The following is a 72,089-nucleotide window of genomic DNA, read 5'->3' as shown; positions in this document are numbered from 1 at the left end:
ATTCTATATTCTGTGTTCTACATTGTATATTCTAAATTCTATATTCAGTATTGTGTATTCTATATTCTAAATTCTGTGCTCTACATTCTATATTCATATTCTATATTCAGTATTCTGTATTCTATATTCTAAATTCTGTTTTCTGCATTCCATGTTCCAAATTCTTTGTTCCATATTCTGTATTCTATATTCTATATTCTGTGTTCTCTATTCTATATTCTAATTTCTATATTCTGTATTCTATACTCTATATTCTGAGTTCTGTGTTCTTCATTCTATATTCTAAATTAGATATTCAGTATTCTGTATTCTATATTCTAATTTCTGTGTTCCACATTCCATGTTCTAAATTCTGGTTTCTATATTTTCTAATGTATATTCTATATCTTGTGTTCATCATTCTAAATTCTATATTCTATATTCTGCATTCCGTATTCTATATTCTATATTCTGTGTTCTACATTGTATATTCTAAATTCTATATTCAGTATTGTGTATTCTATATTCTAAATTCTGTGCTCTACATTCTATATTCTTATTCTATATTCAGTATTCTCTATTCTATATTCTAAATTCTGTGTTCTGCATTCCATGATCTAAATTCTGGGTTCTATATCCTATACTCTATATTCTATATTCTGTGTTCTGCATTCCATGTTCTAAATTCTGTGTTCTATATTCTCTATTTTCTACTCTATATTCTGTGTTCTACATTCTATATTCTAAATTCTATATTCTGTATTCTTTATTCCATATACTAAATACTGTGTTCTACATTCTATATTCGAAATCCTATATTCAGTATTCTGTTTTCTATATTCTAAATTCTGTGTTTTACATTCTATATTCTGTATTCTATATTCTGCATTCCGTATTCTATATTCTATATTCTGTGTTCTACATTGTATATTCTAAATTCTATATTCAGTATTGTGTATTCTATATTCTAAATTCTGTGCTCTACATTCTATATTCATATTCTATATTCAGTATTCTGTATTCTATATTCTAAATTCTGTTTTCTGCATTCCATGTTCCAAATTCTTTGTTCCGTATTCTGTATTCTATATTCTGTATTCTGTGTTCTATATTCTATATTCTAATTTCTATATTCTGTATTCTATACTCTATATTCTGAGTTCTGTGTTCTTCATTCTATATTCTAAATTCGATATTCAGTATTCTGTATTCTATATTCTAATTTCTGTGTTCCACATTCCATGTTCTAAATTCTGGTTTCTATAATTTCTAATGTATATTCTATATCTTGTGTTCATCATTCTAAATTCTATATACTATATTCTGCATTCCGTATTCTATATTCTATATTCTGTGTTCTACATTGTATATTCTAAATTCTATATTCAGTATTGTGTATTCTATATTCTAAATTCTGTGCTCTACATTCTATATTCATATTCTATATTCAGTATTCTGTATTCTATATTCTAAATTCTGAGTTCTGCATTCCATGATCTAAATTCTGTGTTCTATATCCTTTACTCTATATTCTATATTCTGTGTTCTAAATTCTAAATTCTAAATTCTATATTCAGTATCCCGTATTCTATATTGTATATTCTGGGTTCTGCATTCCATGTTCTATAATCCATATTAGGTATTCTGTATTCTATATACTAAATACTGAATTCTGCTTTCCATGTTCTAAATTCTGTGTTGTATATTTTCTATTCTATATTCTATATACTATGTTCATCTTTCTATATACTATATTCTATATTCTGCATTCCGTAGTCTATATTCTATATTCTGTGTTCTAAATTCTGTATTCTGTATTTAATAGTCTGCATTCCGTATCTAACATTCCATATTCTGTGTTCTACATTCTATATTCTAAATTCGATATTCAGTATTCTGTATTCTATAATCTAAATTCTGTGTTCTACATTCAATGTTCTTAATTCTGGGTTCTAATATTCTATTCTATTTTCTATAATTTGGGTTCATCATTCTATATTCTATATTCTATATTCTGCATTCCGTAGTCTATATTCTATATTCTGTGTTCTACATTCTGTATTCTGTATTCAATATTCTGCTTTCCGTATTCTATATTCTGTATTCTGTTTTCTACATTGTATATTCTACATTCTATTTTCAGTATTCTGTGTTCTATATTCTAAATTCTGTGTTCTACATTGTATATTCATATTCTATATTCAGTATTCGGTATTCTATATTCTAAATTCTTTGTTCTACATTCTAAATTCTAAATTCTATATTCAGTAGTCTGTATTCTATATTCTAAATTCTGTGTTCTTCATTCCACGTTGTAAATCCTGGGTTCTATATTCTGTTTTCCATATTATAAATTCTGTGTTCTATATTCTATATTCTGTACTCAATATTCTGCATTCGGTATTCTACATTCCATATTCTGTGTTCTACATTCTATATTCTGTATTCTAAATTCTGCATTCCGTATTCTATATTCTGTGTTCCACATTGTATATTCATATTCTATATTCAGTATTCTGTACTCTATATTCTACATTCTATGTTCTGCATTCCATGTTCTAAATTCTGGGTTCTATATTCTCTATTTTCTATTCTTTATTCTGTGTTCTACATTCTATATTCTAAATTCTATATTCAGTATTCTTTATTCCATATACTAAATACTGTGTTCTACATTCTATATTCGAAATCCTATATTCAGTATTTGTTTTCTATATTCTAAATCCTGTGTTCTGCATTCGATGTTCTCAATACTGGGTTTTGTATTCTGTTTTCCATATTCTAAATTCTGTGTTCTACATTCTATATTCTGTATTCTATATTCTGCGTTCCGTATTCTATATTCTATATTCTGTGTTCTACATTGTATATTCCATATTCTATATTCAGTATTCTGTATTCTATATTCTAAATTCTGTGCTCTACATTCTATATTCATATTCTATATTCAGTATTCGGTATTCTATATTCTAAATTCTGTGTTCTGCATTCCATTTTCCAAATTTTTTGTTCCATATTCTGTATTCTATATTCTGTATTCTGTGTTCTATATTCTATATTCTAATTTCTATATTCTGTATTCTATACTCTATATTCTGTGTTCTGTGTTCTTCATTCTATATTCTAAATTCGATATTCAGTATTCTGTATTCTATATTCTAATTTCTGTGTTCCACATTCCATGTTCTCAATTCTGGGTTTTGAATTCTCTTTTCCATATTCTATACTATGTGTTCTACATTCTACATCATATATTCTATATTCAGTATTCTGTATTCTATATTCTAAATTCTGTGTTCTGCATTCCATGTTCTAAATTCTGTGTTCTATATTCTCTATTTTCTATTCTATATTCTGTGTTCTACATTCTATATTCTAAATTCTATATTCAGTATTCTTTATTCCATATACTAAATTCTGTGTTCTACATTTTATATTCTAAATTCTATATTCAGTAATCTGTATTCCATATTCTAAATTCTGTGTTCTATATTATATATTCTGTATTTAATATTCTGCATTCCGTATTCTATATTCTGTGTTCTACATTGTATATTCTAAATTCTATATTCAGTATTGTGTATTCTATATTCTAAATTCTGTGCTCTACATTCTATATTCATATTCTATATTCAGTATTCTGTATTCTATATTCTAAATTCTGTTTTCTGCATTCCATGTTCCAAATTCTTTGTTCCATATTCTGTATTCTATATTCTATATTCTGTGTTCTCTATTCTATATTCTATATTCTGTGTTCTACATTGTATATTCCATATTCTATATTCAGTATTCTGTATTCTATATTCTAAATTCTGTGCTCTACATTCTATATTCATATTCTATATTCAGTATTCGGTATTCTATATTCTAAATTCTGTGTTCTGCATTCCATTTTCCAAATTTTTTGTTCCATATTCTGTATTCTATATTCTGTATTCTGTGTTCTATATTCTATATTCTAATTTCTATATTCTGTATTCTATACTCTATATTCTGTGTTCTGTGTTCTTCATTCTATATTCTAAATTCGATATTCAGTATTCTGTATTCTATATTCTAATTTCTGTGTTCCACATTCTATATTCTAAATTCTATATTCAGTATTCTGTATTCTATTTTCTAAATACTGTGTTCTGCATCCCATGTCCTAAATTCTTGGTTTTATATTGTCTATTCCCTATTGTTTATTCTGTGTTCTGCATTCTATATTCTAAATTCTATATTCAGTATTCTTTATTCTATATACTAAATTCTGTGTTCTACATTCTAAATTCGAAATTATATATTCAGTATTCTGTATTCTATATTCTAAATTATGTGTTCTGCATCCCATGTTCTTAATTCTGTGTTGTATATTCTCTATTCTATATTTTGTGTTCTTCATTCTATATTGTAAATTCTGTATTCTGCATTCCGTACGCTATATTCTATTTTCTGTGTTCTACATTCTATACTGTAAATTCTATATTCAATATTCTGTTTTCTCTATTCTAAATTGTGTGTTCTGCATTCCATGTTCTAAATTCTGGGTTCTATATTCTCTATTCTCTATTCTATATTCTGTGTTCTACATTCTATATTCTAAATTCTATATTCAGTATTCTTTATTCCATATACTAAATACTGTGTTCTACATTCTATATTCGAAATCCTATATTCAGTATTCTGTTTTCTATATTCTAAATTCTGTGTTCTACATTCTATATTCTGTATTCTATATTCTGCATTCCGTATTCTATATTCTATATTCTGTGTTCTACATTGTATATTCTAAATTCTATATTCAGTATTGTGTATTCTATATTCTAAATTCTGTGCTCTACATTCTATATTCATATTCTATATTCAGTATTCTGTATTCTATATTCTAAATTCTGTTTTCTGCATTCCATGTTCCAAATTCTTTGTTCCATTATCTGTATTCTATATTCTATATTCTGTGTTCTATATTCTATATTCTAATTTCTATATTCTGTATTCTATACTCTATATTCTTAGTTCTGTGTTCTTCATTCTATATTCTAAATTAGATATTCAGTATTCTGTATTCTATATTCTAATTTCTGTGTTCCACATTCCATGTTCTAAATTCTGGTTTCTATATTTTCTAATGTATATTCTATATCTTGTGTTCATCATTCTAAATTCTATATTCTATATTCTGCATTCCGTATTCTATATTCTATATTCTGTGTTCTACATTGTATATTCTAAATTCTATATTCAGTATTGTGTATTCTATATTCTAAATTCTGTGCTCTACATTCTATATTCATATTCTATATTCAGTATTCTGTATTCTATATTCTAAATTCTGTGTTCTGCATTCCATGATCTAAATTCTGGGTTCTATATCCTATACTCTATATTCTATATTCTGTGTTCTGCATTCCATGTTCTAAATTCTGTGTTCTATATTCTCTATTTTCTATTCTATATTCTGTGTTCTACATTCTATATTCTAAATTCTATATTCAGTATTCTTTATTCCATATACTAAATACTGTGTTCTACATTCTATATTCGAAATCCTATATTCAGTATTCTGTTTTCTATATTCTAAATTCTGTGTTCTACATTCTATATTCTGTATTCTATATTCTGCATTCCGTATTCTATATTCTATATTCTGTGTTCTACAATGTATATTCTAAATTCTATATTCAGTATTGTGTATTCTATATTCTAAATTCTGTGCTCTACATTCTATATTCATATTCTATATTCAGTATTCTGTATTCTATATTCTAAATTCTGTTTTCTGCATTCCATGTTCCTAATTCTTTGTTCCATATTCTGTATTCTATATTCTATATTCTGTGTTCTCTATTCTATATTCTAATTTCTATATTCTGTATTCTATACTCTATATTCTGAGTTCTGTGTTCTTCATTCTATATTCTAAATTAGATATTCAGTATTCTGTATTCTATATTCTAATTTCTGTGTTCCACATTCCATGTTCTAAATTCTGGTTTCTATATTTTCTAATGTATATTCTATATCTTGTGTTCATTATTCTAAATTCTATATTCTATATTCTGCATTCCGTATTCTATATTCTATATTCTGTGTTCTACATTGTATATTCTAAATTCTATATTCAGTATTGTGTATTCTATATTCTAAATTCTGTGCTCTACATTCTATATTCATATTCTATATTCAGTATTCTCTATTCTATATTCTAAATTCTGTGTTCTGCATTCCATGATCTAAATTCTGTGTTCTATATCCTATACTCTATATTCTATATTCTGTGTTCTGCATTCCATGTTCTAAATTCTGTGTTCTATATTCTCTATTTTCTACTCTATATTCTGTGTTCTACATTCTATATTCTAAATTCTATATTCTGTATTCTTTATTCCATATACTAAATACTGTGTTCTACATTCTATATTCGAAATCCTATATTCAGTATTCTGTTTTCTATATTCTAAATTCTGTGTTTTACATTCTATATTCTGTATTCTATATTCTGCATTCCGTATTCTATATTCTATATTCTGTGTTCTACATTGTATATTCTAAATTCTATATTCAGTATTGTGTATTCTATATTCTAAATTCTGTGCTCTACATTCTATATTCATATTCTATATTCAGTATTCTGTATTCTATATTCTAAATTCTGTTTTCTGCATTCCATGTTCCAAATTCTTTGTTCCATATTCTGTATTCTATATTCTATATTCTGTGTTCTCTATTCTATATTCTAATTTCTATATTCTGTATTCTATACTCTATATTCTGAGTTCTGTGTTCTTCATTCTATATTCTAAATTCGATATTCAGTATTCTGTATTCTATATTCTAATTTCTGTGTTCCACATTCCATGTTCTAAATTCTGGTTTCTATAATTTCTAATGTATATTCTATATCTTGTGTTCATCATTCTAAATTCTATATACTATATTCTGCATTCCGTATTCTATATTCTATATTCTGTGTTCTACATTGTATATTCTAAATTCTATATTCAGTATTGTGTTTTCTATATTCTAAATTCTGTGCTCTACATTCTATATTCATATTCTATATTCAGTATTCTGTATTCTATATTCTAAATTCTGTGTTTTGCATTCCATGATCTAAATTCTGTGTTCTATATCCTTTACTCTATATTCTATATTCTGTGTTCTAAATTCTAAATTCTAAATTCTATATTCAGTATCCCGTATTCTATATTGTATATTCTGGGTTCTGCATTCCATGTTCTATAATCCATATTAGGTATTCTGTATTCTATATACTAAATACTGAATTCTGCTTTCCATGTTCTAAATTCTGTGTTGTATATTTTCTATTCTATATTCTATATACTATGTTCAACTTTCTATATACTATATTCTATATTCTGCATTCCGTAGTCTATATTCTATATTCTGTGTTCTAAATTCTGTATTCTGTATTTAATAGTCTGCATTCCGTATCTAACATTCCATATTCTGTGTTCTACATTCTATATTCTAAATTCGATATTCAGTATTCTGTATTCTATAATCTAAATTCTGTGTTCTACATTCAATGTTCTTAATTCTGGGTTCTAATATTCTATTCTATTTTCTATAATTTGGGTTCATCATTCTATATTCTATATTCTATATTCTGCATTCCGTAGTCTATATTCTATATTCTGTGTTCTACATTCTGTATTCTGTATTCAATATTCTGCTTTCCGTATTCTATATTCTGTATTCTGTTTTCTACATTGTATATTCTACATTCTATTTTCAGTATTCTGTGTTCTATATTCTAAATTCTGTGTTCTACATTGTATATTCATATTCTATATTCAGTATTCGGTATTCTATATTCTAAATTCATTGTTCTACATTCTAAATTCTAAATTCTATATTCAGTAGTCTGTATTCTATATTCTAAATTCTGTGTTCTTCATTCCACGTTGTAAATCCTGGGTTCTATATTCTGTTTTCCATATTATAAATTCTGTGTTCTATATTCTATATTCTGTACTCAATATTCTGCATTCGGTATTCTACATTCCATATTCTGTGTTCTACATTCTATATTCTGTATTCTAAATTCTGCATTCCGTATTCTATATTCTGTGTTCCACATTGTATATTCATATTCTATATTCAGTATTCTGTACTCTATATTCTACATTCTATGTTCTGCATTCCATGTTCTAAATTCTGGGTTCTATATTCTCTATTTTCTATTCTTTATTCTGTGTTCTACATTCTATATTCTAAATTCTATATTCAGTATTCTTTATTCCATATACTTAATACTGTGTTCTACATTCTATATTCGAAATCCTATATTCAGTATTTGTTTTCTATATTCTAAATCCTGTGTTCTGCATTCGATGTTCTCAATACTGGGTTTTGTATTCTGTTTTCCATATTCTAAATTCTGTGCTCTACATTCTATATTCTGTATTCTATATTCTGCGTTCCGTATTCTATATTCTATATTCTGTGTTCTACATTGTATATTCCATATTCTATATTCAGTATTCTGTATTCTATATTCTAAATTCTGTGCTCTACATTCTATATTCATATTCTATATTCAGTATTCGGTATTCTATATTCTAAATTCTGTGTTCTGCATTCCATTTTCCAAATTTTTTGTTCCATATTCTGTATTCTATATTCTGTATTCTGTGTTCTATATTCTATATTCTAATTTCTATATTCTGTATTCTATACTCTATATTCTGTGTTCTGTGTTCTTCATTCTATATTCTAAATTCGATATTCAGTATTCTGTATTCTATATTCTAATTTCTGTGTTCCACATTCCATGTTCTCAATTCTGGGTTTTGAATTCTCTTTTCCATATTCTATACTATGTGTTCTACATTCTACATCATATATTCTATATTCAGTATTCTGTATTCTATATTCTAAATTCTGTGTTCTGCATTCCATGTTCTAAATTCTGTGTTCTATATTCTCTATTTTCTATTCTATATTCTGTGTTCTACATTCTATATTCTAAATTCTATATTCAGTATTCTTTATTCCATATACTAAATTCTGTGTTCTACATTTTATATTCTAAATTCTATATTCAGTAATCTGTATTCCATATTCTAAATTCTGTGTTCTATATTATATATTCTGTATTTAATATTCTGCATTCCGTATTCTATATTCTGTGTTCTACATTGTATATTCTAAATTCTATATTCAGTATTGTGTATTCTATATTCTAAATTCTGTGCTCTACATTCTATATTCATATTCTATATTCAGTATTCTGTATTCTATATTCTAAATTCTGTTTTCTGCATTCCATGTTCCAAATTCTTTGTTCCATATTCTGTATTCTATATTCTATATTCTGTGTTCTCTATTCTATATTCTAATTTCTATATTCTGTATTCTATACTCTATATTCTGAGTTCTGTGTTCTTCATTCTATATTCTAAATTCGATATTCAGTATTCTGTATTCTATATTCTAATTTCTGTGTTCCACATTCCATGTTCTAAATTCTGGTTTGTATATTTTCTAATGTATATTCTATATCTTGTGTTCATCATTCTAAATTCTATATTCTATATTCTGCATTCCGTATTCTATATTCTATATTCTGTGTTCTACATTGTATATTCTAAATTCTATATTCAGTATTGTGTATTCTATATTCTAAATTCTGTGCTCTACATTCTATATTCATATTCTATATTCAGTATTCTGTATTCTATATTCTAAATTCTGTTTTCTGCATTCCATGCTCCAAATTCTTTGTTCCATATTCTGTATTCTATATTCTATATTCTGTGTTCTCTATTCTATATTCTAATTTCTATATTCTGTATTCTATACTCTGTATTCTGAGTTCTGTGTTCTTCATTCTATATTCTAAATTAGATATTCAGTATTCTGTATTCTTTATTCTAATTTCTGTGTTCCACATTCCATGTTCTAAATTCTGGTTTCTATAATTTCTAATGTATATTCTATATCTTGTGTTCATCATTCTAAATTCTATATACTATATTCTGCATTCCGTATTCTATATTCTATATTCTGTGTTCTACATTGTATATTCTAAATTCTATATTCAGTATTGTGTATTCTATATTCTAAATTCTGTGCTCTACATTCTATATTCATATTCTATATTCAGTATTCTGTATTCTATATTCTAAATTCTGTGTTCTGCATTCCATGATCTAAATTCTGGGTTCTATATCCTATACTCTATATTCTATATTCTGTGTTCTGCATTCCATGTTCTAAATTCTGTGTTCTATATTCTCTATTTTCTATTCTATATTCTGTGTTCTACATTCTATATTCTAAATTCTATATTCAGTATTCTTTATTCCATATACTAAATACTGTGTTCTACATTCTATATTCGAAATCCTATATTCAGTATTCTGTTTTCTATATTCTAAATTCTGTGCTCTACATTCTATATTCTGTATTCTATATTCTGCATTCCGTATTCTATATTCTATATTCTGTGTTCTACATTGTATATTCTAAATTCTATATTCAGTATTGTGTATTCTATATTCTAAATTCTGTGCTCTACATTCTATATTCATATTCTATATTCAGTATTCTGTATTCTATATTCTAAATTCTGTTTTCTGCATTCCATGTTCCAAATTAGTTGTTCCATATTCTGTATTCTATATTCTATATTCTGTGTTCTCTATTCTATATTCTAATTTCTATATTCTGTATTCTATACTCTATATTCTGAGTTCTGTGTTCTTCATTCTATATTCTAAATTCGATATTCAGTATTCTGTATTCTATATTCTAATTTCTGTGTTCCACATTCCATGTTCTAAATTCTGGTTTCTATAATTTCTAATGTATATTCTATATCTTGTGTTCATCATTCTAAATTCTATATACTATATTCTGCATTCCGTATTCTATATTGTATATTCTGTGTTCTACATTGTATATTCTAAATTCTATATTCAGTATTGTGTATTCTATATTCTAAATTCTGTGCTCTACATTCTATATTCATATTCTATATTCAGTATTCTGTATTCTATATTCTAAATTCTGTGTTCTGCATTCCATGATCTAAATTCTGGGTTCTATATCCTATACTCTATATTCTATATTCTGTGTTCTAAATTCTAAATTCTAAATTCTATATTCAGTATCCCGTATTCTATATTGTATATTCTGGGTTCTGCATTCCATGTTCTATAATCCATATTAGGTATTCTGTATTCTATATACTAAATACTGAATTCTGCTTTCCATGTTCTAAATTCTGTGTTGTATATTTTCTATTCTATATTCTATATACTATGTTCATCTTTCTATATACTATATTCTATATTCTGCATTCCGTAGTCTATATTCTATATTCTGTGTTCTACATTCTGTATTCTGTATTCAATAGTCTGCATTCCGTATCTAACATTCCATATTCTGTGTTCCACATTCTATATTCTAAATTCGATATTCAGTATTCTGTATTCTATAATCTAAATTCTGTGTTCTACATTCCATGTTCTTAATTCTGGGTTCTAATATTCTATTCTATTTTCTATAATTTGGGTTCATCATTCTATATTCTATATTCTATATTCTGCATTCCGTAGTCTATATTCTATATTCTGTGTTCTACATTCTATATTCTGTATTCAATATTCTGCTTTCCGTATTCTATATTCTATATTCTGTTTTCTACATTGTATATTCTACATTCTATTTTCAGTATTCTGTGTTCTATATTCTAAATTCTGTGTTCTCCATTGTATATTCATATTCTATATTCAGTATTCGGTATTCTATATTCTAAATTCATTGTTCTACATTCTAAATTCTAAATTCTATATTCAGTAGTCTGTATTCTATATTCTAAATTCTGTGTTCTTCATTCCACGTTGTAAATCCTGGGTTCTATATTCTGTTTTCCATATTATAAATTCTGTGTTCTATATTCTATATTCTGTACTCAATATTCTGCATTCCGTATTCTACATTCCATATTCTGTGTTCTACATTCTATATTCTAAATTTTATATTCAGTATTCTGTATTATATACTCTAAATTCTGTGTTCTGCTTTCCATGTTCTTAATTTTGGGTTCTGTATTCTGTGTTCCATACTCTATAATATGTGTTCTGCATTCTATATTCTGTATTGTGTTTTATGAATGCCTTATTCTATATTCTGTGTTCTACATTCTATATTCTAAATTCTATATTAAGTATTCTTTATTCTATATTCTAAATTCTCTGTTCTGCATTCCATTTCTAAATTCTGGGTTCTATATTCTCTATTCTATATTGTATATTTTGTGTTCTTCATTCTATATTCTATATTCTATATTCTCCATTCCTTTGTCTATATTCTATATTCTGTGTTATTCATTCTATATTCTAAATTCTATATACATTATTCTGCATTCTATATTCTAAATTCTGTGTTCTGCATTGTATATTCTATATTGTATATTCTGCATGCTGTATTCTGTATTCAGTGTTCTACATTCTATATTCTAAATTCTATATTCAGTAATCTGTATTCTATATTCTAAATTCTGTGTTCTGCATTCCATGTTCTATATTTTCTGTTCCATATACTCTATTCTATGTTCTCTATTCTGTGTTCTACATTCTAAATTCTGTATTCTATATTCTGCATTCCGTATTCTATATTCTCTATTTTGTGTTCTACATTGTATATTCTAAATTCTATATTCAGTATTCCATATTCTATATTCTATACTCTGTGTTCAACATTCTATATTGTATATTTTATATTAAGTTTTCAGTATTCTATATTCTAAATTCTGTGTTCTGCTTTCCGTGTTCTTAATTCTATATTCAGTATTCTTTATTCTATATTCCTAATTCTGGGTTCTACATTCTATATTTGAAATTTTATATTCAGTATTCTGTTTTCTATATTCTAAATTCTGTGTTCTGCATTCCATGTTCTCAATTCTGAGTTTTCTATTCTGTTTTCCATATTCTATATTCTGTGTTCTACATTCTATATTCTGTATTCAGTATTCTGCTTTTCGTATACTATATTCCATATTCTGTTTTCTAAATTGTATATTCTACATTCTATATTCAGTATTCTGTATTCTATATTCTATATTCTGTGTTCTACATTCTATATTCTAAATTCGATATTCAGTAATCTGTATTCTATATTGTAAATTCTGTGATCTACATTCTATATTCAAAATTTTATATTCAGTGTTCTGTATTCTATTGTCTAAACACTATGTTGTGCATTCCATGCTCTAAATTCTCGTTTCTGTATTCTGTTTTCCATATTCTTCATTCTGTGTTCTACATTCTATATTCTGTAGTCTTTATTTTACATTCCATATTGTACATTCTATATTCTGTGTCCTTCATTCTATAATCTAATTTCTGTATTCAGTATTCTGTATTGTATATTCTAAATTCTGTGTTCTGCATTCCATGTTGTAAATTCTGGGTTCTATATCCTATACTCTATATTCTATATTCTGTGTTCTAAATTCTATATTCTAAATTCCATATTCACTATCCCGTATTCTATAATGTATATTCTGATTTCTGCATTCCATGTTCTATAATCCATATTCGGTATTCTGTATTCTATATACTAAATACTGAATTCTGCTTTCCATGTTCTAAATTCTGGTTTTATATTTTCTATTCTATATTCTATATACTGTGTTCAACTTTCTGTATACTATATTCTATATTCTGCATTCCGTACTCTATATTCTATATTCTGTGTTCTACATTCTATACTCTGTATTCAATAGTCTGCATTCCGTATCTAACATTCCATATTCTGTGTTCTACATTCTATATTCTAAATTGTATATTCAGTGTTCTGTATACTATATTCTAAATTCTGTGTTCTGCATTCCATGTTCTAAATTCTGGGTTCTAAATTCTCTATTCTCTATTCTATATTCTGTGTTCTACATTCTATTTAAATTCTATATTCAGTATTTTTTATTCTATATACTAAATTCTGTGTTCTACATTCTATATTCGAAATTCAATATTCAGTATACTGTTTTCCATATTCTAAATTCTGTGTTCTACATTCTATATTCTAAATTCTATATTCAGTATTCTGTATTCTGTATTCTAAATTCTGTGTTCTGCATCCATATTCTAAATTCTGGGTTCTCTCTTCTCTCTTCTCTATTCTATATTCTGTGTTCTACATTCTATATTCTAAATTCTATATAGAGTATTTTTTACTATATACTAAATTCTGTGTTCTGCATTCTATATTCGAATTTCTATATTCAGTATTCTCTTTCCTATATTCTAAATACAGTTTTCTGCATTCCATGTTCTCAATCCTTGGTTTTGTATTCTGTTTTCCATATTTTATATTCTGTGTTCTACATTCTATATTCTGTATTCTACATTCTGCATTCCGTGGTCTATATTGTATATTCTGAGTTCTACATTGTATATTGTAAATTCTATGTTCAGTATTCTGTTTTCTATATTCTAAATTCTGGGTTCTGCATTCCATGTTCTCAATTCTGGGTTTTGTATTCTGTTTTCCATATTCTATATTCTGTGTTCTACATTCTATATTCTAAATTCTATATTCAGTATTCTGTATTCTATATTCTAAATACTGCGTTCTGCATCCCATGTCCTAAATTCTTGGTTTTATATTGTCTATTCCCTATTCTTTATTCTGTGTTCTGCATTCTATATTCTAAATTCTATATTCAGTATTCTTTATTCTATATACTAAATTCTGTGTTCTACATTCTAAATTCGAAATTATATATTCAGTATTCTGTATTCTATATTCTAAATTATGTGTTCTGCATCCCATGTTCTTAATTCTGTGTTCTATATTCTCTATTCTATATTTTGTGTTCTTCATTCTATATTGTAAATTCTGTATTCTGCATTCCGTACGCTATATTCTATTTTCTGTGTTCTACATTCTATACTGTAAATTCTATATTCAATATTCTGTTTTCTCTATTCTACATTGTGTGTTCTGCATTCCATGTTCTAAATTCTGGGTTCTATATTCTCTATTCTCTATTCTATATTCTGTGTTCTACATTCTATATTCTAAATTCTATATACAGTATTTTTTACTATATACTAAATTCTGTGTTCTGCATTCTATATTCGAATTTCTATATTCAGTATTCTCTTTTCTATATTCTAAATACAGTTTTCTGCATTCCATGTTCTCAATCCTTGGTTTTGTATTCTGTTTTCCATATTTTATATTCTGTGTTCTACATTCTATATTCTGTATTCTACATTCTGCATTCCGTGGTCTATATTGTATATTCTGAGTTCTACATTGTATATTGTAAATTCTATGTTCAGTATTCTGTTTTCTATATTCTAAATTCTGGGTTCTGCATTCCATGTTCTCAATTCTGGGTTTTGTATTCTGTTTTCCATATTCTATATTCTGTGTTCTACATTCTATATTCTAAATTCTATATTCAGTATTCTGTATTCTATATTCTAAATACTGCGTTCTGCATCCCATGTCCTAAATTCTTGGTTTTATATTGTCTATTCCCTATTCTTTATTCAGTGTTCTGCATTCTATATTCTAAATTCTATATTCAGTATTCTTTATTCTATATACTAAATTCTGTGTTCTACATTCTAAATTCGAAATTATATATTCAGTATTCTGTATTCTATATTCTAAATTATGTGTTCTGCATCCCATGTTCTTAATTCTGTGTTCTATATTCTCTATTCTATATTCTGTGTTCTACATTTTATATTCTAAATTCTATATTCAGTAATCTGTATTCCATATTCTAAATTCTGTGTTCTATATTATATATTCTGTATTTAATATTCTGCATTCCGTATTCTATATTTTGTGTTCTACATTGTATATTCTAAATTCTATATTCAGTATTCTGTTTCTATATTCTAAATTCTGTGCTCTATATTGTATATTCATATTCTATATTCAGAATTCGGTATTCTATATACTTAATTCTGTGTTCTGCATTCCATGTTCCAAATACTGTGTTCTATATTCTATATTCTATATTCTGTGTTCTACATTCTATATTCTAAATTCTATATTCAGTATTCTGTATTTTATATTACAAATTCTGTGTTCTGCATTCCATGTTCTCAATTCTGGGTTTTGTAATTTGTTTTCCATATTCTATATTCTGTGTTCTACATTCTATATTCTGTATTCTATATTCTGCATTCCGAATCTTTATTCTATATTCTGCGTTCTACATTGTATATTCTAAATTCTATATTCAGTATTCTGTTTTCTATATTCTAAATTCTGTGTTCTGCATTTCATATTCTTAATTCAGGGTTCTCTATTCTCTATTCTCTATTCTATATTCTGTGTTCTACATTCTATATTCTGATTTCTATATTTAGTATTCTTTATTCTATATACTAAATTCTGTGTTCTACATTCTATATTCGAAATTCTATATTCAGTATTCTGTTTTCTATATTCTAAATCTGTGTTCTGCATACCATGTTCTCAATTCCTGGTTTTGTATTCTCTTTTCCATATTCTATATTCTGTTTTCTACATTCTATATTCTGTATTCTAAATTCTGCATTCCGTATTCTATATTCTGTGTTCCACATTGTATATTCATATTCTATATTCAGTATTCTGTACTCTATATTCTACATTCTATGTTCTGAATTCCATGTTCTAAATTCTGGGTTCTATATTCTCTATTTTCTATTCTTTATTCTGTGTTCTACATTCTATATTCTAAATTCTATATTCAGTATTCTTTATTCCATATACTAAATACTGTGTTCTACATTCTATATTCGAAATCCTATATTCAGTATTCTGTTTTCTATATTCTAAATTCTGTGTTCTGCATTCGATGTTCTCAATACTGGGTTTTGTATTCTGTTTTCCATATTCTAAATTCTGTGTTCTACATTCTATATTCTGTATTCTATATTCTGCGTTCCGTATTCTATATTCTATATTCTGTGTTCTACATTTTATATTCCATATTCTATATTCAGTATTCTGTATTCTATATTCTAAATTCTGTGCTCTACATTCTATATTCATATTCTATATTCAGTATTCGGTATTCTATATTCTAAATTCTGTGTTCTGCATTCCATTTTCCAAATTTTTTGTTCCATATTCTGTATTGTATATTCTGTATTCTGTGTTCTATATTCTATATTCTAATTTCTATATTCTGTATTCTATACTCTATATTCTGTGTTCTGTGTTCTTCATTCTATATTCTAAATTCGATATTCAGTATTCTGTATTCTATATTCTAATTTCTGTGTTCCACATTCCATGTTCTCAATTCTGGGTTTTGAATTCTCTTTTCCATATTCTATACTATGTGTTCTACATTCTACATCATATATTCTATATTCAGTATTCTGTATTCTATATTCTAAATTCTGTGTTCTGCATTCCATGTTCTAAATTCTGTGTTCTATATTCTCTATTTTCTATTCTATATTCTGTGTTCTACATTCTATATTCTAAATTCTATATTCAGTATTCTTTATTCCATATACTAAATACTGTGTTCTACATTCTATATTAGAAATCCTATATTCAGTATTCTGTTTTCTATATTCTAAATTCTGTGTTCTACATTCTATATTCTGTATTCTATATTCTTCATTCCGTATTCTATATTCTATATTCTGTGTTCTACATTGTATATTCTAAATTCTATATTCAGTATTGTGTATTCTATATTCTAAATTCTGTGCTCTACATTCTATATTCATATTCTATATTCAGTATTCTGTATTCTATATTCTAAATTCTGTTTTCTGCATTCCATGTTCCAAATTCTTTGTTCCATATTCTGTATTCTATATTCTATATTCTGTGTTCTCTATTCTATATTCTAATTTCTATATTCTGTATTCTATACTCTATATTCTGAGTTCTGTGTTCTTCATTCTATATTCTAAATTCGATATTCAGTATTCTGTATTCTATATTCTAATTTCTGTGTTCCACATTCCATGTTCTAAATTCTGGTTTCTATATTTTCTAATGTATAATCTATATCTTGTGTTCATCATTCTAAATTCTATATTCTATATTCTGCATTCCGTATTCTATATTCTGTATTCTGTGTTCTACATTGTATATTCTAAATTCTATATTCAGTATTGTGTATTCTATATTCTAAATTCTGTGCTCTACATTCTATATTCATATTCTATATTCAGTATCCTGTATTCTATATTCTAAATTCTGTGTTCTGCATTCCATGATCTAAATTCTGTGTTCTATATCCTATACTCTATATTCTATATTCTGTGTTCTGCATTCCATGTTCTAAATTCTGTGCTCTATATTCTCTATTTTCTATTCTATATTCTGTGTTCTACATTCTATATTCTAAATTCTGTATTCAGTATTCTTTATTCCATATACTAAATACTGTGTTCTACATTCTATATTCGAAATCCTATATTCAGTATTCTGTTTTCTATATTCTAAATTCTGTGTTCTACATTCTATATTCTGTATTCTATATTCTGCATTCCGTATTCTATATTCTATATTCTGTGTTGTACATTGTATATTCTAAATTCTATATTCAGTATTGTGTATTCTATATTCTAAATTCTGTGCTCTACATTCTATATTCATATTCTATATTCAGTATTCTGTATTCTATATTCTAAATTCTGTTTTCTGCATTCCATGTTCCAAATTCTTTGTTCCATATTCTGTATTCTATATTCTATATTCTGTGTTCTCTATTCTATATTCTAATTTCTATATTCTGTATTCTATACTCTATATTCTGAGTTCTGTGTTCTTCATTCTATATTCTAAATTCGATATTCAGTATTCTGTATTCTATATTCTAATTTCTGTGTTCCACATTCCATGTTCTAAATTCTGGTTTCTATATTTTCTAATGTATATTCTATATCTTGTGTTCATCATTCTAAATTCTATATTCTATATTCTGCATTCCGTATTCTATATTCTATATTCTGTGTTCTACATTGTATATTCTAAATTGTATATTCAGTATTGTGTATTCTATATTCTAAATTCTGTGCTCTACATTCTATATTCATATTCTATATTCAGTATTCTGTATTCTATATTCTAAATTCTGTGTTCTGCATTCCATGATCTAAATTCTGGGTTCTATATCCTATACTCTATATTCTATATTCTGTGTTCTACATTCTATATTCTAAATTCTATATTCAGTATTCTGTATTCTATATTCTAAATACTGTGTTCTGCATCCCATGTCCTAAATTCTTGGTTTTATATTGTCTATTCCCTATTCTTTATTCTGTGTTCTGCATTCTATATTCTAAATTCTATATTCAGTATTCTTTATTCTATATACTAAATTCTGTGTTCTACATTCTAAATTCGAAATTATATATTCAGTATTCTGTATTCTATATTCTACATTATGTGTTCTGCATCCCATGTTCTTAATTCTGTGTTCTATATTCTCTATTCTATATTTTGTGTTCTTCATTCTATATTGTAAATTCTGTATTCTGCATTCCGTACGCTATATTCTATTTTCTGTGTTCTACATTCTATACTGTAAATTCTATATTCAATATTCTGTTTTCTCTATTCTGCATTGTGTGTTCTGCATTCCATGTTCTAAATTCTGGGTTCTATATTCTCTATTCTCTATTCTATATTCTGTGTTCTACATTCTTTATTCAAAATTCTATATTCAGAATTCTGTATACCATATTCTCTATTCTGTGTTCTACATTCTATAATTTAACGTCTATATATAGTATTCAGTATTCTATATTCTAAATTCTGTGTTCCCAATTCCATGTTCTAAATTATGTGTTCTGAATTCTGTACTAAATTCTATATTCTGTGTTCTACATTCTATATTCTAAATTGTATATTCAGTATTCTGTATACTATGTTCTGAATTATGTGTTCTGCATACCATGTTCTAAAGTCTGGCTTCTATATTCTATATTCTCTATTCTATATTCTGTGTTATTCATTCTATATTTTAAATTCTATTTTCTGCATTCAGTATTCTATATTCTAAATTCTGTGTTCTGCGTTCCATGTTCTAAATTCTCTGTTCTGTATTCGATATTCTATATTCTATATTCTGTGTTCTACATTCTATAATCTAAATTCTGAGATATGCATTCCATGTTCTGATTTCTGGGTTCCATATTCTCTTTTCTCTATTCTATATTCTGTGTTCTACATTCTATATTCTAAATTCGATATTCAGTATTCAACATTCTATATTCTAAATTCTGAGTTCTGCATTCCATGTTCTAAATTCTGGGTTCTAAATTCTCTAATCTCTATTCTATATTCTGTGTTCTTCATTGTATATTCTAAATTCTATATTCAGTATATTGTTTCCTTTATTCTAAATTCTGTGCTCTAAATTGTATGTTCATATTCTATATTCAGTATTCGGTATCCTATATTCTATATTCTGTGTTCTGCATTCCATGTTCCAAATTCTGGGTTCTATATACTGTATTCTATATTCTATATTCTGTGTTCTACATTCTATATTCTAAATTCTATATTCAGTATTCTATACTCTATATTCTAAATTCTGTGCTCTACATTCTATATTCGATATTCTATATTCAGTATTCCGTATTCTATATTCTAAATTCTGTGCTCTAAATTGTATATTCATATACTATTTTCAGTACTCGGTATTCTATATTCTATATTCTGTGTTCTGCATTCCATTTTCCAAATTCTGGGTTCTATATACTGTAATCTATATTCTATGTTCTGTGTTCTACATTCTATATTCTAAATTCCATATTCAGTATTCTATACTCTATATTCTAAATTCTGTGTTCTACATTTTATATTCTAAATTCTATATTCAGTAATCTGTATTCCATATTCTAAATTCTGTGTTCTATATTATATATTCTGTATTTAATATTCTGCATTCCGTATTCTATATTCTGTGTTCTACATTGTATATTCTAAATTCTATATTCAGTATTGTGTATTCTATATTCTAAATTCTGTGCTCTACATTCTATATTCATATTCTATATTCAGTATTCTGTATTCTATATTCTAAATTCTGTTTTCTGCATTCCATGTTCCAAATTCTTTGTTCCATATTCTGTATTCTATATTCTATATTCTGTGTTCTCTATTCTATATTCTAATTTCTATATTCTGTATTCTATACTCTATATTCTGAGTTCTGTGTTCTTCATTCTATATTCTAAATTCGATATTCAGTATTCTGTATTCTATATTCTAATTTCTGTGTTCCACATTCCATGTTCTAAATTCTGGTTTGTATATTTTCTAATGTATATTCTATATCTTGTGTTCATCATTCTTAATTCTATATTCTATATTCTGCATTCCGTATTCTATATTCTATATTCTGTGTTCTACATTGTATATTCTAAATTCTATATTCAGTATTGTGTATTCTATATTATAAATTCTGTGCTCTACATTCTATATTCATATTCTATATTCAGTATTCTGTATTCTATATTCTAAATTCTGTGTTCTGCATTCCATGATCTAAATTCTGGGTTCTATATCCTATACTCTATATTCTATATTCTGTGTTCTAAATTCTAAATTCTAAATTCTATATACAGTATCCCGTATTCTATATTGTATATTCTGGGTTCTGCATTCCATGTTCTGTAATCCATATTAGGTATTCTGTATTCTATATACTAAATACTGAATTCTGCTTTCCATGTTCTAAATTCTGTGTTGTATATTTTCTATTCTATATTCTATATACTATGTTCATCTTTCTATATACTATATTCTATATTCTGCATTCCGTAGTCTATATTCTATATTCTGTGTTCTACATTATGTATTCTGTATTCAATAGTCTGCATTCCGTGTCTAACATTCCATATTCTGTGTTCTACATTCTATATTCTAAATTCGATATTCAGTATTCTGTATTCTATAATCTAAATTCTGTGTTCTACATTCCATGTTCTTAATTCTGGGTTCTAATATTCTATTCTATTTTCTATAATTTGGGTTCATCATTCTATATTCTATATTCTATATTCTGCATTCCGTAGTCTATATTTTATATTCTGTGTTCTACATTCTATATTCTGTATTCAATATTCTGCTTTCCGTATTCTATATTCTATATTCTGTATTCTACATTGTATATTCATATTTTATATTCAGTATTCGGTATTCTATATTCTAAATTCATTGTTCTACATTCTAAATTCTAAATTCTATATTCAGTAGTCTGTATTCTATATTCTAAATTCTGTGTTCTTCATTCCACGTTCTAAATCCTGGGTTCTATATTCTGTTTTCCATATTATAAATTCTGTGTTCTATATTCTATATTCTGTACTCAATATTCTGCATTCGGTATTCTACATTCCATATTCTGTGTTCTACATTCTATATTCTAAATTTTATATTCAGTATTCTGTATTACATACTCTGAATTCTGTGTTCTGCATACCATGTTCTAAATTTTGGGTTCTGTATTCTGTTTTCCATATTCTATACGATGTGTCCTGCATTCTATATTCTGTATTGTGTATTATGCATGCCTTATTCTATATTCTGTGTTCTACATTCTATATTCTAAATTCTATATTCAGTATACTTTATTCTATATTCTAAATTCTCTGTTCTGCATTCCATTTCTAAATTCTGCGTTCTATATTCTCTATTCTATATTGTATATTTTGTGTTCTTCATTCTATATTCTATATTCTATATTCTAAATTCCTTTGTCTATATTCTATATTCTGTCTTATTCATTCTATATTCTAAATTCTATATACATTATTCTGCATTCTATATTCTAAATTCTGTGTTCTGCATTCTATATTCTATATTGTATATTCTGCATGACGTATTCTATATTCAGTGTTCTACATTCTTTATTCTAAATTCTATATTCAGTATTCTGTATTCTATATTCTAAATTCTGTGTTCTGCATTCCATGTTCTATATTTTGTTTTCCATATACACTATTCCATGTTCTCTATTCTGTGTTCTACATTCTATATTCTGTATTCTATATTCTGCATTCCGTATTCTTTATTCTCTATTCTGTGTTCTACATTCTATATTCTAAATTCTATATTCAGTATTCCGTATTCTATATTCTATACTCTGTGTTCAACATTCTATATTGTATATTTTATATTAAGTATTCTGTATCCTATATTCTAAATTCTGTGTTCTGCTTTCCGTGTTCTAATTTCTGGGTCTATATTCTCTATTCTATATTCTATATTCTGTGTTCTACATTTTATATTCTAAATTCTATATTCAGTATTCTTTATTCTATATTCTAAATTCTGTGTTCTACATTGTATATTCGAAATTTTATATTCAGTATTCTGTTTTCTATATTCTACATTCTGTGTTCTGCATTCCATGTTCTCAATTCTGGGTTTTGTATTCTGTTTTCCATATTCTATATTCTGTGTTCTACATTCTATATTCTGTATTCTATATTCTGCATTCCTTATTCTATATTCTATATTTGTGTTATACATTGTATATTCTTAATTCTATATTCAGTATTCTGTATTCTATATTCTAAATTCTGTGTTCTACCTTGTATATTCATATTCTATATACAGTATTCGGTATTCTATATTTAAAATTCTGTGTTCTACATTCCATGTTCTTAATTCTGGGTTCTATATTTCTATTCTATATTCTATACTTTGGGTTCATCATTCTATATTCTATATTCTGCATTCCGTAGTCTATATTCTATATTCTGTGTTCAACATTCTATATTCTAAATTCTATATTCAGTATTCTGTTTTCTATATCCTAAATTCTGTGTTCTGCATTCCATCTTCTAAATTCTGTGTTCTATATTCTGTATTCTATATTTTGTGCTCATTAATCTATATTCTATATACTATATTCTCCATTCCTTTGTCTATATTCTATATTCTGTTTTATTCATTCTATATTCTAAATTCTGTGTTCTGCATTGTATATTCTATATTGTATATTCTGCATGCTGTATTCTATATTCAGTGTTCTACATTCTATATTCTAAATTCTATATTCAGTATTCTGTATTCTATATTCTAAATTCTGTGTTCTGCATTCCAAGTTCTCAATTCTGGGTTTTGTATTCTTTTTTCCATATTCTATATTCTGTGTTTTATATTGTATATTCTGTATTCAATATTCTGCTTTCTGTATTCTGTATTCTATATTCTGTGTTCTACATTGTATATTCTAAATTCTATATTCAGTATTCGGTATTCTATATTCTAAATTCTGTGTTCTACATTCTAAATTCTAAATTCTATATTCAGTAGTCTGTATTCTATAGTCTAAATTCTGTGTTCTGCATTCCATGTTCTAAATCCTGGGTTCTATATTCTGTTTCCCATATTATAAATTCTGTGTTCTACATTCTATATTCTGTACACAATATTCTGCATTCCGTATTCTACATTCCATATTCTGTGTTCTACATTTTATGTTCTAAATTTTATATTCAGTATTCTGTATTATATACTCTAAATTCTGTGTTCTGCTTTCCATGTTCTAAATTTTGGGTTCTGTATTCTGTGTTCCATACTCTATAATATGTGTTCTGCATTCTATATTCTGTATTGTGTTTTATGAATGCCTTATTCTATATTCTGTGTTCTACATTCTATATTATAAATTCTATATTAAGTATTCTTTATTCTATATTCTAAAGTCTCTGTTCTGCATTCCATTTCTAAATTCTGCGTTCTATATTCTCTATTCTATATTGTATATTTTGTGTTCTTCATTCTATATTCTATATTCTATATTCTAAATTCCTTTGTCTATATTCTATATTCTGTCTTATTCATTCTATATTCTAAATTCTATATACATTATTCTGCATTCTATATTCTAAATTCTGTGTTCTGCATTCTATATTCTATATTGTATATTCTGCATGACGTATTCTATATTCAGTGTTCTACATTCTTTATTCTAAATTCTATATTCAGTATTCTGTATTCTATATTCTAAATTCTGTGTTCTGCATTCCATGTTCTATATTTTGTTTTCCATATACACTATTCCATGTTCTCTATTCTGTGTTCTACATTCTATATTCTGTATTCTATATTCTGCATTCCGTATTCTTTATTCTCTATTCTGTGTTCTAAATTCTATATTCTAAATTCTATATTCAGTATTCCGTATTCTATATTCTATACTCTGTGTTCAACATTCTATATTGTATATTTTATATTAAGTATTCTGTATCCTATATTCTAAATTCTGTGTTCTGCTTTCCGTGTTCTAATTTCTGGGTCTATATTCTCTATTCTATATTCTATATTCTGTGTTCTACATTTTATATTCTAAATTCTATATTCAGTATTCTTTATTCTATATTCTAAATTCTGTGTTCTACATTGTATATTCGAAATTTTATATTCAGTATTCTGTTTTCTATATTCTACATTCTGTGTTCTGCATTCCATGTTCTCAATTCTGGGTTTTGTATTCTGTTTTCCATATTCTATATTCTGTGTTCTACATTCTATATTCTGTATTCTATATTCTGCATTCCTTATTCTATATTCTATATTTGTGTTATACATTGTATATTCTTAATTCTATATTCAGTATTCTGTATTCTATATTCTAAATTCTGTGTTCTACCTTGTATATTCATATTCTATATACAGTATTCGGTATTCTATATTTAAAATTCTGTGTTCTACATTCCATGTTCTTAATTCTGGGTTCTATATTTCTATTCTATATTCTATACTTTGGGTTCATCATTCTATATTCTATATTCTGCATTCCGTAGTCTATATTCTATATTCTGTGTTCAACATTCTATATTCTAAATTCTATATTCAGTATTCTGTTTTCTATATCCTAAATTCTGTGTTCTGCATTCCATCTTCTAAATTCTGTGTTCTATATTCTGTATTCTATATTTTGTGCTCATTAATCTATATTCTATATACTATATTCTCCATTCCTTTGTCTATATTCTATATTCTGTTTTATTCATTCTATATTCTAAATTCTGTGTTCTGCATTGTATATTCTATATTGTATATTCTGCATGCTGTATTCTATATTCAGTGTTCTACATTCTATATTCTAAATTCTATATTCAGTATTCTGTATTCTATATTCTAAATTCTGTGTTCTGCATTCCAAGTTCTCAATTCTGGGTTTTGTATTCTTTTTTCCATATTCTATATTCTGTGTTTTATATTGTATATTCTGTATTCAATATTCTGCTTTCTGTATTCTGTATTCTATATTCTGTGTTCTACATTGTATATTCTAAATTCTATATTCAGTATTCGGTATTCTATATTCTAAATTCTGTGTTCTACATTCTAAATTCTAAATTCTATATTCAGTAGTCTGTATTCTATAGTCTAAATTCTGTGTTCTGCATTCCATGTTCTAAATCCTGGGTTCTATATTCTGTTTCCCATATTATAAATTCTGTGTTCTACATTCTATATTCTGTACACAATATTCTGCATTCCGTATTCTACATTCCATATTCTGTGTTCTACATTTTATGTTCTAAATTTTATATTCAGTATTCTGTATTATATACTCTAAATTCTGTGTTCTGCTTTCCATGTTCTAAATTTTGGGTTCTGTATTCTGTGTTCCATACTCTATAATATGTGTTCTGCATTCTATATTCTGTATTGTGTTTTATGAATGCCTTATTCTATATTCTGTGTTCTACATTCTATATTATAAATTCTATATTAAGTATTCTTTATTCTATATTCTAAAGTCTCTGTTCTGCATTCCATTTCTAAATTCTGGGTTCTATATTCTCTATTCTATATTGTATATTTTGTGTTCTTCATTCTATATTCTATATTCTATATTCTCCATTCCTTTGTCTATATTCTATATTCTGTGTTATTCATTCTATATTCTAAATTCTATATACATTATTCTGCATTCTATATTCTAAATTCTGTGTTCTGCATTCTATATTCTATATTGTATATTCTGCATGACGTATTCTATATTCAGTGTTCTACATTCTTTATTCTAAATTCTATATTCAGTATTCTGTATTCTATATTCTAAATTCTGTGTTCTGCATTCCATGTTCTATATTTTGTTTTCCATATACACTATTCCATGTTCTCTATTCTGTGTTCTACATTCTATATTCTGTATTCTATATTCTGCATTCCGTATTCTTTATTCTCTATTCTGTGTTCTACATTCTATATTCTAAATTCTATATTCAGTATTCCGTATTCTATATTCTATACTCTGTGTTCAACATTCTATATTGTATATTTTATATTAAGTATTCTGTATCCTATATTCTAAATTCTGTGTTCTGCTTTCCGTGTTCTAATTTCTGGGTCTATATTCTCTATTCTATATTCTATATTCTGTGTTCTACATTTTATATTCTAAATTCTATATTCAGTATTCTTTATTCTATATTCTAAATTCTGTGTTCTACATTGTATATTCGAAATTTTATATTCAGTATTCTGTTTTCTATATTCTACATTCTGTGTTCTGCATTCCATGTTCTCAATTCTGGGTTTTGTATTCTGTTTTCCATATTCTATATTCTGTGTTCTACATTCTATATTCTGTATTCTATATTCTGCATTCCTTATTCTATATTCTATATTTGTGTTATACATTGTATATTCTTAATTCTATATTCAGTATTCTGTATTCTATATTCTAAATTCTGTGTTCTACCTTGTATATTCATATTCTATATACAGTATTCGGTATTCTATATTTAAAATTCTGTGTTCTACATTCCATGTTCTTAATTCTGGGTTCTATATTTCTATTCTATATTCTATACTTTGGGTTCATCATTCTATATTCTATATTCTGCATTCCGTAGTCTATATTCTATATTCTGTGTTCAACATTCTATATTCTAAATTCTATATTCAGTATTCTGTTTTCTATATCCTAAATTCTGTGTTCTGCATTCCATCTTCTAAATTCTGTGTTCTATATTCTGTATTCTATATTTTGTGCTCATTAATCTATATTCTATATACTATATTCTCCATTCCTTTGTCTATATTCTATATTCTGTTTTATTCATTCTATATTCTAAATTCTGTGTTCTGCATTGTATATTCTATATTGTATATTCTGCATGCTGTATTCTATATTCAGTGTTCTACATTCTATATTCTAAATTCTATATTCAGTATTCTGTATTCTATATTCTAAATTCTGTGTTCTGCATTCCAAGTTCTCAATTCTGGGTTTTGTATTCTTTTTTCCATATTCTATATTCTGTGTTTTATATTGTATATTCTGTATTCAATATTCTGCTTTCTGTATTCTGTATTCTATATTCTGTGTTCTACATTGTATATTCTAAATTCTATATTCAGTATTCGGTATTCTATATTCTAAATTCTGTGTTCTACATTCTAAATTCTAAATTCTATATTCAGTAGTCTGTATTCTATAGTCTAAATTCTGTGTTCTGCATTCCATGTTCTAAATCCTGGGTTCTATATTCTGTTTCCCATATTATAAATTCTGTGTTCTACATTCTATATTCTGTACACAATATTCTGCATTCCGTATTCTACATTCCATATTCTGTGTTCTACATTTTATGTTCTAAATTTTATATTCAGTATTCTGTATTATATACTCTAAATTCTGTGTTCTGCTTTCCATGTTCTAAATTTTGGGTTCTGTATTCTGTGTTCCATACTCTATAATATGTGTTCTGCATTCTATATTCTGTATTGTGTTTTATGAATGCCTTATTCTATATTCTGTGTTCTACATTCTATATTATAAATTCTATATTAAGTATTCTTTATTCTATATTCTAAAGTCTCTGTTCTGCATTCCATTTCTAAATTCTGCGTTCTATATTCTCTATTCTATATTGTATATTTTGTGTTCTTCATTCTATATTCTATATTCTATATTCTAAATTCCTTTGTCTATATTCTATATTCTGTCTTATTCATTCTATATTCTAAATTCTATATACATTATTCTGCATTCTATATTCTAAATTCTGTGTTCTGCATTCTATATTCTATATTGTATATTCTGCATGACGTATTCTATATTCAGTGTTCTACATTCTTTATTCTAAATTCTATATTCAGTATTCTGTATTCTATATTCTAAATTCTGTGTTCTGCATTCCATGTTCTATATTTTGTTTTCCATATACACTATTCCATGTTCTCTATTCTGTGTTCTACATTCTATATTCTGTATTCTATATTCTGCATTCCGTATTCTTTATTCTCTATTCTGTGTTCTACATTCTATATTCTAAATTCTATATTCAGTATTCCGTATTCTATATTCTATACTCTGTGTTCAACATTCTATATTGTATATTTTATATTAAGTATTCTGTATCCTATATTCTAAATTCTGTGTTCTGCTTTCCGTGTTCTAATTTCTGGGTCTATATTCTCTATTCTATATTCTATATTCTGTGTTCTACATTTTATATTCTAAATTCTATATTCAGTATTCTTTATTCTATATTCTAAATTCTGTGTTCTACATTGTATATTCGAAATTTTATATTCAGTATTCTGTTTTCTATATTCTACATTCTGTGTTCTGCATTCCATGTTCTCAATTCTGGGTTTTGTATTCTGTTTTCCATATTCTATATTCTGTGTTCTACATTCTATATTCTGTATTCTATATTCTGCATTCCTTATTCTATATTCTATATTTGTGTTATACATTGTATATTCTTAATTCTATATTCAGTATTCTGTATTCTATATTCTAAATTCTGTGTTCTACCTTGTATATTCATATTCTATATACAGTATTCGGTATTCTATATTTAAAATTCTGTGTTCTACATTCCATGTTCTTAATTCTGGGTTCTATATTTCTATTCTATATTCTATACTTTGGGTTCATCATTCTATATTCTATATTCTGCATTCCGTAGTCTATATTCTATATTCTGTGTTCAACATTCTATATTCTAAATTCTATATTCAGTATTCTGTTTTCTATATCCTAAATTCTGTGTTCTGCATTCCATCTTCTAAATTCTGTGTTCTATATTCTGTATTCTATATTTTGTGCTCATTAATCTATATTCTATATACTATATTCTCCATTCCTTTGTCTATATTCTATATTCTGTTTTATTCATTCTATATTCTAAATTCTGTGTTCTGCATTGTATATTCTATATTGTATATTCTGCATGCTGTATTCTATATTCAGTGTTCTACATTCTATATTCTAAATTCTATATTCAGTATTCTGTATTCTATATTCTAAATTCTGTGTTCTGCATTCCAAGTTCTCAATTCTGGGTTTTGTATTCTTTTTTCCATATTCTATATTCTGTGTTTTATATTGTATATTCTGTATTCAATATTCTGCTTTCTGTATTCTGTATTCTATATTCTGTGTTCTACATTGTATATTCTAAATTCTATATTCAGTATTCGGTATTCTATATTCTAAATTCTGTGTTCTACATTCTAAATTCTAAATTCTATATTCAGTAGTCTGTATTCTATAGTCTAAATTCTGTGTTCTGCATTCCATGTTCTAAATCCTGGGTTCTATATTCTGTTTCCCATATTATAAATTCTGTGTTCTACATTCTATATTCTGTACACAATATTCTGCATTCCGTATTCTACATTCCATATTCTGTGTTCTACATTTTATGTTCTAAATTTTATATTCAGTATTCTGTATTATATACTCTAAATTCTGTGTTCTGCTTTCCATGTTCTAAATTTTGGGTTCTGTATTCTGTGTTCCATACTCTATAATATGTGTTCTGCATTCTATATTCTGTATTGTGTTTTATGAATGCCTTATTCTATATTCTGTGTTCTACATTCTATATTATAAATTCTATATTAAGTATTCTTTATTCTATATTCTAAAGTCTCTGTTCTGCATTCCATTTCTAAATTCTGCGTTCTATATTCTCTATTCTATATTGTATATTTTGTGTTCTTCATTCTATATTCTATATTCTATATTCTAAATTCCTTTGTCTATATTCTATATTCTGTCTTATTCATTCTATATTCTAAATTCTATATACATTATTCTGCATTCTATATTCTAAATTCTGTGTTCTGCATTCTATATTCTATATTGTATATTCTGCATGACGTATTCTATATTCAGTGTTCTACATTCTTTATTCTAAATTCTATATTCAGTATTCTGTATTCTATATTCTAAATTCTGTGTTCTGCATTCCATGTTCTATATTTTGTTTTCCATATACACTATTCCATGTTCTCTATTCTGTGTTCTACATTCTATATTCTGTATTCTATATTCTGCATTCCGTATTCTTTATTCTCTATTCTGTGTTCTACATTCTATATTCTAAATTCTATATTCAGTATTCCGTATTCTATATTCTATACTCTGTGTTCAACATTCTATATTGTATATTTTATATTAAGTATTCTGTATCCTATATTCTAAATTCTGTGTTCTGCTTTCCGTGTTCTAATTTCTGGGTCTATATTCTCTATTCTATATTCTATATTCTGTGTTCTACATTTTATATTCTAAATTCTATATTCAGTATTCTTTATTCTATATTCTAAATTCTGTGTTCTACATTGTATATTCGAAATTTTATATTCAGTATTCTGTTTTCTATATTCTACATTCTGTGTTCTGCATTCCATGTTCTCAATTCTGGGTTTTGTATTCTGTTTTCCATATTCTATATTCTGTGTTCTACATTCTATATTCTGTATTCTATATTCTGCATTCCTTATTCTATATTCTATATTTGTGTTATACATTGTATATTCTTAATTCTATATTCAGTATTCTGTATTCTATATTCTAAATTCTGTGTTCTACCTTGTATATTCATATTCTATATACAGTATTCGGTATTCTATATTTAAAATTCTGTGTTCTACATTCCATGTTCTTAATTCTGGGTTCTATATTTCTATTCTATATTCTATACTTTGGGTTCATCATTCTATATTCTATATTCTGCATTCCGTAGTCTATATTCTATATTCTGTGTTCAACATTCTATATTCTAAATTCTATATTCAGTATTCTGTTTTCTATATCCTAAATTCTGTGTTCTGCATTCCATCTTCTAAATTCTGTGTTCTATATTCTGTATTCTATATTTTGTGCTCATTAATCTATATTCTATATACTATATTCTCCATTCCTTTGTCTATATTCTATATTCTGTTTTATTCATTCTATATTCTAAATTCTGTGTTCTGCATTGTATATTCTATATTGTATATTCTGCATGCTGTATTCTATATTCAGTGTTCTACATTCTATATTCTAAATTCTATATTCAGTATTCTGTATTCTATATTCTAAATTCTGTGTTCTGCATTCCAAGTTCTCAATTCTGGGTTTTGTATTCTTTTTTCCATATTCTATATTCTGTGTTTTATATTGTATATTCTGTATTCAATATTCTGCTTTCTGTATTCTGTATTCTATATTCTGTGTTCTACATTGTATATTCTAAATTCTATATTCAGTATTCGGTATTCTATATTCTAAATTCTGTGTTCTACATTCTAAATTCTAAATTCTATATTCAGTAGTCTGTATTCTATAGTCTAAATTCTGTGTTCTGCATTCCATGTTCTAAATCCTGGGTTCTATATTCTGTTTCCCATATTATAAATTCTGTGTTCTACATTCTATATTCTGTACACAATATTCTGCATTCCGTATTCTACATTCCATATTCTGTGTTCTACATTTTATGTTCTAAATTTTATATTCAGTATTCTGTATTATATACTCTAAATTCTGTGTTCTGCTTTCCATGTTCTAAATTTTGGGTTCTGTATTCTGTGTTCCATACTCTATAATATGTGTTCTGCATTCTATATTCTGTATTGTGTTTTATGAATGCCTTATTCTATATTCTGTGTTCTACATTCTATATTATAAATTCTATATTAAGTATTCTTTATTCTATATTCTAAAGTCTCTGTTCTGCATTCCATTTCTAAATTCTGCGTTCTATATTCTCTATTCTATATTGTATATTTTGTGTTCTTCATTCTATATTCTATATTCTATATTCTAAATTCCTTTGTCTATATTCTATATTCTGTCTTATTCATTCTATATTCTAAATTCTATATACATTATTCTGCATTCTATATTCTAAATTCTGTGTTCTGCATTCTATATTCTATATTGTATATTCTGCATGACGTATTCTATATTCAGTGTTCTACATTCTTTATTCTAAATTCTATATTCAGTATTCTGTATTCTATATTCTAAATTCTGTGTTCTGCATTCCATGTTCTATATTTTGTTTTCCATATACACTATTCCATGTTCTCTATTCTGTGTTCTACATTCTATATTCTGTATTCTATATTCTGCATTCCGTATTCTTTATTCTCTATTCTGTGTTCTAAATTCTATATTCTAAATTCTATATTCAGTATTCCGTATTCTATATTCTATACTCTGTGTTCAACATTCTATATTGTATATTTTATATTAAGTATTCTGTATCCTATATTCTAAATTCTGTGTTCTGCTTTCCGTGTTCTAATTTCTGGGTCTATATTCTCTATTCTATATTCTATATTCTGTGTTCTACATTTTATATTCTAAATTCTATATTCAGTATTCTTTATTCTATATTCTAAATTCTGTGTTCTACATTGTATATTCGAAATTTTATATTCAGTATTCTGTTTTCTATATTCTACATTCTGTGTTCTGCATTCCATGTTCTCAATTCTGGGTTTTGTATTCTGTTTTCCATATTCTATATTCTGTGTTCTACATTCTATATTCTGTATTCTATATTCTGCATTCCTTATTCTATATTCTATATTTGTGTTATACATTGTATATTCTTAATTCTATATTCAGTATTCTGTATTCTATATTCTAAATTCTGTGTTCTACCTTGTATATTCATATTCTATATACAGTATTCGGTATTCTATATTTAAAATTCTGTGTTCTACATTCCATGTTCTTAATTCTGGGTTCTATATTTCTATTCTATATTCTATACTTTGGGTTCATCATTCTATATTCTATATTCTGCATTCCGTAGTCTATATTCTATATTCTGTGTTCAACATTCTATATTCTAAATTCTATATTCAGTATTCTGTTTTCTATATCCTAAATTCTGTGTTCTGCATTCCATCTTCTAAATTCTGTGTTCTATATTCTGTATTCTATATTTTGTGCTCATTAATCTATATTCTATATACTATATTCTCCATTCCTTTGTCTATATTCTATATTCTGTTTTATTCATTCTATATTCTAAATTCTGTGTTCTGCATTGTATATTCTATATTGTATATTCTGCATGCTGTATTCTATATTCAGTGTTCTACATTCTATATTCTAAATTCTATATTCAGTATTCTGTATTCTATATTCTAAATTCTGTGTTCTGCATTCCAAGTTCTCAATTCTGGGTTTTGTATTCTTTTTTCCATATTCTATATTCTGTGTTTTATATTGTATATTCTGTATTCAATATTCTGCTTTCTGTATTCTGTATTCTATATTCTGTGTTCTACATTGTATATTCTAAATTCTATATTCAGTATTCGGTATTCTATATTCTAAATTCTGTGTTCTACATTCTAAATTCTAAATTCTATATTCAGTAGTCTGTATTCTATAGTCTAAATTCTGTGTTCTGCATTCCATGTTCTAAATCCTGGGTTCTATATTCTGTTTCCCATATTATAAATTCTGTGTTCTACATTCTATATTCTGTACACAATATTCTGCATTCCGTATTCTACATTCCATATTCTGTGTTCTACATTTTATGTTCTAAATTTTATATTCAGTATTCTGTATTATATACTCTAAATTCTGTGTTCTGCTTTCCATGTTCTAAATTTTGGGTTCTGTATTCTGTGTTCCATACTCTATAATATGTGTTCTGCATTCTATATTCTGTATTGTGTTTTATGAATGCCTTATTCTATATTCTGTGTTCTACATTCTATATTATAAATTCTATATTAAGTATTCTTTATTCTATATTCTAAAGTCTCTGTTCTGCATTCCATTTCTAAATTCTGCGTTCTATATTCTCTATTCTATATTGTATATTTTGTGTTCTTCATTCTATATTCTATATTCTATATTCTAAATTCCTTTGTCTATATTCTATATTCTGTCTTATTCATTCTATATTCTAAATTCTATATACATTATTCTGCATTCTATATTCTAAATTCTGTGTTCTGCATTCTATATTCTATATTGTATATTCTGCATGACGTATTCTATATTCAGTGTTCTACATTCTTTATTCTAAATTCTATATTCAGTATTCTGTATTCTATATTCTAAATTCTGTGTTCTGCATTCCATGTTCTATATTTTGTTTTCCATATACACTATTCCATGTTCTCTATTCTGTGTTCTATATTCTATATTCTGTATTCTATATTCTGCATTCCGTATTCTTTATTCTCTATTCTGTGTTCTACATTCTATATTCTAAATTCTATATTCAGTATTCCGTATTCTATATTCTATACTCTGTGTTCAACATTCTATATTGTATATTTTATATTAAGTATTCTGTATCCTATATTCTAAATTCTGTGTTCTGCTTTCCGTGTTCTAATTTCTGGGTCTATATTCTCTATTCTATATTCTATATTCTGTGTTCTACATTTTATATTCTAAATTCTATATTCAGTATTCTTTATTCTATATTCTAAATTCTGTGTTCTACATTGTATATTCGAAATTTTATATTCAGTATTCTGTTTTCTATATTCTACATTCTGTGTTCTGCATTCCATGTTCTCAATTCTGGGTTTTGTATTCTGTTTTCCATATTCTATATTCTGTGTTCTACATTCTATATTCTGTATTCTATATTCTGCATTCCTTATTCTATATTCTATATTTGTGTTATACATTGTATATTCTTAATTCTATATTCAGTATTCTGTATTCTATATTCTAAATTCTGTGTTCTACCTTGTATATTCATATTCTATATACAGTATTCGGTATTCTATATTTAAAATTCTGTGTTCTACATTCCATGTTCTTAATTCTGGGTTCTATATTTCTATTCTATATTCTATACTTTGGGTTCATCATTCTATATTCTATATTCTGCATTCCGTAGTCTATATTCTATATTCTGTGTTCAACATTCTATATTCTAAATTCTATATTCAGTATTCTGTTTTCTATATCCTAAATTCTGTGTTCTGCATTCCATCTTCTAAATTCTGTGTTCTATATTCTGTATTCTATATTTTGTGCTCATTAATCTATATTCTATATACTATATTCTCCATTCCTTTGTCTATATTCTATATTCTGTTTTATTCATTCTATATTCTAAATTCTGTGTTCTGCATTGTATATTCTATATTGTATATTCTGCATGCTGTATTCTATATTCAGTGTTCTACATTCTATATTCTAAATTCTATATTCAGTATTCTGTATTCTATATTCTAAATTCTGTGTTCTGCATTCCAAGTTCTCAATTCTGGGTTTTGTATTCTTTTTTCCATATTCTATATTCTGTGTTTTATATTGTATATTCTGTATTCAATATTCTGCTTTCTGTATTCTGTATTCTATATTCTGTGTTCTACATTGTATATTCTAAATTCTATATTCAGTATTCGGTATTCTATATTCTAAATTCTGTGTTCTACATTCTAAATTCTAAATTCTATATTCAGTAGTCTGTATTCTATAGTCTAAATTCTGTGTTCTGCATTCCATGTTCTAAATCCTGGGTTCTATATTCTGTTTCCCATATTATAAATTCTGTGTTCTACATTCTATATTCTGTACACAATATTCTGCATTCCGTATTCTACATTCCATATTCTGTGTTCTACATTTTATGTTCTAAATTTTATATTCAGTATTCTGTATTATATACTCTAAATTCTGTGTTCTGCTTTCCATGTTCTAAATTTTGGGTTCTGTATTCTGTGTTCCATACTCTATAATATGTGTTCTGCATTCTATATTCTGTATTGTGTTTTATGAATGCCTTATTCTATATTCTGTGTTCTACATTCTATATTATAAATTCTATATTAAGTATTCTTTATTCTATATTCTAAAGTCTCTGTTCTGCATTCCATTTCTAAATTCTGCGTTCTATATTCTCTATTCTATATTGTATATTTTGTGTTCTTCATTCTATATTCTATATTCTATATTCTAAATTCCTTTGTCTATATTCTATATTCTGTCTTATTCATTCTATATTCTAAATTCTATATACATTATTCTGCATTCTATATTCTAAATTCTGTGTTCTGCATTCTATATTCTATATTGTATATTCTGCATGACGTATTCTATATTCAGTGTTCTACATTCTTTATTCTAAATTCTATATTCAGTATTCTGTATTCTATATTCTAAATTCTGTGTTCTGCATTCCATGTTCTATATTTTGTTTTCCATATACACTATTCCATGTTCTCTATTCTGTGTTCTATATTCTATATTCTGTATTCTATATTCTGCATTCCGTATTCTTTATTCTCTATTCTGTGTTCTACATTCTATATTCTAAATTCTATATTCAGTATTCCGTATTCTATATTCTATACTCTGTGTTCAACATTCTATATTGTATATTTTATATTAAGTATTCTGTATCCTATATTCTAAATTCTGTGTTCTGCTTTCCGTGTTCTAATTTCTGGGTCTATATTCTCTATTCTATATTCTATATTCTGTGTTCTACATTTTATATTCTAAATTCTATATTCAGTATTCTTTATTCTATATTCTAAATTCTGTGTTCTACATTGTATATTCGAAATTTTATATTCAGTATTCTGTTTTCTATATTCTACATTCTGTGTTCTGCATTCCATGTTCTCAATTCTGGGTTTTGTATTCTGTTTTCCATATTCTATATTCTGTGTTCTACATTCTATATTCTGTATTCTATATTCTGCATTCCTTATTCTATATTCTATATTTGTGTTATACATTGTATATTCTTAATTCTATATTCAGTATTCTGTATTCTATATTCTAAATTCTGTGTTCTACCTTGTATATTCATATTCTATATACAGTATTCGGTATTCTATATTTAAAATTCTGTGTTCTACATTCCATGTTCTTAATTCTGGGTTCTATATTTCTATTCTATATTCTATACTTTGGGTTCATCATTCTATATTCTATATTCTGCATTCCGTAGTCTATATTCTATATTCTGTGTTCAACATTCTATATTCTAAATTCTATATTCAGTATTCTGTTTTCTATATCCTAAATTCTGTGTTCTGCATTCCATCTTCTAAATTCTGTGTTCTATATTCTGTATTCTATATTTTGTGCTCATTAATCTATATTCTATATACTATATTCTCCATTCCTTTGTCTATATTCTATATTCTGTTTTATTCATTCTATATTCTAAATTCTGTGTTCTGCATTGTATATTCTATATTGTATATTCTGCATGCTGTATTCTATATTCAGTGTTCTACATTCTATATTCTAAATTCTATATTCAGTATTCTGTATTCTATATTCTAAATTCTGTGTTCTGCATTCCAAGTTCTCAATTCTGGGTTTTGTATTCTTTTTTCCATATTCTATATTCTGTGTTTTATATTGTATATTCTGTATTCAATATTCTGCTTTCTGTATTCTGTATTCTATATTCTGTGTTCTACATTGTATATTCTAAATTCTATATTCAGTATTCGGTATTCTATATTCTAAATTCTGTGTTCTACATTCTAAATTCTAAATTCTATATTCAGTAGTCTGTATTCTATAGTCTAAATTCTGTGTTCTGCATTCCATGTTCTAAATCCTGGGTTCTATATTCTGTTTCCCATATTATAAATTCTGTGTTCTACATTCTATATTCTGTACACAATATTCTGCATTCCGTATTCTACATTCCATATTCTGTGTTCTACATTTTATGTTCTAAATTTTATATTCAGTATTCTGTATTATATACTCTAAATTCTGTGTTCTGCTTTCCATGTTCTAAATTTTGGGTTCTGTATTCTGTGTTCCATACTCTATAATATGTGTTCTGCATTCTATATTCTGTATTGTGTTTTATGAATGCCTTATTCTATATTCTGTGTTCTACATTCTATATTATAAATTCTATATTAAGTATTCTTTATTCTATATTCTAAAGTCTCTGTTCTGCATTCCATTTCTAAATTCTGGGTTCTATATTCTCTATTCTATATTGTATATTTTGTGTTCTTCATTCTATATTCTATATTCTATATTCTCCATTCCTTTGTCTATATTCTATATTCTGTGTTATTCATTCTATATTCTAAATTCTATATACATTATTCTGCATTCTATATTCTAAATTCTGTGTTCTGCATTGTATATTCTATATTGTATATTCTGCATGCTGTATTCTATATTCAGTGTTCTACATTCTATATTCTAAATTCTATATTCAGTATTCTGTATTCTATATTCTAAATTCTGTGTTCTGCATTCCATGTTCTATATTTTCTGTTCCATATACTCTATTCTATGTTCTCTATTCTGTGTTCTACATTCTAAATTCTGTATTCTATATTCTGCATTCCGTATTCTATATTCTCTATTTTGTGTTCTACATTGTATATTCTAAATTCTATATTCAGTATTCCGTATTCTATATTCTATACTCTGTGTTCAACATTCTATATTGTATATTTTATATTAAGTTTTCTGTATTCTATATTCTAAATTCTGTGTTCTGCTCTCCGTGTTCTAAATTCTATATTCAGTATTCTTTATTCTATATTCCTAATTCTGGGTTCTACATTCTATATTTGAAATTTTATATTCAGTATTCTGTTTTCTATATTCTAAATTCTGTGTTCTGCATTCCATGTTCTCAATTCTGAGTTTTCTATTCTGTTTTCCATATTCTATATTCTGTGTTCTACATTCTATATTCTGTATTCAGTATTCTGCTTTTCGTATACTATATTCCATATTCTGTTTTCTACATTGTATATTCTACATTCTATATTCCGTATTCTGTATTCTATATTCTATATTCTGTGTTCTACATTCTATATTCTAAATTCTATATTCAGTAATCTGTATTCTATATTGTAAATTCTGTGATCTACATTCTATATTCAAAATTTTATATTCAGTGTTATTTATTCTATTGTCTAAACACTATGTTGTGCATTCCATGTTCTAAATTCTCGTTTCTGTATTCTGTTTTCCATATTCTTCATTCTGTGTTCTACATTCTATATTCTGTAGTCTTTATTTTGCATTCCATATTGTACATTCTATATTCTGTGTCCTTCATTCTATAATCTAAATTCTGTATTCAGTATTCTGTATTGTATATTCTAAATTCTGTGTTCTGCATTCCATGTTGTAAATTCTGGGTTCTATATCCTATACTCTATATTCTATATTCTGTGTTCTAAATTCTATATTCTAAATTCCATATTCAGTATCCCGTATTCTATAATGTATATTCTGATTTCTGCATTCCATGTTCTATAATCCATATTCGGTATTCTGTATTCTATATACTAAATACTGAATTCTGCTTTCCATGTTCTAAATTCTGGTTGTATATTTTCTATTCTATATTCTATATACTGGGTTCAACTTTCTGTATACTATATTCTATATTCTGCATTCCGTACTCTATATTCTATATTCTGTGTTCTACATTCTATACTCTGTATTCAATAGTCTGCATTCCGTATCTAACATTCCATATTCTGTGTTCTACTTTGTATATTCTAAATTGTATACTCAGTGTTCTGTATACTATATTCTAAATTCTGTGTTCTGCATTCCATGTTCTAAATTCTGGGTTCTAAATTCTCTATTCTCTATTCTATATTCTGTGTTCTACATTCTATTTTAAATTCTATATTCAGTATTTTTTATTCTATATACTAAATTCTGTGTTCTACATTCTATATTCGAAATTCAATATTCAGTATACTGTTTTCTATATTCTAAATTCTGTGTTCTGCATTCCATGTTCTCAATTCTGGGTTTTGTATTCTGTTTTCCATATTCTAAATTCTGTATTCTACATTCTATATTCTAAATTCTATATTCAGTATTCTGTATTCTATATTCTAAATTCTGTGTTCTGCATCCATATTCTAAATTCTGGGTTCTCTCTTCTCTCTTCTCTATTCTATATTCTGTGTTCTACATTCTATATTCTAAATTCTATATACAGTATTTTTTACTATATACTAAATTCTGTGTTCTGCATTGTATATTCGAATTTCTATATTCAGTATTGTCTTTTCTATATTCTAAATACAGTTTTCTGCATTCCATGTTCTCAATCCTTGGTTTTGTATTCTGTTTTCCATATTTTATATTCTGTGTTCTACATTCTGTATTCTGTATTCTACATTCTGCATTCCGTGGTCTATATTGTATATTCTGAGTTCTACATTTTATATTGTAAATTCTATGTTCAGTATTCTGTTTTCTATATTCTAAATTCTGGGTTTTGCATTCCATGTTCTCAATTCTGGGTTTTGTATTCTGTTTTCCATATTCTATATTCTGTGTTCTACATTCTATATTCTAAATTCTATATTCAGTATTCTGTATTCTATATTCTAAATACTGTGTTCTGCATCCCATGTCCTAAATTCTTGGTTTTATATTGTCTATTCCCTATTCTTTATTCTGTGTTCTGCATTCTATATTCTAAATTCTATATTCAGTATTCTTTATTCTATATACTAAATTCTGTGTTCTACATTCTAAATTCGAAATTATATATTCAGTATTCTGTATTCTATATTCTAAATTATGTGTTCTGCATCCCATGTTCTTAATTCTGTGTTCTATATTCTCTATTCTATATTTTGTGTTCTTCATTCTATATTGTAAATTCTGTATTCTGCATTCCGTACGCTATATTCTATTTTCTGTGTTCTACATTCTATACTGTAAATTCTATATTCAATATTCTGTTTTCTCTATTCTGCATTGTGTGTTCTGCATTCCATGTTCTAAATTCTGGGTTCTATATTCTCTATTCTCTATTCTATATTCTGTGTTCTACATTCTTTATTCAAAATTCTATATTCAGAATTCTGTATACCATATTCTCTATTCTGTGTTCTACATTCTATATTTTAACGTCTATATATAGTATTCAGTATTCTATATTCTAAATTCTGTGTTCCCAATTCCATGTTCTAAATTATGTGTTCTGAATTCTGTACTAAATTCTATATTCTGTGTTCTACATTCTATATTCTAAATTGTATATTCAGTATTCTGTATACTATGTTCTGAATTATGTGTTCTGCATACCATGTTCTAAAGTCTGGCTTCTATATTCTATATTCTCTATTCTATATTCTGTGTTATTCATTCTATATTTTAAATTCTATTTTCTGCATTCAGTATACTATATTCTAAATTCTGTGTTCTGCGTTCCATGTTCTAAATTCTCTGTTCTGTATTCGATATTCTATATTCTATATTCTGTGTTCTACATTCTATATTCTAAATTCTGAGATATGCATTCCATGTTCTGATTTCTGGGTTCCATATTCTCTTTTCTCTATTCTATATTCTGTGTTCTACATTCTATATTCTAAATTCGATATTCAGTATTCAACATTCTATATTCTAAATTCTGAGTTCTGCATTCCATGTTCTAAATTCTGGGTTCTAAATTCTCTAATCTCTATTCTATATTCTGTGTTCTTCATTGTATATTCTAAATTCTATATTCAGTATATTGTTTCCTTTATTCTAAATTCTGTGCTCTAAATTGTATGTTCATATTCTATATTCAGTATTCGGTATCCTATATTCTATATTCTGTGTTATGCATTCCATGTTCCAAATTCTGGGTTCTATATACTGTATTCTATATTCTATATTCTGTGTTCTACATTCTATATTCTAAATTCTATATTCAGTATTCTATACTCTATATTCTAAATTCTGTGTTCTACATTCTATATTCGATATTCTATATTCAGTATTCCGTATTCTATATTCTAAATTCTGTGCTCTAAATTGTATATTCATATACTATTTTCAGTACTCGGTATTCTATATTCTATATTCTGTGTTCTGCATTCCATTTTCCAAATTCTGGGTTCTATATACTGTAATCTATATTCTATGTTCTGTGTTCTACATTCTATATTCTAAATTTCATATTCAGTATTCTATACTCTATATTCTAAATTCTGTGTTCTACAATTTATATTCTAAATTCTATATTCAGTAATCTGTATTCCATATTCTAAATTCTGTGTTCTATATTATATATTCTGTATTTAATATTCTGCATTCCGTATTCTATATTCTGTGTTCTACATTGTATATTCTAAATTCTATATTCAGTATTCTGTTTCTATATTCTAAATTCTGTGCTCTATATTGTATATTCATATTCTATATTCAGAATTCGGTATTCTATATACTTAATTCTGTGTTCTGCATGCCATGTTCCAAATACTGTGTTCTATATTCTATATTCTATATTCTGTGTTCTACATTCTATATTCTAAATTCTATATTCAGTATTCTGTATTTTATATTACAAATTCTGTGTTCTGCATTCCATGTTCTAAATTCTGGGTTTTGTAATTTGTTTTCCATATTCTATATTCTGTGTTCTACATTCTATATTCTGTATTCTATATTCTGCATTCCGAATCTTTATTCTATATTCTGCGTTCTACATTGTATATTCTAAATTCTATATTCAGTATTCTGTTTTCTATATTCTAAATTCTGTGTTCTGCATTCCATATTCTTAATTCTGGGTTCTCTATTCTCTATTCTATATTCTATATTCTGTGTTCTACATTCTATATTCTGATTTCTATATTTAGTATTCTTTATTCTATATACGAAATTCTGTGTTCTACATTCTATATTCGAAATTCTATATTCAGTATTCTGTTTTCTATATTCTAAATCTGTGTTCTGCATACCATGTTCTCAATTCCTGGTTTTGTATTCTCTTTTCCATATTCTATACTCTGTTTTCTACATTCTATATTCTGTATTCTAAATTCTGCATTCCGTATTCTATATTCTGTGTTCCACATTGTATATTCATATTCTATATTCAGTATTCTGTACTCTATATTCTACATTCTATGTTCTGCATTCCATGTTCTAAATTCTGGGTTCTATATTCTCTATTTTCTATTCTTTATTCTGTGTTCTACATTCTATATTCTAAATTCTATATTCAGTATTCTTTATTCCATATACTAAATACTGTGTTCTACATTCTATATTCGAAATCCTATATTCAGTATTCTGTTTTCTATATTCTAAATTCTGTGTTCTGCATTCGATGTTCTCAATACTGGGTTTTGTATTCTGTTTTCCATATTCTAAATTCTGTTTTCTACATTCTATATTCTGTATTCTATATTCTGCATTCCGTATTCTATATTCTATATTTTGTGTTCTACATTGTATATTCCATATTCTATATTCAGTATTCTGTATACTATATTCTAAATTCTGTGCTCTACATTCTATATTCATATTCTATATTCAGTATTCGGTATTCTATATTCTAAATTCTGTGTTCTGCATTCCACTTTCCAAATTTTTTGTTCCATATTCTGTATTCTATATTCTGTATTCTGTGTTCTATATTCTATATTCTAATTTCTATATTCTGTATTCTATACTCTATATTCTGTGTTCTGTGTTCTTCATTCTATATTCTAAATTCGATATTCAGTATTCTGTATTCTATATTCTAATTTCTGTGTTCCACATTCCATGTTCTCAATTCTGGGTTTTGTATTCTCTTTTCCATATTCTATACTATGTGTTCTACATTCTACATCATATATTCTATATTCAGTATTCTGTATTCTATATTCTAAATTCTGTGTTCTGCATTCCATGTTCTAAATTCTGTGTTCTATATTCTCTATTTTCTATTCTATATTCTGTGTTCTACATTCTATATTCTAAATTCTATATTCAGTATTCTTTATTCCATATACTAAATACTGTGTTCTACATTCTATATTCGAAATCCTATATTCAGTATTCTGTTTTCTATATTCTAAATTCTGTGTTCTACATTCTATATTCTGTATTGTATATTCTGCATTCCGTATTCTATATTCTATATTCTGTGTTCTACATTGTATATTCTAAATTCTATATTCAGTATTGTGTATTCTATATTCTAAATTCTGTGCTCTACATTCTATATTCATATTCTATATTCAGTATTCTGTATTCTATATTCTAAATTCTGTTTTCTGCATTCCATGTTCCAAATTCTTTGTTCCATATTCTGTATTCTATATTCTATATTCTGTGTTCTATATTCTATATTCTAATTTCTATATTCTGTATTCTATACTCTATATTCTGAGTTCTGTGTTCTTCATTCTATATTCTAAATTAGATATTCAGTATTCTGTATTCTATATTCTAATTTCGGTGTTCCACATTCCATGTTCTAAATTCTGGTTTCTATATTTTCTAATGTATATTCTATATCTTGTGTTCATCATTCTAAATTCTATATTCTATATTCTGCATTCCGTATTCTATATTCTATATTCTGTGTTCTACATTGTATATTCTAAATTCTATATTCAGTATTGTGTATTCTATATTCTAAATTCTGTGCTCTACATTCTATATTCATATTCTATATTCAGTATTCTGTATTCTATATTCTAAATTCTGTGTTCTGCATTCCATGATCTAAATTCTGGGTTCTATATCCTATACTCTATATTCTATATTCTGTGTTCTGCATTCCATGTTCTAAATTCTGGGTTCTATATCCTATACTCTATATTCTATATTCTGTGTTCTAAATTCTAAATTCTAAATTCTATATTCAGTATCCCGTATTCTATATTGTATATTCTGGGTTCTGCATTCCATGTTCTATAATCCATATTAGGTATTCTGTATTCTATATACTAAATACTGAATTCTGCTTTCCATGTTCTAAATTCTGTGTTGTATATTTTCTATTCTATATTCTATATACTATGTTCATCTTTCTATATACTATATTCTATATTCTGCATTCCGTAGTCTATATTCTATATTCTGTGTTCTACATTCTGTATTCTGTATTCAATAGTCTGAATTCCGTATCTAACATTCCATATTCTGTGTTCTACATTCTATATTCTAAATTCGATATTCAGTATTCTGTATTCTATAATCTAAATTCTGTGTTCTACATTCCATGTTCTTAATTCTGGGTTCTAATATTCTATTCTATTTTCTATAATTTGGGTTCATCATTCTATATTCTATATTCTATATTCTGCATTCCGTAGTCTATATTCTATATTCTGTGTTCTACATTCTATATTCTGTATTCAATATTCTGCTTTCCGTATTCTATATTCTATATTCTGTTTTCTACATTGTATATTCTACATTCTATTTTCAGTATTCTGTGTTCTATATTCTAATTTCTGTGTTCTACATTGTATATTCATATTCTATATTCAGTATTCGGTATTCTATATTCTAAATTCATTGTTCTACATTCTAAATTCTAAATTCTATATTCAGTAGTCTGTATTCTATATTCTAAATTCTGTGTTCTTCATTCCACGTTCTAAATCCTGGGTTCTATATTCTGTTTTCCATATTATAAATTCTGTGTTCTATATTCTATATTCTGTACTCAATATTCTGCATTCGGTATTCTACATTCCATATTCTGTGTTCTACATTCTATATTCTAAATTTTATATTCAGTATTCTGTATTACATACTCTGAATTCTGTGTTCTGCATACCATGTTCTAAATTTTGGGTTCTGTATTCTGTTTTCCATATTCTATACTATGTGTCCTGCATTCTATATTCTGTATTGTGTATTATGCATGCCTTATTCTATATTCTGTGTTCTACATTCTATATTCTAAATTCTATATTCAGTATACTTTATTCTATATTCTAAATTCTCTGTTCTGCATTCCATTTCTAAATTCTGCGTTCTATATTCTCTATTCTATATTGTATATTTTGTGTTCTTCATTCTATATTCTATATTCTATATTCTAAATTCCTTTGTCTATATTCTATATTCTGTCTTATTCATTCTATATTCTAAATTCTATATACATTATTCTGCATTCTATATTCTAAATTCTGTGTTCTGCATTCTATATTCTATATTGTATATTCTGCATGCCGTATTCTATATTCAGTGTTCTACATCCTTTATTCTAAATTCTATATTCAGTATTCTGTATTCTATATTCTAAATTCTGTGTTCTGCATTCCATGTTCTATATTTTGTTTTCCATATACTCTATTCCATGTTCTGTATTCTGTGTTCTACATTCTATATTCTGTATTCTATATTCTGCATTCCGTATTCTTTATTCTCTATTCTGTGTTCTACATTCTATATTCTAAATTCTATATTCAGTATTCCGTATTCTATATTCTATACTCTGTGTTCAACATTCTATATTGTATATTTTATATTAAGTATTCTGTATCCTATATTCTAAATTCTGTGTTCTGCTTTCCGTGTTCTAATTTCTGGGTCTATATTCTCTATTCTATATTCTATATTCTGTGTTCTACATTCTATATTCTAAATTCTATATTCAGTATTCCGTATTCTATATTCTATACTCTGTGTTCAACATTCTATATTGTATATTTTATATTAAGTATTCTGTATCCTATATTCTAAATTCTGTGTTCTGCTTTCCGTGTTCTAATTTCTGGGTCTATATTCTCTATTCTATATTCTATATTCTGTGTTCTACATTTTATATTCTAAATTCTATATTCAGTATTCTTTATTCTGTATTCTAAATTCTGTGTTCTACCTTGTATATTCATATTCTATATACAGTATTCGGTATTCTATATTTAAAATTCTGTGTTCTACATTCCATGTTCTTAATTCTTGGTTCTATATTTCTATTCTATATTCTATACTTTGGGTTCATCATTCTATATCCTATATTCTGCATTCCGTAGTCTATATTCTATATTCTGTGTTCAACATTCTATATTCTAAATTCTATATTCAGTATTCTGTTTTCTATATCCTAAATTCTGTGTTCTGCATTCCATCTTCTAAATTCTGTGTTCTATATTCTGTATTCTATATTTTGTGCTCATTAATCTATATTCTATATACTATATTCTCCATTGCTTTGTCTATATTCTATATTCTGTTTTATTCATTCTATATTCTAAATTCTATATACATTATTCTGCATTCTATATTCTAAATTCTGTGTTCTGCATTGTATATTCTATATTGTATATTCTGCATGCTGTATTCTATATTCAGTGTTCTACATTCTATATTCTAAATTCTATATTCAGTATTCTGTATTCTATATTCTAAATTCTGTGTTCTGCATTCCAAGTTCTCAATTCTGGGTTTTGTATTCTTTTTTCCATATTCTATATTCTGTGTTTTATATTGTATATTCTGTATTCAATATTCTGCTTTCTGTATTCTGTATTCTATATTCTGTGTTCTACATTGTATATTCTAAATTCTATATTCAGTATTCGGTATTCTATATTCTAAATTCTGTGTTCTACATTCTAAATTCTAAATTCTATATTCAGTAGTCTGTATTCTATATTCTAAATTCTGTGTTCTGCATTCCATGTTCTAAATCCTGGGTTCTATATTCTGTTTTCCATATTATAAATTCTATGTTCTACATTCTATATTCTGTACACAATATTCTGCATTCCGTATTCTACATTCCATATTCTGTGTTCTACATTTTATGTTCTAAATTTTATATTCAGTATTCTGTATTATATACTCTAATTTCTGTGTTCTGCTTTCCATGTTCTAAATTTTGGGTTCTGTATTCTGTGTTCCATACTCTATATTATGTGTTCTGCATTCTATATTCTGTATTGTGTTTTATGAATGCCTTATTCTATATTCTGTGTTCTACATTCTATATTATAAATTCTATATTAAGTATTCTTTATTCTATATTCTAAATTCTCTGTTCTGCATTCCATTTCTAAATTCTGGGTTCTATATTCTCTATTCTATATTGTATATTTTGTGTTCTTCATTCTATATTCTATATTCTATATTCTCCATTCCTTTGTCTATATTCTATATTCTGTGTCATTCATTCTATATTCTAAATTCTATATACATTATTCTGCATTCTATATTCTAAATTCTGTGTTCTGCATTGTATATTCTATATTGTATATTCTGCATGCTGTATTCTATATTCAGTGTTCTACATTCTATATTCTAAATTCTATATTCAGTATTCTGTATTCTATATTCTAAATTCTGTGTTCTGCATTCCATGTTCTATATTTTCTGTTCCATATACTCTATTCTATGTTCTGTATTCTGTGTTCTACATTCTAAATTCTGTATTCTATATTCTGCATTCCGTATTCTATATTCTCTATTTTGTGTTCTACATTGTATATTCTAAATTCTATATTCAGTATTCCGTATTCTATATTCTATACTCTGTGTTCAACATTCTATATTGTATATTTTATATTAAGTTTTCTGTATTCTATATTCTAAATTCTGTGTTCTGCTTTCCGTGTTCTAAATTCTATATTCAGTATTCTTTATTCTATATTCCTAATTCTGGGTTCTACATTCTATATTTGAAATTTTATATTCAGTATTCTGTTTTCTATATTCTAAATTCTGTGTTCTGCATTCCATGTTCTCAATTCTGAGTTTTCTATTCTGTTTTCCATTTTCTATATTCTGTGTTCTACATTCTATATTCTGTATTCAGTATTCTGCTTTTCGTATACTGTATTCCATATTCTGTTTTCTACATTGTATATTCTACACTCTATATTCAGTATTCTGTATTCTATATTCTATATTCTGTGTTCTACATTCTATATTCTAAATTCTATATTCAGTAATCTGTATTCTACATTGTAAATTCTGTGATCTACATTCTATATTCAAAATTTTATATTCAGTGTTCTGTATTCTATTGTCTAAACACTATGTTGTGCATTCCATGTTCTAAATTCTCGTTTCTGTATTCTGTTTTCCATATTCTTCATTCTGTGTTCTACATTCTATATTCTGAAGTCTTTATTTTGCATTCCATATTGTACATTCTATATTCTGTGTCCTTCATTCTATAATCAAAATTCTGTATTCAGTATTCTGTATTGTATATTCTAAATTCTGTGTTCTGCATTCCATGTTGTAAATTCTGGGTTCTATATCCTATACTCTATATTCTATATTCTGTGTTCTAAATTCTATATTCTAAATTCCATATTCAGTATCCCGTATTCTATAATGTATATTCTGAATTCTGCATTCCATGTTCTATAATCCATATTCGGTATTCTGTATTCTATATACTAAATACTGAATTCTGCTTTCCATGTTCTAAATTCTGGTTTTATATTTTCTATTCTATATTCTATATACTGTGTTCAACTTTCTGTATACTATATTCTATATTCTGCATTCCGTACTCTATATTCTATATTCTGTGTTCTACATTCTATACTCTGTATTCAATAGTCTGCATTCCGTATCTAACATTCCATATTCTGTGTTCTACATTCTATATTCTAAATTGTATATTCAGTGTTCTGTATACTATATTCTAAATTCTGTGTTCTGCATTCCATGTTCTAAATTCTGGGTTCTAAATTCTCTATTCTCTATTCTACATTTTGTGTTCTACATTCTATTTTAAATTCTATATTCAGTATTTTTTATTCTATATACTAAATTCTGTGTTCTACATTCTATATTCGAAATTCAATATTCAGTATACTGTTTTCTATATTCTAAATTCTGTGTTCTGCATTCCATGTTCTCAATTCTGGGTTTTGTATTCTGTTTTCCATTTTCTAAATTCTGTGTTCTACATTCTATATTCAAAATTCTATATTCAGTATTCTGTATTCTATATTCTAAATTCTGTGTTCTGCATCCATATTCTAAATTCTGTGTTCTCTCTTCTCTCTTCTCTATTCTATATTCTGTGTTCTACATTCTATATTCTAAATTCTATATACAGTATTTTTTACTATATACTAAATTCTGTGTTCTGCATTCTATATTCGAATTTCTATATTCAGTATTCTCTTTTCTATATTCTAAATACAGTTTTCTGCATTCTATGTTCTCAATCCTTGGTTTTATATTCTTTTTTCCATATTTTATATTCTGTGTTCTACATTCTATATTCTGTATTCTACATTCTGTATTCCGTGGTCTATATTATATATTCTGAGTTCTACATTGTATATTGTAAATTCTATGTTCAGTATTCTGTTTTCTATATTCTAAATTCTGGGTTCTGCATTCCATGTTCTCAATTCTGGGTTTTGTATTCTGTTTTCCATATTCTATATTCTGTGTTCTACATTCTATATTCTAAATTCTATATTCAGTATTCTGTATTCTATATTCTAAATACTGTGTTCTGCATCCCATGTCCTAAATTCTTGGTTTTATATTGTCTATTCCCTATTCTTTATTCTGTGTTCTACATTCTATATTCTAAAATCTATATTCAGTATTCTTTATTCTATATACTAAATTCTGTGTTCTACATTCTAAATTCGAAATTATATATTCAGTATTCTGTATTCTATATTCTAAATTATGTGTTCTGCATCCCATGTTCTTAATTCTGTGTTCTATATTCTCTATTCTATATTTTGTGTTCTTCATTCTATATTGTAAATTCTGTATTCTGCATTCCGTACGCTATATTCTATTTTCTGTGTTCTACATTCTATAGTGTAAATTCTATATTCAATATTCTGTTTTCTCTATTCTAAATTGTGTGTTCTGCATTCCATGTTCTAAATTCTGGATAATATATTCTCTATTCTCTATTCTATGTTCTGTGTTCTACATTCTTTATTCAAAATTCTATATTCAGTATTCTGTATACCATATTCTCTATTCTGTGTTCTACATTCTATATTTTAACGTCTATATAGAGTATTCAGTATTCTATATTCTAAATTCTGTGTTCTCAATTCCATGTTCTAAATTGTGTGTTCTGAATTCTGTACTAAATTCTATAATCTGTGTTCTACATTCTATATTCTAAATTTTATATTCAGTATTCTGTATACTATATTCTAAATTATGTGTTCTGCATACCATGTTCTAAAGTCTGGCTTCTATATTCTATATTCTCTATTCTATATTCTGTGTTATTCATTCTATATTTTAAATTCTATTTTCTGCATTCAGTATTCTATATTCTAAATTCTGTGTTCTGCGTTCCATGTTCTAAATTCTCTGTTCTGTATTCGATATTCTATATTCTATATTCTGTGTTCTGCATTCTATATTCTAAATTCTGAGATATGCATTCCATGTTCTGATTTCTGGGTTCCATATTCTCTTTTCTCTATTCTATATTCTGTGTTCTACATTCTATATTCTAAATTCGATATTCAGTATTCAACATTCTATATTCTAAATTCTGAGTTCTGCATTCCATGTTCTAAATTCTGGGTTCTAAATTCTCTAATCTCTATTCTATATTCTGTGTTCTTCATTGTATATTCTAAATTCTATATTCAGTATATTGTTTCCTTTATTCTAAATTCTGTACTCTAAATTGTATGTTCATATTCTATATTCAGTATTCGGTATCCTATATTCTATATTCTGTGTTCTGCATTCCATGTTCCAAATTCTGGGTTCTATATACTGTATTCTATATTCTATATTCTGTGTTCCACATTCTATATTCTAAATTCTATATTCAGTATTCTATACTCTATATTCTAAACTCTGTGTTCTACATTCTATATTCGATATTCTATATTCAGTATTCCGTATTCTATATTCTAAATTCTGTGCTCTAAATTGTATATTCATATACTATTTTCAGTACTCGGTATTCTATATTCTATATTCTGTGTTCTGCATTCCATTTTCCAAATTCTGGGTTCTATATACTGTAATCTATATTCTATGTTCTGTGTTCTACATTCTATTTTCTAAATTCTATATTCGGTATTCTATACTCTATATTCTAAATTCTGTGTTCTACATTTTATATTCTAAATTCTATATTCAGTAATCTGTATTCCATATTCTAAATTCTGTGTTCTATATTATATATTCTGTATTTAATATTCTGCATTCCGTATTCTATATTCCATATTCTGAGTTCTACATTCTATATTCTAAATTCGATATTCAGTATTCTGTATTCTATATTCTAAATTCTGTGTTCTACATTCCATGTTCTAAATTCTGGGTTCTATATTCTCTATTCTAAATTCTATAATTTGTGTTCATCATTCTATATTCTATATTCAATATTCTGCATTCCGTAGTCTATATTCTATATTCTGTGTTTTAAATTGTATATTCTATATTCTATATTCAGTATTCTGTTTTATATATTCTAAATTCTGTGTTCTGCATTACATGTTCTCAATTCTGGGTTTTGTATTCTGTTTTCTATATACTATATTCTGTGTTCTATATTCTATATTCTGTATTCTATATTCTGCATTCCGTAGTCTATAATCTTTATACTGTGTTCTACATTGTATATTCTAAATTCTATATTCAGTATTCTGTTTTCTATATTCTAAATTCTGTGTTCTGCATTCCATGTTCTCAATTCTGTGTTTTGTATTCTGTTTTCCATATTCTATATTCTGGGTTCTATATTCTATATTCTGTATTCTTTTTTCTGCATTCCTTATTCTATATTCTGTGTTCTACATTGTATATTCTAAATTCTATATTCAGTATTCTGTTTCTATATTCTAAATTCTGTGCTCTATATTGTATATTCATATTCTATATTCAGAATTCGGTATTCTATATACTTAATTCTGTGTTCTGCATTCCATGTTCCAAATACTGTGTTCTATATTCTATATTATATATTCTATATTCTGTGTTCTACATTCTATATTCTAAATTCTATATTCAGTATTCTGTATTTTATATTACAAATTCTGTGTTCTGCATTCCATGTTCTCAATTCTGGGTTTTGTAATTTGTTTTCCATATTCTATATTCTGTGTTCTACATTCTATATTCTGTATTCTATATTCTGCATTCCGAATCTTTATTCTATATTCTGCGTTCTACATTGTATATTCTAAATTCTATATTCAGTATTCTGTTTTCTATATTCTAAATTCTGTGTTCTGCATTCCATATTCTTAATTCTGGGTTCTCTATTCTCTATTCTCTATTCTATATTCTGTGTTCTACATTCTATATTCTGATTTCTATATTTAGTATTCTTTATTCTATATACTAAATTCTGTGTTCTACATTCTATATTCGAAATTCTATATTCAGTATTCTGTTTTCTATATTCTAAATCTGTGTTCTGCATACCATGTTCTCAATTACTGGTTTTGTATTCTGTTTTCCATATTCTATATTCTGTTTTCTGCATTCTATATTCTGTATTCTAAATTCTGCATTCCGTATTCTATATTTTGTGTTCCACATTGTATATTCATATTCTATATTCAGTATTCTCTACTCTATATTCTACATTCTATGTTCTGCATTCCATGTTCTAAATTCTGTGTTCTATATTCTCTATTTTCTATTCTTTATTCTGTGTTCTACATTCTATATTCTAAATTCTATATTCAGTATTCTTTATTCCATATACTAAATACTGTGTTCTACATTCTATATTTGAAATCCTATATTCAGTATTCTGTTTTCTATATTCTAAATTCTGTGTTCTGCATTCGATGTTCTCAATACTGGGTTTTGTATTCTGTTTTCCATATTCTAAATTCTGTGTTCTACATTCTATATTCTGTATTCTATGTTCTGCATTCCGTATTCTATATTCTATATTCTGTGTTCTACATTGTATATTCCAAATTCTATATTCAGTATTCTGTACTCTATATTCTAAATTCTGTGCTCTACATTCTATATTCATATTCTATATTCAGTATTCGGTATTCTATATTCTAAATTCTGTGTTCTGCATTCCATTTTCCAAATTTTTTGTTCCATATTCTGTATTCTATATTCTGTATTCTGTGTTCTATATTCTATATTCTAATTTCTATATTCTGTATTCTATACTCTATATTCTGTGTTCTGTGTTCTTCATTCTATATTCTAAATTCGATATTCAGTATTCTGTATTCTATATTCTAATTTTTGTGTTCCACATTCCATGTTCTCAATTCTGGGTTTTGTATTCTCTTTTCCATATTCTATACTATGTGTTCTACATTCTACATCATATATTGTATATTCAGTATTCTGTATTCTATATTCTAAATTCTGTGTTCTGCATTCCATGTTCTAAATTCTGTGTTCTATATTCTCTATTTTCTATTCTATATTCTGTGTTCTACATTCTATTTTCTAAATTCTATATTCAGTATTCTTTATTCCATATACTAAATACTGTGTTCTACATTCTATATTCGAAATCCTATATTCAGTAATCTGTTTTCTATATTCTAAATTCTGTGTTCTACATTCTATATTCTGTATTCTATATTCTGCATTCCGTATTCTATATTCTATATTCTGTGTTCTACATTGTATATTCTAAATTCTATATTCAGTATTGTGTATTCTATATTCTAAATTCTGTGCTCTACATTCTATATTCATATTCTATATTCAGTATTCTGTATTCTATATTCTAAATTCTGTTTTCTGCATTCCATGTTCCAAATTCTTTGTTCCATATTCTGTATTCTATATTCTATATTCTGTGTTCTATATTCTATATTCTAATTTCTATTTTCTGTATTCTATACTCTATATTCTGAGTTCTGTGTTCTTCATTCTATATTCTAAATTCGATATTCAGTATTCTGTATTCTATATTCTAATTTCTGTGTTCCACATTCCATGTTCTAAATTCTGGTTTCTATATTTTCTAATGTATATTCTATATTTTGTATTCATCATTCTAAATTCTATATTCTATATTCTGCATTCCGTAGTCTATATACTATATTCTGTGTTCTACTTTGTATATTCAAATTCTATATTCAGTATTCTGTTTTCTATATTCTAAATTCTGTGTTCTGCATTCCATGTTCTCAATTCTGGGTTTTGTATTCTGTTTTCCATATTCTATATTTTGTGTTCTACTTTCTAAATTCTATATTCTATATTCAGTATTCTGTATTCTATATTCTAAATTATGTGTTCTGCATCCCATGTTCTAAATTCTGTGTTCTATATTCTCTATCCTGTATTCTATATTCTGTGTTCTACATTCTATATTGTAAACTCTATATTCAGTGTTCTGTATACTATATTCTAAATTCTGTGTTCTGCATTCCATGTTCTGAATTCTGGGTTCTATTTTCTCTATTCTCTATTCTATATTCTGTTTTCTACATTCTATAATCTAACTTTTATATTCAGTATTCTGTATTCTGTATTCTAAATTCTGTGTTCTGCATTCTATATTCTAAATTCTATATACAGTATTCTGTATACTGTACTATAAATTCTCTGTTCTGCATTCCATGTTCTAAATTCTGGGTTCTATTTTCTCTATTGTATATTCTATAGTCTGTGTTCTAAATTCTTTATTTGAAATTCTGTATTCAGTATTCTTTATTCTGTATTCTAAATTCTGTGTTCTGCATTCCATGTTCTAATTTCTGGGTTCTGTATTCTGTTTTCCATATTCAATATTCTGTGTTCTACATTCTATATTCTATATTCTATATTCTACATTCCGTATTCTATATTCTATATTCTGTGTTCTTCATTCTATATCTATATTCTGTATTAATTATTCTGTATTCTCTATTCTAAATTATGTGTTCTGCATTCCATTTTTTAAATTCTGCCTTCCATATTCTCTATTCTCTATTCTTTTTTTATTTTATTTTTTTACATTTTTATTGATTCATAATCATTTTACAGTTTTGTGTCAAATACCAGTGTTCAGTATAATTTTTCAATCATACATGGACATATACACACTCATTATCACATTTTTTTCTTTGTGACTTATCATAACATTTTGTGTATATTTCCCTGTGCTATACAGTGTAATCTTGTTAATCTGTTCTACAATTTTGAATTCCCAGTCTATCCCTTCCCACCCTCTACCCCACCCACGGCCCCCGGTAACCACAAGTTCTTATTCTGTGTCGATGAGTCAATTTCTGTCCTGTATTTATGCTTTGTTTTTGTTTGTTTGTTTGTTTTTATTCTATACTCTATTCTATATACTTTGTTCTTCATTCTATATTTTAATTTCTATTTTCTGCTTTCTGTATTCTATATTCTAAACTCTGTGTTCTACATTCTATATTATAATTCTGTGTTCTGAATTCCATGTTCTAAATTCTGGGTTCTATATTCTCTATTGTATATTCTATATTCTGTGTTCTACATTCAATCTTCTAAATTCAATATTCAGTATAATGTATTCAATATTCTAAATTCTGTGTACTGCATTCCATATTCTAAATACTGGTTTCTATATTCTCTTATCTATATTCTTTAGACTGTGTTCTACATTCTATATTCTAAATTCTGCATTCAGTATTCAGTATTCTATATTCTAAATTCTTTGTTCTGCATTCCATGTTCTTAATTCTGTGTTCTATATTCTGTATTCTATATTCTATATTCTGTGTTCTATATTCTATATTCTAATTTCTATATTCTGTATTCTATACTCTATATTCTGAGTTCTGTGTTCTTCATTCTATATTCTAAATTCGATATTCAGTATTCTGTATTCTATATTCTAAGTTCTGTGTTCCATATTCCATGTTCTAAATTCTGGTTTCTATATTTTATAATGTATATTCTATATTTTGTGTTCATCATTCTAAATTCTATATTCTATATTCTGCATTCCGTAGTCTATATACTATATTCTGTGTTCAACATTGTATATTCAAATTCTATATTCAGTATTCTGTTTTCTATATTTTAAATTCTGTGTTCTGCATTCCATGTTCTCAATTCTGGGTTTTGTATTCTGTTTTCCATATTCTATATTTTGTGTTCTACTTTCTAAATTCTATATTCTATATTCAGTATTCTGTATTCTATATTCTAAATTATGTGTTCTGCATCCCATGTTCTAAATTCTGTGTTCTATATTCTCTATCCTGTATTCTATATTCTGTGTTCTACATTCTATATTGTAAACTCTATATTCAGTGTTCTGTATACTATATTCTAAATTCTGTGTTCTGCATTCCATGTTCTGAATTCTGGGTTCTATTTTCTCTATTCTCTATTCTATATTCTGTTTTCTACATTCTATAATCTAACTTCTATATTCAGTATTCTGTATTCTGTATTCTAAATTCTGTGTTCTGCATTCTATATTCTAAATTGTATATACAGTATTCTGTATACTATACTATAAATTCTCTGTTCTGCATTCCATGTTCTAAATTCTGGGTTCTATTTTCTCTATTGTATATTCTATATTCTGTGTTCTAAATTCTTTATTTGAAATTCTGTATTCAGTATTCTTTATTCTGTATTCTAAATTCTGTGTTCTGCATTCCATGTTCTAAATTCTGGGTTCTGTATTCTGTTTTCCATATTCAATATTCTGTGTTCTACATTCTATATTCTATTTTCTATATTCTACATTCCGTATTCTATATTCTATATTCTGTGTTCTTCATTCTATATTCTATATTCTGTATTAATTTTTCTGTATTCAATATTCTAAATTATGTGTTCTGCATTCCATTTTTTAAATTCTGCCTTCCATATTCTCTATTCTCTATTCTTTTTTTTATTTTATTTTTTTACATTTTTATTGATTCATAATCATTTTACAGTTTTGTGTCAAATACCAGTGTTCAGTATAATTTTTCAATCATACATGGACATATACACACTCATTATCACATTTTTTTCTTTGTGACTTATCATAACATTTTGTGTATATTTCCCTGTGCTATACAGTGTAATCTTGTTAATCTGTTCTACAATTTTGAAATCCCAGTCTATCCCTTCCCACCCTCTACCCCACCCACGGCCCCCGGTAACCACAAGTTCTTATTCTGTGTCGATGAGTCAATTTCTGTCCTGTATTTATGCTTTGTATTTGTTTGTTTGTTTGTTTTTATTCTATACTCTATTCTATATACTTTGTTCTTCATTCTATATTTTAATTTCTATTTTCTGCATTCTGTATTCTATATTCTAAACTCTGTGTTCTACATTCTATATTATAATTCTGTGTTCTGAATTCCATGTTCTAAATTCTGGGTTCTATATTCTCTATTGTATATTCTATATTCTGTGTTCTACATTCAATCTTCTAAATTCAATATTCAGTATAATGTATTCAATATTCTAAATTCTGTGTACTGCATTCCATATTCTAAATACTGGTTTCTATATTCTCTAATCTATATTCTTTAGACTGTGTTCTACATTCTATATTCTAAATTCTGCATTCAGTATTCTGTATTCTATATTCTAAATTCTGTGTTCTGCATTCCATGTTCTTAATTCTGTGTTCTATATTCTGTATTCTATTTTCTAAAGTCTGTGTTCTACATTCTATATTCTACATTCTAATTTCTGCATTCCGTATTCTATATTCTAAACTCTGTGTTCTACATCCTATATTCTAATTTCTGTGTTCTGCATTCCATGTTCTAAATTCTGGGTTCTATACTCTCTATTCTATTTTCGATATTTTGTGTTCTTCATTCTTTATTCTACATTCTATATTCTGCATTCCGTATTCTATATTCTATTTTCTGTGGTATACATTCTATATTCTTATTTCTATATTCAGAATACTGTGTTCTATATACTAAATTCTGTGTTCCGCATTCTATGTTCTAAATTCTATATTCAGTATTCTGTATTTTATATACTAAATTCTGTGTTCTGCATTTCATGTTCTAAATTATGCGTTCTGTATTCTGTTTTCCATTTCTATATTCTGTGTTGTACATTCTATATTCTGTATTCTATATTATGCATTCCTTATTCTATATTCTATATTCTTTGTTCTACATTTTATACTCTAAATTGTATACTCAGTATTCCATATTATATATTCTATATTATGTGTTGTACATTCTATATTCTAAATTCTATATACAGTATTCTCAATTATATAATCTAAATTCTGTGTTCTGCTTTACATGTTCTAAATTCTGTGTTCTATATTCTTTATTCTATATTCTATATTCTGTGTTCTACATTCTATATTCAAAATTCTATATTCATTATTCTGTATTCTATATTCGAAATTCTGTGTTCTACATTCCATGTTCTAAATTGTTTATTCAGTATATTGTATTCTATATTCTAAATTCTGTGTTCTACATTCCGTTTTCTAAATCTCTATTTAGTATACTGTATTCTATATTATACATTCTGTGTTCTGTATTCCATTTTCTAAATTCTCGGTTCTGTATTCTGTATTCCATATTCTATATTCTGTGTTATACATTCTATATTCTAAATTTTATACTCAGTATTTCGTATTCTATATTCTATTTTCTGTGTTCTACAGACTATATTCTAAATTCTATATACAGTATTCTGTATTCTATATTCTATATTCTGTGTTCTGCATCCCATGTTCTAAATTCTGTGTTCTATTTTCTCTATTCTATATTCTATATTTTGTTTTCTTCATTTTATATTCTAAATTCTATATTCTGCATTCCTTATTCTACATTCTATATTCCGTGTTCTACGTTCTATACTTTAAATTCTATATTCAGTATTCTGTATTCTATATTCTAAATTGTGTGTTCTGCATTCCATGTTCTAAATTCTGGGTTCTATATTCTCTATTCTATATTTTAAATTCTGTGTTCTAAATTCTTTATAATAAAATCTATATTAATTATTCAGTATTCTATATTCTAAATTCTGTATTCTGCATTCTATATTCTAAATTATATATTCAGAATTCTGTATTCTATATTCTAAATTGTGTGTTCTTCATTCCATGATCTAAATTCTGACTTCTATGTTCTCTGTTCCATATTCTATATTCTGTGATCTTCATTCTATATTGTAAATTCTATTTTCTGCATTCCGTTCAGTATTCTCTATTCTGTATTATAAAGTCTTTGTCCTACATTCTATATTCTGCATTCCGTAAACTATATTCTCTTTTCTGTGTTCTACAATCTATACTCTAAATTCTATTCTCAGTATTCTGTATTCTATATTCAAATTCTGTGTTCTACATTCTATTTTCTTATTATTATATTCAGAATTCTGTTTTATATATTCTAAATTCTGTGTTCTGCATTCCATACTCTAATTTCTGGATTCTATACACACTATTGTATATTCTATATTCCGTGTTCTACATTCTATACTCTAAATTGTATATTATGTATTCTGCATTCTATAATATAAATCCTGTGTTCTGCATTCCATGTTCTAAAATCTGGGTTCTTTATTCTGTATTCTATATTCAATATTTTGTGTTCTTCATTCTATATTCTAAATTCTAAGTTCTGCATTCCGTATTCTATATTCTAAACTCTGTGTTCTACATACTATATTCTAATTTCTGTGTACTGCATTCCATGTTCTAAATTCTGGGTTCTATATTCTCTGTTCTATATTCGATATTTTGTCTTCTCCATACTTTATTCTACATTCCATATTCTGCATTCCGTATTCTATACTCTACTTTCTGTGTTATACATTCTATACTCTTAATTCTTTATTCAGTATTCTGTATTCCATATTCTAAATTCTGTGTTCTGCATTCCTTACTCTTTTTTAAGTTTTCTATATTCTATATTCTATAATCCGTGTTCTACATTCTATATTCTAAATTGTATATTATGTATTCTGTATTCTATATTCTAAATCCTGTGTTCTGCATTCCATGTACTAAACTCTGGGTTCAATATTCTGTATTCTATATTCAATATTCTGTGTTTTTCATTTTATATTCTAAATTCTATATTCTGCATTCCTTATTCTATATTCTAAACTCTGTGTTCTACATTCTATATTCTAAATTCTGTGTTCTGCATTCCACGTTCTAAATTCTGGGTTCTATATACACTATTCTATATTCTATATTTTGTGTTCTTCATTTTATATTCTAAATTCTAATTTCTGAATTCCGTATTCTATATTCTATTTTCTGTGTTCTACATTCTATACTGTAAATTCTATATTCAGTATACTGTATTCTATATTCTAAATTATGTGTTCTGCATTCCATGTTCCAAATTCGGGGTTCTTTATCCTCTATTCTATATTTTATATTCTGTGTCCTAAATTCTTTTTCCTAAATTCTATATTCAGTATTCAGTATTCTATATTATAAATTCTGTGTTCTACATTCTGTATTCTTCATTCTGTATTCAGTATTCTGTATTATATATACTTAATTCTGTGTTCTGCATTCCATGTTCTAAATTATGGGTTCTATATACTTTATTCTATATTTTATTTTCTTTGTTATACATTCTATATTCTAAATTCTTTATTCAGTGTTCTGTATTCTGTATTCTAAATTCTGTGTTCTGAGGTCCATGTTCTTAATTCTGAGTTCTATATTGTCTTTTCTATATTCTATATTCTGTTTTCTACATTCTATATCTCAATTCTATATTCTGCATTCCTTATTCTATATTCTAAACTCTGTGTTCTACATTCTATATTCTAAATTCTGAGTTCTGAATTCCATGTTGTAAATTCTGGCTTCTATATTCTCTAGTCTATATTCTACATTTTGAGTTCTTCATTCTATATTATACAATCTATATTCTGCATTCCATACTCTATTTTGTATATTCTGTGTATTACATTCTATATTCTAAATTCTATATTCAGTACTCTGTATCCTATATTCTAAATTCTGGGTTATTCATTCCATGTTCTAACTCTATTCATTATTGTATATTCTATATTCTAAATTGTGTGTTCTGCATTCCATGATCTAAATTCTGTGTTCTTTATTCTCTATTCTATATTCGATAATTTGTGTTCTCCATTCTAGATTCTAAATTCTATATTCTGCATTCCGTACACTATATTCTATTTTCTGTGTTATACATTCTATATTCTTAATTCTATATTCAGTATTCTGTATTCTATATTCTTAATACTGTGTTCTGCATTCCATACCCTAATTTTATGTTTCTATATTCTATATTCTATATTCCGTGTTCTACATTCTATATTCTAAATTGTAAATTATGTGTCCTGTATTCTTTATTCTAAATCCTGAGTTCTGCATTCCATGATCTAAATTCTGGGTTCTATATTCTATATTCCATGTTCAATATTCTGTGTTCTTCATTCTATATTCTAAATTCTATATTCTGCATTCCGTATTCTATAGTCTAAATTCTGTGTTCTGCAACCCATTTTCTAAATTCTGGGTTCTATATTCTCTATTCTATATTTTATGTTCTCTCTTTTTATTTTTTATGTTAAATTCTATATTCTGTATTCGGTATTCTATATTCTAATTTCTGTGTCCTACAGTCTATATTCTAAATTCTATATTCAGTATTCTGTTTTCTATAATTTAAATTATGAGTTCTGCATTCCATGTTCTATATTAAATGTTCTATATTCTTTATTCTATATTTTATATTCTTTGTTCTACATTCTATATTGTAAATTCTATATTCAGTATTCTGTATTCTATATTCTAAATTCTGTGTTCTGCATTCCATGTTCTAAATTCTGGGTTCAGTATTCTGTATTCCATATTCTATATTCTGTGTTCTACATTCTATACTCTAAATTGTATACTCAGTATTCCGTATTGTATATTATATATTCTGTGTTCTACATTCTATATTCTAAATTCTGTATTCAGTATTCTGTATTCTATATTCTAAATTCTGTGTTCTGCATCACATGTTCTAAATTCTGTTTTCTATATTCTCTATTTAATATTCTATATTTTGTGTTCTTCATTTTATATTCTAAATTCTATATTCTGAATTCCTTATTCTATTTTCTAATTTCTGTGTTCTACATTCTATACTGTAAATTCAATATTCATTATTCTGTATTCTATATTCTAAATTGTGTGTTCTGATTTCCATGTTCTAAATTCTGGGTTCTATATTCTCTATTCTATATTATATATTCTGTGTTCTAAATTCTTTATTCTAAATTCTATATTCAGTATTCTGTATTCTATATTCTAAATTCTGTGTTCTATAGTCTTTATTCTAAATTCTATATTCAGTATTCTGTATTCTATATTCTAAATTCTGTGTTCTACATTCTATATTCTAAATTCTATATTCAGTATTCTGTATTCTATATTCTATATTCTGGGTTCTGCATTCCATGTTGTATATTCTGATTTCTGTATTCTTTATTCCATATTCTATATTCTGTGTTCTACATTCTATATTCTATATCTATATTCGACGTTCCATATTCTATATTCTATATTCTGTGTTCTTCATTCTACATACTATATACTAATTTCAGTATTCTGCATTCTATATTCTAAATTCTTTGCTCTGCATTTCATGTTCTAAATTATATATTCAGTATTCTGTATACTATATTGTAAATTCTGTGTTCTTCATTCTATGTTATAAATCTTTTTTCAGTATTCTGTATTCTATATTCAATATACTGTGTTAAGCATTCTATGTTCTAAATTGTATACTCAGTATTCCGCATTCTATATTCTATATTCTCTGTTCTACATTTAATATACTAAATTCTATATACAGTATTCGGTATTCTATACTCTAAATTCTGTGTTCTGCTTTCTGTGTTCTAAATTCTTGGTTCTGTATTCTGTTATCCATATGCTATATTCTGTGTTCTACATTCTATATTTTGTATTCTATATTATGCATCCCTTATAATATATTCTATATTCTGTGTTTACATTCTATATTCTAAATTCTATATTCAGAATTCTGTATTCTGTATTCTATATTTTTGTTCTGCATTCCATACACTTTTTTCTGTGTGCTATATTCTCTATTCTATTTTCTGTGGTCTACATTCTTTATTCTAAATTCTATATTCTGTATTCGGTAGTCTATATTTTAAATTCTGTGTTATACATTCTACATTCTAATTATTATATTCAGAATTCTGTATTCTGTATTCTAAATTCTGCCTCCTGCATTCCATACTCTAAATTCTGGGTTCTATATTCTCTATACTTTATTCTATATTCCGTGTTCTACATTCTATATTCTAAATTGTATATTATGTTTTCTGTATTCTATATTTAAATCCTGTGTTCTGCATTCCATGTTCTAAATTCTGGGTAGTATATTCTGTTTTCTATATTAAGTATTCTGTGTTTTTCATTCTATATTCAAAATTCTATATTCTGCATTCCTTATTGTATTTTCTAAACTCTGTGTTGTAATTTCTATATTCTAAATTCTGTGTTCTGCATTCCACGTTCTAAATTCTGGGTTCTATATACTCTATTCTATATTCTATATTTTGTGTTCTTCATTTTATATTCTAAATTCTAATTTCTGCATTCCGTATTCTATATTCTATTTTCTGTGTTCAACATTCTATACTGTATATTCTATATTCAGTATACTGTATTCTATATTCTAAATTGTGTGTTCTGCATTCCATGTTCCAAATTCGGGGTTCTTTATTCTCTATTCTATATTTTATATTCTGTGTCCTAAATTCTTTTTCCTAAATTCTATATTCAGCATTCAGTATTCTATATTCTAAATTCTGTGTTCTACATTCTATATTTTTTGTTCTGTATGCAGTATTCTGTATTATATATTCTTAATTCTGTGTTCTGCATTCCATGTTCTAAATTATGGGTTCTATATACTTTATTCTATATTTTATTTTCTTTGTTATACATTCTATATTCTAAATTCTATATTCAGTATTCTGTATTCTAAATTCTGTGTTCTGAGGTCCATGTTCTAAATTCTGAGTTCTATATTGTCTTTTCTATATTGTATATTCTGTTTTCTGCATTCTATATCTCAATTCTGTATTCTGCATTCTGTATTCTATATTGTATATTCTGTGTATTACATTCTATATTCTAAATTCTATATTCAGTACTCTGTATCCTATATTCTAAATTCTGGGTTATTCATTCCATTTTCTAACTCTATATTCAGTATTGTATATTCTATATTCTAAATTGTGTGTTCTGCATTCCATGATCTAAATTCTGGGTTCTTTATTCTCTATTCTATATTCGATAATTTGTGTTCTCCATTCTCGATTCTAAATTCTATATTCTGCATTCCCTATACTATATTCTATTTTCTGTGTTATACATTCTATATTCTTAATTCTATATTCAGTATTCTGTATTCTATATTCTTAATACTGTGTTCTGCATTCCATACTCTAAATTTATGTTTCTGTATTCTATATTCTATATTCCGTGTTCTACATTCTATATTCTAAATCGTATATTATGTATCCTGTATTCTTTATTCTTAATCCTGAGTTCTGGATTCCATGTTCTAAATTCTGGGTTCTATATTCTGTATTCTATGTTCAATATTCTGTGTTCTTCATTCTATATTCTAAATTCTATATTCTGCATTCCGTATTCTATATTCTAAATTCTGTGTTCTACATTCTATACTGTAAATTCTATATTCAGTATTCTGTATTCTCTATTCTAAATTCATTGTTATGCATTCCATGTTATAAATTCTGTGTTCTATATTCTATATTCTATATTCTGTGTTCTACATTCTATATTCTAAATTCTATATTCAGTATTCTGTATCCTATAGTCTTAATTATTTTTTCTGCATTCCATGTTCTATATTCTGGGTTCTATATTCTCTATTCTCTATTCTATATTTTGTGTTCTTCATTCTATATTCTACAATCTGTATTCTGCATTTTGTATTCTATATTGTATATTCTGTGTTTTACATTCTATATTCTAAATTCTATATTCAGTATTCTGTATTCTATATTCTAAATTCTGTGTTCTGCATACCATGTTCTAAATCTATAGTCAGTATTCTGTATTGTATATTCTAAATTCTGTGTTCCGCATTCTATGTTCTAAATTCTATATTCACTAATCTGTATTCTATATTCTAAATTCTGTGTTCTGCATTCCATGTTCTAAATTCTGGGTTCTGTATTCTGTTTTCCATATTCTATATTCTGTTTTCTACAGTCTATATTCTGTGTTCTATATTTTGCTTTCCTTATACTATATTCTGTATTCTGTGTTCTACATTCTATATTCTAAATTTTATTCTCAGTATTCCCTTTTCTATATTCTATATTCTGTGTTCTACATTCTATATTCTAAATTCTATATACAGTATTCTTTATTCTATACTCTAAATTCTGTGTTCTGCATTCCATGTTGTAAATTCTGGGTTCTATTTTCTCTATTCTATAATCTATATTCTTTTTTAAACATTCTATATTCGAAATTCTATATTCATTATTCTGTATTCTATATTCTAAATTCTGTGTTCTGCATTCCATATTCTAAATTATATATTCAGTATATTGTATTCTATATTCTAAATTCTGTGTTCCTCATTCTATGTTCTAAATTCTATATTCAGTGTTCTGTATTCTATATTTTATTTTTGTTTGTTCTTCTTTTTTGAGGAATCCCTGTATCGCTATAAACTCCCCTCTCAGCACTGCTTTTGTTTTGTCCCATAAATTTTGTGTGGTTTTGCTTTCATTTTCTTTCGTCTTAAGGTTGTTTTTCATTTCAGCTTTTATTTCTTCATTGCCCCATAAGTTTTTGAATAACATATTATTTAATCCCCATTATTTCTTTGGTTCTCCTGTGTTTCTCTGTTGTTGATTTCTAGCTTCATGGCATTGTGGTCATTAAAGATGCTTTAGGTAATTTCTATCTTCTTAATGTTGCTGATTTTCTTTTGTGCCAAAGTACAACATGAATCCTGGAAAATATTCCACGTGCACTTGAAAAGAATGTATATCCTATTTTGGGGGGTTGCAATGTTCTCGAAATATCCACCAAGTGTAAAATTTCTTTTGTATTATTTAATTTTATTGTTGACTAATTTATTTCCTCTCTCAATTATCTGTCCGTTGATGTTAATGCAATGTTGAAATCTACAATTGGGACTCCCCCTTTATATCTGTTAATTATTATTTTATGTACTTAGGTGCTCCTGTATTTGATGCATATGTATTAACGAGTGTGCTATCCTCATATTATATCACTCCTTAAATCATTTTCTAATGTCTTTCTTTATTTTCTTTATGGCCTTTGTTTTAAAGACTATTTTGTCTGAAATCAGTAATGCAACAACTGTTTTTTGGTTTTTCCAATTGTATGGAATACCCTTTTCCATCCTTTCACTATCTATCTATATGTGTCCTCTCTGAAGTGGGACTCTTGTATGCAGCATATTGAACGTTCTTGCTTTATTATCCAGCCTGCCACTCTATGACTTTCGACTGGAGCATTTAGTCCATTAACATTTACAATAATTGATGATAGGCTTGTGTTTATTGCCAAATTTACCTTATCTTTGCAGTTAATTTGGTGTTTCCTCTTTGTTCGTTTCATCTTCCTTTTTTGTTTTGGTCATTTTCCTTTGTATTATCAAGAATTTTATTTAGTTTTAATGACTCTGTGATAAGTTTTTGTCTTCTTGTTACCCTAATTTATAAGTCCATTAGACCTTTACTATAACTGCTTTTATTAAATGAATAGTTAGATGATCTCAAACCCATCCTACCGAAAACAAAAAATTTTAAAATGAAAGACCAAAAAAAAAGAAATTCTCTATTTTCTTGCCTCCCTCTCCACTCTGAATGATTTGTATGTCTTCTTTTAAAATTTTGTGTTTATTTTATTTTTAATTTATGAATTATCACCTTTCCAGCTGTGAGTTTCACATTTCTGTAGCATCTTGCATCTTTTCTTTTTAGAGAAGACCTTTCAATAATTCTTTTAGCATGGGTCTAGTGTTGATTACTCTTGAAGCTTTTTCTTGTCTGTGAAATCCTTTATTTCTACTTCTACCAAAAAGAACAACTTTACTCGTCAATGTATCCTACAGTATAGAATTTTTCTCATTCAGGACTTTGAATATATCTTTTCACTCCCTTCTGGGCTGTAGTATTTTGCAAAGAAATCAGCTGTAAGTCTTATGGGGATTCCCTTGTAACTCACACTTTACTATTTTCTTGCTGTCTTTAGGATCATTTTTTATCCTTGATTCTGGCCATGTTAATTATATGTCTTGGTGTGGGTGTATTTGTTTTCTTCCTGTTTGGCACACAGTGAGCTTCCTGTACTTGAATATCTGATTCCTACTTTAAGTTTCGTAAGTTCTCAGTCATGATTTCTACAAAAACTTTTGCAATTCCCTTTAATCATTGTTCCCCTTCTGGGACTTCTATCATGCCAAGATTGGCATGCTATGTATTATCCCATAGGTCCCTTATGCTTTTTTCATTTGTTTCTCATTGTTTCTCTTGTAGGACTTCTGATTGGGTGCTATCTATTGTCCTGTCTTCTCAGTCACTAATTCATTTTTCTGCATTATCTAGTCAGATTTGCTACACTTTAAATCATTCTTCATCTCAGTCAACGGGTTTACCTGTTCTACTCGTCTCTTCTTTATAGCTTCCATTTAATTTTTGACATATTTTGTATCTCTAAACACTATCTCTTTTATTTCCATCAGTATTTAGATCACTCCATTTTTGAAATCTTGAATTATTTGGCTATCAATGTCTATTTCACTGATCGTACTTTCAGGGGATTTCTTCTGTTTTTAATTGGGAATTGTTTCTCTTCTCCTTTGTCTTACTCCTTCCTCTCTGGCACTGTGGATTTTGGAGTATCAGTTATCAACTGTGGTATTAAAGGAGTTTAATCAACCTAATGCCTATGTAGTTATACATCTTAGAAAAGACAAAAAAGAGAGAGAGATAAAGAATTTTAAAGAAGGGAGAAATAAAGGTTTGAAGACATTGTATAATGAATAATACAAAATGGATTTGAAGCAGAGTTTTGAAAAATAATAATAATAATAATATTTTAAAAAGTTTCAAAGGGATTAAAATGGGGGTAATTATAATTGCCTAAGAAGTAAAAATTAAGAGGGTAATAGAAAATGGAACTGGTAAAAACTGATTAATACAAGGGGGTGGTCAGTGTCCTCCTGGAGACTGTGAACTTTTAATGTGAAGTCTTTCTTTTTACATCCTGATTTGGAAGCTCAGTTTGTTGTTTCCAGAGACCCTCCTTTGGAGCCCTCATCTGTGCTGCTCCCAGGGCATGTCAGTAAGCAGATCGCTCCTACACCCAACACTGGGTCTGATGAAGCTCTCTTTACTCTGGGCTGGCTTGTAAATGCCCTGCCCGATGCTGCAGTTAGATGTTGCAGACTGTCTAGGCAGGATTGGGCATCATGCCCTCTCCAGCACCATGGTCAGGGGCTGTATTCCTGCCCAAAATTTGAGGGGCCAACCTCTACCTACGGTTGCCGATCACTCTGCTTCTCTGTTCCACTGTGTACTCTGCCTTGGGTTTGCACAACAGAAGTGGGTTCAGGGAAGACTGAGTAACATCCCTGCCCCTGGTCTGGGCCAAAAACCAGCTCCATGTTTGTTTTGTCAGACAAGTTCTCTGAGGAACCGGACAGAAGGATCCAATATGCCTCTGGCTGTAGACAAGTCTCGGACTGGTCCTTGAGGCTGCTAAGTCCTTAGGTGTAGATGCAGGTTTTGTCCCCACTGCCACATGGGTTTAAACCACCAGAGGGTATGGTGGCTGTGTCTGAGCCCCAGCTCTCTTCACCTAGAAACTTTTGTGGAAATTCAGAGATGGGGAATGCACCCTTCCACCCACAGGGCACATCTGCTCTGTTGTTTTATGGAGGGCCCATGTTGTTCTGCCCTGTGCACCCACAGCCATGACACAAAGACAACTCCATTTCCCTGGGCCAACGCAGTGTAGCCATCCCCATCTATCACCCAGGTCGGGCAGCATGGCCCTGCCCTCAGCTTCTGGGCTGCATTTTCTGCTGAGTGTCACAGGGATCCTCTGTGCCTGTTTAACTTAGTTCTGCTAGTCAACTTATACTACATACATGTCCAAGACTTGGAGTCTCCCCCACCATCCTGCCAATCTCTCAGTTGGAGAGGAGAGACACAGTGAATGAGCACCAGTCCTTCTTTGCTGCTCCCTCCCTGTCTGACCTGTCCCAATCTGTTTTGCCTTTTCTTCTTTCTTTCTTACTTTTCTCCTACTGGATTTTTCACATCTTTATCTATTGAAGAGGAAAATGTTCTGTCAGAGTTCTGCAGTTTCTCTGGTTAGCTGAGTGGGATTGTGGATGTGAGTCTTGGTGCATTTGTGGGAAAGGGTGAGCTACGAGCATCTCTCTACTCCACCATCTTTACCTCCCCCCAAAAAATTCTCACTTTATGGTGGAAGATATACATAGTTTGGAAATAAGTGGAAAAGATATCCCATGGAAATGAAAAGAAAGTGCAGGTTGCAATGCTCAACTCATGCAAAATACATTTTAAAAGAGGGGCCAAAATGAAAAATTTGAGAGTATATAAAGAAAAACAGATCAATATTAAAATAGGGTATTACACTCATTAAATTGTATATGGACCCAACAAAACAGATCCTAAGAAGTTTTAGTAGACATGAAAGAATTAATTCATTATAAAATAATAACAGAAGATGAGTTTAACACCTCACTATTCTGATAGCCAGATCATCCAGAAAGAATATCTGTAGGAAACAGAGATCTTAATATCATATTAGATCATTTGAACCTAAGCTAGATATTGGACACTGCATCAGAAAATCAGAACACATAAAGTTTTCAAGTGTGCACAGGATGTTTTCTAAGGAATTAACCACATATTATGTCATGAAATGAGCCTCAGGATCTTTAAGCAAATATAGGTTACAGCAAGTATTTTTCAATACACAAAAGTAAGAAACTGTGCATGAATTTTTGAAAGAAGAATAGGAAAAGCACAAACATGAGGTCAAACCACATTAATTAAAAAAATAAAATAAAACAAGGTCAATGATGAAATCAAAGAGGTAATAAAATCATACCTGGAGACAAATTACACTGAAAACACAACTTCATAAAATGTATGGGATGCAGCAGAGACAAATCTAAGAGGGAAGTAGAGAACAAATCAGGACTTCTACAAGGAGCAAGAAAAACCTCATAGAAAGGACAAAGCA

The sequence above is a fragment of the Vicugna pacos genome, unplaced genomic scaffold, assembly GCF_048564905.1.
Source record: "Vicugna pacos unplaced genomic scaffold, VicPac4 scaffold_16, whole genome shotgun sequence".
NCBI lineage: Eukaryota > Metazoa > Chordata > Mammalia > Artiodactyla > Camelidae > Vicugna > Vicugna pacos.
This window is presented reverse-complemented; position numbering follows the sequence as displayed.